The sequence below is a fragment of the Lygodium microphyllum genome, chromosome 10, assembly GCF_053477565.2.
Source record: "Lygodium microphyllum isolate KBCC chromosome 10, Lygodium_microphyllum_v1.1.10, whole genome shotgun sequence".
NCBI classification, from domain to species: Eukaryota; Viridiplantae; Streptophyta; class Polypodiopsida; order Schizaeales; family Lygodiaceae; genus Lygodium; species Lygodium microphyllum.
The window spans coordinates 4420044-4492132 of record NC_141144.1 but is presented as its reverse complement, the minus strand read 5'-3'; the positions used below and the strand labels follow the sequence as shown (position 1 = coordinate 4492132).

The 72089-nt window shown below is 40.2% G+C and overlaps 1 protein-coding gene and 1 pseudogene across 11 annotated transcripts; one reads left to right on the top strand and one right to left on the bottom strand.

The window, feature by feature from the left end:
• Positions 1 to 12387: 12387 nt before the first annotated feature.
• FCA (flowering time control protein FCA) lies at positions 12388 to 69230 on the bottom strand. 11 transcript variants are annotated; one of them, XM_087685915.1, is made up of 20 exons: positions 68746 to 69230; positions 46508 to 46581; positions 45805 to 45883; positions 42794 to 42876; positions 42655 to 42706; positions 41717 to 41784; positions 40988 to 41054; positions 40829 to 40908; positions 40684 to 40748; positions 40524 to 40592; positions 40282 to 40441; positions 40078 to 40188; positions 39245 to 40006; positions 27369 to 27413; positions 27131 to 27289; positions 26818 to 26985; positions 23874 to 23918; positions 23764 to 23787; positions 23605 to 23650; positions 12388 to 12957 (listed from the first exon to the last, which is right to left on the bottom strand). In XM_087685915.1, the coding sequence occupies exons 1-20, from the start codon at positions 69086 to 69088 to the stop codon at positions 12950 to 12952; spliced, it is 2508 nt and encodes an 835-aa protein (XP_087542041.1). In that variant the 5' UTR covers positions 69089 to 69230; the 3' UTR covers positions 12388 to 12949. The 11 variants fall into 11 exon arrangements, 9 of the variants coding, with proteins under 9 accessions (XP_087542041.1, XP_087542039.1, XP_087542040.1 ...); XM_087685913.1 differs by having other exon boundaries at positions 23728 to 23787; positions 68746 to 69229; XM_087685914.1 differs by having other exon boundaries at positions 23874 to 23921; positions 68746 to 69228.
• LOC148029661 (uncharacterized) lies at positions 50657 to 52001 on the top strand (annotated as a pseudogene).
• Positions 69231 to 72089: the final 2859 nt, after the last annotated feature.

The window sequence follows — 72089 nt, the reverse complement described above, 5'->3', positions numbered from 1 at the left end:
CCTTTAACAAGGGTGACCTCATCGAACCTCGAGGGAAAGGCAAGGAAGGTGCTGACATAATAGTCAAGCATGCTAACGAGAGCAAGGACTTGTTGGAAGAGTTGATACAAGCACAGGTCGAACAACGAGAACCAATGTGTGAGGCCATGCTTGAAACAAGAAGGTCAGGAGACAATGCCAAGGACGGCCTTTGGACTTACAAATATCGTAGAAGACCCCAAAAGAAGCCCAAGCCTTATAGACGAAGGCTTGGGCTTCTTTTGGGGTCAGCACAATGCCGTGATGGATATCCAAAGCGTTGCTACGTGCTTAAGGGTATTACACAGGTAACCGATGGATTTGGGTGCCAAAACCCCCTGCTAAACCTCCTCTGTCAATTGAAGGCCAGATCGTATCAAGAGCAAAGAAGCATACGAGGAGATCTAAATGAAAAACCAAGTCGTGAGTCAAAAACGTTGGAGTGACCAAGCCCCTCACGGTCGAAATCAAGAAACCAAACAGGACTAATCAGAGGGTAGATCCTCAGCCTAGCGTGCTTGACAAGCAGATATCAAATGTAATCATTGAGGATACGCAAAAGCTGCTAGTGTCCAAGGAGCCTTTGATTCCCCAAGAGGATAACTGGCATCATAGGCACAACATTGCTCATGGCAAGGCTGATTGCTCAACAAAGCAAATGGCACAATCATCTAACAGCCTCGAGCAAATCGTTCAGTTAGTGCCAAGTCCACCTAAGAGTTCCAGATCTCCTACACCCTCTTTTCCCAAATGGACACAAGAAGCACAACAGCAGTCATCAAGGGCAGCTGCTCAATTCCAATCTCTATCTCCATCTAAGCTTCCAAATGTCCAAGAGGTGGGACATGGCACCACCCATAACTCTCGGCCCAAGGGTATGCATGTGCAATCTATTGTGACTAGAACAGCTGAGGCTCAATCTACACAAGTGAATGCTCAAAGGGCAACAAAAGACACGACCACTTCCGATCGCCCTAGGGACTTGACACCGCAATCCACAAAGAGTAGCCAGCCCACTGGGCTAGCTACTACTACTTCCAATCAGGGATCACAGCAGTCACAACCCTTGGCCGTGACAACGACCCTTGCGGAACGCGTCCTTAGCAGTTCACCTATGGAGGAGGTGCCGCAACTAGTATCCTTAACAACTCTAGTACTTTCAAAGCACCTAAAGCCTAGGCTTGAGGAGAAACCTCTCAAAGATGTGGCCAAGGAGATGGGACATCTAACCAATCAACCTAACAAGGCTGTCCAGCAGGTCGCAGCTACGTCCCATGAGGGCACACCAGAGAAGGGGAAAGCTGAGGCCCAACCAAGCACATCAACGGCTGACCTAGTTCAAGGGCCTGAGTCATTAAGGTATGCACCTTCATTGACCAAGAAAAGAGGAGAAAACAACAAAAACATTGAGACCAAGAGCGCTGGAGAGCTAAGGAATAAAGCATCGAGTCCATCCACCAATGAACCCATTGATGTCTCTCCTAATAGCAGTAAAACCTCATACACATTCGTGTGTTCTGAAAAATCAAAGCAGTCATTACCATCAACGGCTGCTTGCAACACTCAATCCACCGACAATAGAACTCACATTGACCAATCAAGAGTGGATACAACACTGTCACAACAGGGTGACAAATCTATACCAGTCCCATCCGAGGCGAACCATGACAAAATAGCAGCAAAACCTCAGGAAAAATGCACAAACCCTGAGAGCATAAGCAATCCTAGCGTTGACCAATCTTGCTCATCTAGGCCTGAGACCCCAGCTATGCTAAAGCCTAGGGAAACTCCTAGAACCTTGCATAAGATAGAAATTGAGCAAGCCCTCGTTGAACATAGAAGGGCCGCAGAATGCTTAACCGTGTTGGATACTAAACTCAGGGTATTCGCACGTGTCTACGTCCTTGCAGACATGGACGCATTCTCTAAGGAGCAGCTTGAAGAATACTTGCCATTTCCCCTATCCTGGGAAGAGCAAGAACATCTTGACGAGCACTATGACAGGCTCCTGCATGAACGCGTGCAACTCGCCTCTGACGAGGAAGCCGACGAACTATGCTTAACTATAACATTCAATGATATGCTCTACCAACCAAATCTCTTAGAGATAGAGCAACTAAAGCGACAATCAAAGAGTCCAAGTCAATTTGAAAAATGTTGGTTTGAAAACTATGTTGCAATGGCCGAACTAGGAGCTCAAATTATGACAGTCTCAGAGGAACGATTGGCCAAATGGCGGTCTCAAAGAGACCTGACCTATGTGGCACCAACTTCCTTTTGAGTGCTAACTGCCATTTGAGGTATGGAATTAGCTGGAACTAGCCAAGAGAACTCTTTGGCTGATAAGGTTCTCACTGAGGAAGAGTTACATGTTGCCAGTAGACTCGGACAAGGTACCATGCTACTCGATGTTGCAAAATATCTATCATTATTGAGTAAGCTGCCACGAGTAGTACTGGATGCGTGTGCCACACTCCAGTACAATTCGGAGTTCTACAATTGGTTTTTATCCTCGTGAAGTAACATGGATTCGTAAACATGTACATAAATACATAATGAATTTTGTGACCCTGTATAGATAATATCAACAATGATAGTCAAGCGCAGGGAGAAGAGTTGGGTTTGATAGGCTGAGCTCCTCAGGTTCTCCTCTCACCACACATTTAGAAGTCGTGTGACCATTCCCGCCTCCAAGTGGAGGGCATGCAACCCTCATTGCTGCCATAGGAAACCCTGACCAACATCTCTGATGGTGTAGATGGAGCACCGTCCCCTTCTATGCACATTTCCCCTTTTTTAGTCTATCCTCCCGAGGATGAGCCCTGCCCCACTCCATGACAACCAGTCCTCGCAACTTAGCATAAGCCAAGATCTGCTAATGGATGGAGGCAAAACAAACATCATCACGGGGGCCGTCCCTCTACAGCAAACACTGCATGCCTCACCTCTCCCCTCCTCGTCATATGTGCTTGATAACCCACTGTATAATCCTTTCCATGCGAATAGTTTTATCTTGCCCCAGGGCCTAATCCTTGGTTCGCATTTTGCAGGTCCCCCTATGATAGCAATCATGGACCACATAGTGCAGCTGGCATGCAAGTAAGCTATCCCCCGTCAGAGGGAGCATGCAACACAAGCTCCTCCGCCGGAACGCTACTCTCCTACCCTTAAAAGGTATGCAAAGAAACGAGGCCCCAAGTGACACCGCCCTGGACGTAGGACAAAAAATCCCTAGGCCAGGGAAATAGAAGCTCAAGGGAGCACACGGGGCGTGCCAACACCGATCGTGCGGGCCCCCACCAGACACTTGGGCACCAAGTGCTCGAAAGAGGAGAGGGCAGCTCGAGACAAGTAGGAATTTGATGCATTGTTCAAAAGCATTCTGGAAACAATTGTGGCCAGGGACTACACCATTCAGGTCCCAGCCGACATCTTCCCCGCCCAACCTCACAGGAGCCCCTCACCAACAGACCCTCAGTCGCCTGACCACCCGAACTCGCCCCGCCTCGTACAAATAGATTAGCCCCTATGATATATAAGCTACTTAACAAAGGCCATCCTACCATAACTTTTTGTCTTTAAATGGTTAAAGGAGCAAACTCCCCACCTGTATACACTTTTCTTACCTACTGCTAATATATGCCACGTCTTTAACAAGCATCGGAATATGCATTGTAGTCAACATCATAGAATTTTGATAAAGTAATATCTTGACATGATTGCATCTGTTCGTTGTACTTGATGCATGCGACTTGCATATACTCTCATGAAGTGACAAGTGGATGCAGGATGACGCAGGTCTTTGTGCGAAAGTGTTTAATACCCAAGACACCGCAAGACCACCAACCCCACAAAGAGCCGTGACAAAGCCACACTGCTGAAAATGAAAATCACCCTTGCCGATCACCCACATCACATGGCCCAAAGCATGACATAACCACTTTCTCGTTCTGGGTTTCACTCTATGCCGGGCACTCACGGCAGCCCTTACCTCAATTGTACCAACATCGCACGTTCCAAAGAGGGTTGCAAAATCTCAAGTGTATCTCCCCATCTCAAACAACTGCTTCTCTAACAACAAGGCTAGGGCACAATCATCACTGTAATATCCATTTCCTGAGCCTTTGAAGCTCGACATCTCCCAACCCATTGAAAGGTTGATAGTCTCAACATATTGCAATGGTTGTGCTTAGGCTAATCCAAAAAAAAAAGAGAGAAAATAAAATAAAAATAAAAATAAAAATAAAAAATAAAAAATAAAAAATAAAAGAAAAGAACGAAAAGATAAGAAGCACCCACGATCATAACACAGCACCTAGGGGTCCTCAAATTCGGTACATTCAGTGACCTTGGTCAACTGCCTCCGTCCCTAGTCCCCTAGCCCTTTAACATCACCCACAATTGTTCAGGGCACATCAAGAGCATAACATACCTAGGGAGCTTGTCTTGTCTATGGTTAGACTTGTCACCCTGACCCATTCGCACGATTCCCTCTTGCACTCTGTCTTAATACCATTGCAATCAATCGTGGTAAGCACTGCACGAATGGCCATGAAAAGTACACTGTCCTCATCACGCAGGTCCAATAGCTACCAGCTAATCAAAAGTGCAGTGCCCCTGAGTTCAAATATGCTACGTTGTGTAGTCACAACGCAAAGAATGTCTCATACACCTTCACGTGTACTTCTCAACATGGACAACTTTGCTTCACCCACACGTTGTTACGAGAAACCAGCCCGCAGTCTTCTAACTATGTAATATCTAAGTATGCACGAGCACTCACATAATATCTGCACTGAAATATATACACAATTTGGGTCCTCAAGTGCATGACAATTCTCTCAGCTTACTTAGAGCTCGACCTGTCTCCCAAACTAATTGAACTACGTCTTGTGCACGATAAAGACGACTAGCACTACCCCTAGGGAAAGACCACATATGAGAGTTTTCAATTGCAGGTATTGAAAACTCCAACGAAAGTGACATTCACTCTTCATCGACACTCACCTCTAAATTCTTATCCTTAATCATCCTGCAATCCCGCCAAGAATCATCATGTGTAGAATCCCCAACAAACCAATACTTGTGCTGGCCATCAGTGAAATCCCCAATAGAGAACAACCCTACCATCAACTCCAACAACCCTACCACCAGCCACCCAGGCCAACAATGTGCCCCAAACGACCTTTCTCCGCACCACCATCAATACTCCTTCACGACAACCACAAATGTCCCTTCCATCCATGTCTTCGGTGCATGCCAAAGCCTACTACCTACGACAGTGAGTGCCATGGGGCTAGCACTCGTCTAGGAGGGGGGTAATGTTAACCCTCAAACGAACAAAGGTGAAAATTTTGGAAAAGCTGAAGCAAAAGACAAGGCCAAGGCAAAAGTGAAACAGAAGATGAAGGCGCGCCAAGAAAAATATGAAAACACAAGAAGTGCAGAAAAGTCCTAAATAAAGAAAAAAGGCGCACAAGAAAAAGCACAAGTCAATACTTTTGTAAAAAAGCGCAAGGTGCACCATGATCTATTTTAAGAGTGCCTGGCTCTTATCCGTGCAATTTGTAAAGGTAGATGGGCGGTAGCAAAGAAGCTAGGAAGATAGGAGGACAATGGAAAAAAGGGCCTAGGCCACGGCCGGCCATGTAAAAAAGGGGATAAGGGGATGACTGCCCAAAAGGGATTTAGGGTTTTGTATATAAAGTTGAAAAGTGAATGAGAAGCTCATTCTTGTGTGTGGCCAAAAGTGGCTCTCCTCTTCTTCTTCTTCTTCTTCTTTCTTGCTTGCTTGAGGTTGTGCTTAAGAAAGGGAGTGTGAGGGAGTGAGTGTGTGCGGGTGAGGGACCGAGGAGGAGAAGCTCTCCATCTTCTCCTCTCTTCTTCTCTTCTCTTCTCTTGCTCGCGACGATGGAGCTTGAAGCGTGGAGCTTGAGGATGGAGCTTGCTTGAAGCTTGCATATGGATCGTGGAGCTACCGGAGTGCACAGGAGAGGAGATAAATCGATCGGCATGGAGGTAAGCTCACTGCACTCATAGATATGAATGGTGCGTCGGCTATGTGAAAGGTATCCATTAGTGCTCGGCTTGGAACACTTAAAACAATATGGATCGTGAAGCTTGCATATGGATCGTGGAGCTACCGGAGTGCGCGGGAGAGGAGGTAAATCGATCGGCATGGAGGTAAGCTCACTGCACTCATAGATATGAATGGTGCGTCGGCTATGTGAAAGGTAGCCATTAGTGCTCGGCTTTGAACACTTAAAACAATAAGCGGTCCATGGATCTTGGCGATTGAGCAAAAGCTCCCACGTGCATGCATGTGCACTCTTATGTAGACAATTTAGTTTGATGGATATGGACCCCTCATATAGGGTGTATTTTAGTGCTTTTGCAACAATGTGATTATTATTTTCTTTGTAAAAAAATCGATATGTGATGTATGTATGGATATTTTTGTGCCTTGTTTTATGCTTCTTTGGGTATCATCAGTATGTTAAGGTATTAATACTCTCTAAAAACAGTGGTATAAAGGATTATAATTTCATTGCTGCATGCAATAGGGGATGGGATTGTTATTGCAGATGATTGTGAAAAGTTGCACATTGCATCTAACATGGTGTCGAAAACACAATCCATTGAAGCATTGGTTGATATTGTATATAAAAAATTGTTTAATGTGATTGATTTTGAAACATACTTTACGGATTGTTCCATTCTTGCATTGGACAATATAGAGGTTGGCACCAACAATCACCCTACATTGCAATTGATGTCAAAGAGAATTTACCCAATTGTATAGTGTAAATTAAATGCAGAGATAGATAATAACTTATTTGTGAACTCCATGGAGTACTTGTATACCCTAAATTTGGGAGGTGGATTCCCTCAAGTTTTACTATTCAAAAATAATGCACCTATAATTCTTCTTAGAAATCTGAATCCAAGAAAGGGATGGTATAATGGCAAAAGATTGATATGTAAGCATCTTAATAGAAAGTTGATATATGCAAAGATAATTATTAAGACAAACATAGGTGAAAGAGTTTTTACTCTAAGAATTATATTCATTCCTAGCAATTTGTATTTTCCATTTACAATGAAACAAATGTAATTTCCTATTCAACTAGAATTTGCTACAATAATCAAAAAGTCACGAGGCCAAACTTTCTTTATTCTTGGTCTTCGTTTGAAATCACCAATCTTTACTTATCGTTAATTATATGCAACATTTTCAAGGGTAAAATCATCATATGGTATGAAAGACTTGCTAGAAAAAAATGTAGATGCTACAAATGTTACTACAAATATCTTTTACAAGGATGTACTTTAGAAAGCACATTGATATAAAATACTTTTTTCCTAAGGTTTATTTTGTTCATATCCTCTTGCTACCACTTGCTTTAGGTATTTTAGAGATTCTTTGTGAAGTGTTTGCAAATGGTTTCTAAATTTGGATCTCTCTTTCTTAGGTTTTTGCTTAACTTTTACATATGCATATTCCAATTCATGGCTATTACCTACTAGCTTCTAAGCATTAGAAGTCTCTACAATGTACTCTATGAGTTATTACTAACCATGCTGTTAGAAGTGCTCAAGCTAAAATCATAGAGCACATGGAGTTTAATCCAAATATAGACATTATGTCTCCCCTATTTATTGAGATCTCACATGTAGGGTATATTCAATGTTCTCATATTCACTTGGCTACCCTTGTCCAAAACTACAAGTATAAACGATCTCACACAAATAAGATACACATGGGTCCTTTGTCACCACACATCAAGGTCGCATTTTTATTTTGAAAGGTGCATACAATGTAATGATACTATCTCTATCAATTGCACTCTAATGGTATTTATTCTACATTTGGTATTCTTCGATTATGGGTGCAATGAGAGAAGAGATTGGCTCATGATCTACCATACCAATGCAATAGCACATTGTAAGATCACCCACCCATGTTAGGCGTGCATTTCAAAATGTCTTAAATCATTCTTGGAGAAAGAGAAAGCTTCACTTTGATTAGCTAATCTAGAGGTCCTCTTTTTCGTTGACATTTGATATCTTAGCATCCTTGATTTGCTATATTTTTGTGTTTGGTGAGTTATTGTTAGATTTCATGTAAATAATAAGTGTAAGGCAAATCTATGAGAGAGAGAGAGAGAGAGAGAGAGAGAGAGAGAGAGAGAGCATAAACTTGTAAAGAGAGACAAAGCATAGGCGAAAGAGGCAATGATTTGCATGGCTAACAAATAATGTTGTTTCATAATAGATTCACAATAGCGCGAAGCTACTACAAAGAAGCGGCCTAGTGTCCCTTGTGTGTGAAGCACTAGTTAAGCCCAATTCAAAAAGAGCACATACATATGGACCCTTTAGTAATGAAATAACAAGAAGACTAGAAACAAAAACCAAGAGGGATACGAAAACAAAGTTTTGCATGAGACCACCTCAAAACACTTGAATACAAATAAATTGCACCCGCACTTCCGTGACATTACAAATACATAGATATTATAGAACCAATGTTCTATGATTTCTTGAAACACATCCAATGACACATACTTATTTCTCACTTTAACTTGCTAACTTTTACCATTGGACATGGAATAGCTCTATACTATGGTAAGATAGTAAAAACATTTGAAGCAAAACAAAGAACTACACATAAAAGTAAATACCTATGAATAGGTGTAGAAACAATACAAGCAAAAGCATACATATTGTTACTTTACAAATCATTAAATATGTCAATAATAACACTAACATGAATAATAGGAAATATAATATAATGCATATCCACATCAATGATTGTTCATATTTATGAGCAATTTTAACATTGACTTCAATGATTGGTTGCAAAAAATAACACTCACAAACATGTACAAGAAATATCAAGCAAACTAACATTTACTAAAGCCTACAATAATATATCAACCCATAATTGACCATATATAGACAAAGATTATAAGAAATTATAATCGAAACCACATTTTGCTGCTAGAGATATCTCTCATTTGCATACATCTTCATACAACTCTCAAGTTTCTCATAAAAAATATCGCAAACAAAGATTGGAACCTTTATTTTGAAGTGAAAGAAAAAGTGGCAAATTGAGGTACATGTAAGATTATCAATTAAAGTACAAATTCTACTAAATGGAAGCATATTTTGAAGAAGTTATAGCACCCATCTTAACTAAATTAAAATGTCATGACATATCATATGTGTAATCACGTGTTCTTTTTGTTGAATAAATTAGAATTTATCTCTAACCATCCCACCCATGGCACAAGTCAAATGATAACAATGGACCTCAAAAACCATCCAACCCATCCAAAAGATGAATGACTATCTAAGAATTTAATAAATCAATTTCTTGTTTTGTACTTTTATGAGCATTAGATGTGCATTAATGTTAAAACATTTAATAATATTCTAAGGATTTTACCTCTTTCAAAATAAAAAATATAAACATTATTTATTTAAGGTAATTAAATCCAAAAATCAAATATTAAAACAAGTTTGGTTTCTATGAAAAACTCTATCCAAACATCTTGCCCAAAGGTCAACACATTCCTCAAATAACAATACAATTCCAAAATCCATTAAAACTTGTTTAAACATAATAAAAATACACTAATTTGAATAAATGCCAACTAAAAACGTATTGCAATTCTAATATTTGCAATTCTACAACATAGTGACCAAGCCATCCACTTTACATGCCATTCTAAATAATCACAATATCATAAGTGATGCTTGGGCAATTCCTATATATATTAGATGTGAAATGATTTTGTATTAATTGAATATCGAGGCTTACATCGATACTTGTGGTTAAGGGACACCTAAGCCCTTGACCACACGTTTTATGAGTGGTCACAATATAATGTCCATCTTGGTGGCCAAGCAAGCAAAGCCATAATCAACATCTTATAGCATAGGTTGCACTACTACCGAGAATGGAACCAAGGACCTTGGTTTTATTATACCATTTCACTACCACTTGAGCTAGCAATTCTTGGAAACTCATATATATATTCCACTATAGCTATTGATTTCTTACTAGACACAACCTATATGACATGATGAGAAATTTAAAGAATGTGAACAATCTACCGATTTAGATGAGATTTGCTACAATCCAAATGCTTACTAGCAAGTCCAGACATCAAGATACTTTGGACTAACACCAAATGATAAGAAATGTCAAAGATGCCATCATCAATTATCAATATACATAACCTAAACTCAACCTGCATTGTTGAGTCCAATTCTTTCATTCAATTCTCGATAGGCATGAATGAGCAAAATAATTTGCATTGCTTTGCAAGATCAAGAAACACAAAAGACATCTCATTCAAATCAATATGTTCCACAATGAGATTTTGAACAATAGAGTACCATCCAAAATCCTATCAAAAACATCATCGGTCTACAAGTTTGAGCTTGGATTTGTGACAATACTCCTAATAATCCCAATTATCAATTGTTGGTAAACCACTTATAAGAGTAATAACAATTGCAACATCACAATTTCAACATACGTGTTACCATTGAGACCATTTACATGCTAACTTCATAGAATCCTCCTCATCAACCTTTACTTGGGCTTACAATTTTTTGTATGGTGATCTAATACTTAGGATTCCAGTCTAAAGCACTAATTTAGAGATTGAAAATCATTACAAAACAACATATTGTTAACACTTGAAAACACCATCAACAATAATTGAGGAAATTCGTAGCTACACTAAAAGAGATTCTAGGCACCACCTAAGCATCCTTCTTCAACAAATACCTAACTTAAAATTCAATTCACAAAGAAGCTTCCTTTCCATCCAAATTTGAGACCATTCTTAGATGCACCAAAATTGTGCATAAGAGCCAAAACTTTAGAAAGAACACCCAAACCCATCAATGTGAGCTATGAAAGACCTTGCTTGAAAGATGAGCTTCAGATATAGATCATCTTAAGTTTTTAAGTTGTCGGTCTCAGTAAAATACACTTATAATAGGTATATCGCAAAAGGTATATGAAATCATTCACAACATCAACTTAAAGCACATAAAGGGTATTGATGATTTTTTTTTTAAAAAGTCTCCATCTATACAACTCCAATGTACGGTTTGTAAACAAGGTGCTAAAAAAAGCCCCTGTACTAAATAATTAACACTAAAAATATGTAGACGCAGCATCGATCAACTAAGAAGCATCAAGACATATATTCTCCATATGCAGCTTTTACATAGCACAACTTGCACTGGATCCAATGCAGCTTTTACATAGCACAACTTGCACTGGATCCAATGCAGCTTTTACATAGCACATTAGATGGTCCGTTGATGAAGATTAAGTGGTACATGAACTACTCAACTATGATACTCATGATCGTATGAAACCCATGATTCTTGGAGGCAGGATGCACCCCTACTGCTAAAACGCTTAAATTTCAGCTCAATAAGAAACTCAAAACATGATATCCTTGGAGGCAGAATGCACCCCTACTGCTAAAATATTTAAATTTCAGCTCAATAAGAAACTCAAAAGCAACAAATTCAAAGCAGCTGGCCCACTTTCATTGAGCCAATTCGCCTCCACCCTGCTAAGATACTTGGGAGTTCCTAGTGGAAAAAAGCTATAGCACTGCAAAAATCACAGAGATCTGCTCAAAAACCTCTCCTCGTGTTATTCGTTTAAGTCTGGCCATCTTGGGAAACACAGTTTTCATTGGCGCAGATGGTCATCAGGCAGAAAAGGACAACACATTTGGGAAGCCATACTATCAAACAAGCTCAATACCTTCCTCTGAAAGGTCCGCCAATACGATAAACTAAATGTCAGAAGCCTGCTGGCAAAGGTCACTTCTATCTTAGCCACACCCTGTGCAAGATAGAGGAGACTACTGTCCACCCCTGGGAATCCAGTCAAGCCCATTTGGAAGGAAACCAAGTGTTGACTTAGATTAGAGCTGCCAATGTAAAGATGCTTCAAGAATGAAAACTGGACTTTTTGAAGATAAGGAAGGTCTTGGTGACCAGTCCCTGGAACTGGTTGACTTGATTAGAGCATTAACCCTGAAGTTTACCTGGAGGATCAGGAATGAAGTTACTTTCTGCAGAGGCCCTTGCTGATACCCATGGATAGATGCAGAGACCTCTTTGATTCCCTCTCTGTTATGACTTAGAAACTGCGCTCTCAACACTGGATTAAGCTTTTTTGCAAAAAGTAGGCAAAATCCAATCCTTACACTTCTTTACTTTTGATAATATAATATAATATAACTTTTCACTTTTTAAAAAACTCTCAAAACTCAAATTATAATTTCCATTTTCATCACCCTCTCAGATTATCCCTTCAACTTTACTAAATTGTGCTTAACTTTAATTCTTGCTAACTTTCCCAATTTTAAGGAGTCAAATACAAAAATGCAGACAGGTAATAACTTGGGTTCTAGACTGAAATAGACTGTAACCTGTCTTCCTGATAAAAGCATTTTCAAACACCTTTGATGTTTGAAAGTATCAAACCCAGAGGCAGTGCATATTGCTAGGCACGTGCACTTTAGAAAACCACCAGTTGTTCAACCCTTCTCCCCCAATCTGCTCATGTACATAAGACCCCAAGGCTCAACCTGGCTTGAAATCATCTGAACCGCAATGCTCAGGCCTGTTCATCCTATCATCTCTAGTATTTCAAGTCGGCCAAGAACCCATGTACTATCAAGACTTCATTTCATAACTATGTGCTCCAAGGCTCAATAAAGCGTACAGTGAAAATGAAATTGTTCTGAAAACAATGATACATGTGATTATCTATGCTGCCCCTTCATACCTAGCGATAAGAGCACTAAAAAACATCTGCAAAAATTCATCAGGGTATCTTATACCCTTCCTCATAAATAACAGGACTCTGCAAAACTCTTCAGGTTCCTGCCATTGTAAAACAAAAGGTGTTAATAATATATATATCTTGAATCAGCTCGAAGCAAACTCTTCATGCATATCTGCAACCATGACATAGATCCAAAACCCGATCATGCTTTAACGCATACCTCAAAACTTTTCAAGCCAACATCAGACATGACATAAGATACTCCCGAAGGAGGGGTCATTTGTAAGAGAGAGAACCTATTTCTTGTGATAAGGACTGGATCACACCTGTCTTACCCACAGAAGCCAACATACTCTAGCATGGCCACATCAATAGTTCTAAGCGGGGAACTTACCTCCACATCATGTACATAAGACTACACAATTTACTTATTCAGCGTGCAGGATGACTACACAATTTATTTATTCAGTGTGCAGAACTTTGTGATTGTGAAAAATCAAGCTCATCTATCCAACTACTTGTCCAACCTCAATAAGTGAGTCAGGATCTAACTTTGGTTAGGAGTGCCGTTAGGTTAGCATTATGGTTTGCACTCTGTTGTAGTTGTGTGTAGTATGTGGGTTACTCAATGAATAATGAAGAAAACTATTGAGAGCACTCTGCTCTTTGAGATTCTCTCTCTCTCTCTCTCTCTCTCTCTCTCTCTCTCTCTCTCTGCATCTTTCCCTTCGTATCAGAGCTGGAAGGCCTTATGTAGTAGTGAGCAAAAGCTGAAAAGTGCCCTTGACCTGCAGCTTGAAGAAGGAACCCGGTAGAGGTGCATTGACAGCCATAGCTTGCACCTGGAATGGTATGTATCAGTGTCTTTAAGGCCTACACTTGATAGAGCCTATTGAGGCTTGTAAGAAGGGATCATTGGCCTTGACTGCAGCCTGTGAATGAGCTAAAAAGGACCAGCACCTTCATCACCAGATCAGCATCATGTGGTCTAGATTGTGCCTATTTTCTTCAGGGTTAAATGGGCAGCGTCAACGAGTGGTTGTCAGCATCATTTAGGGCCACTTGAAGCTCATTAGTAACAAGACATATAGCACTTGTGAGAGCTCATTAGAAGGTCACTAGCAGCAGCCACATGGTCTCCAGAAATCAGTGTGGAGCTGGGAATTTGCACCTGTTTTATGGCTATCATATAATCATAGGATTTCAGCCAATCATTGCTCCACTTTGGCATATCCAACATTACGCTCATTAGTAACAAGACATATAGCACTTGTGAGAGCCCATTAGAAGGTCATTAGCAGCAGCAACATGGTCTCCAGAAATCAGTGTGGAGCTGGGAATTTGCACCTGTTTTATGGCTATCATATAATCATAGGATTTCAGCCAATCATTGCTCGACTTTGGCATATCCAACATTACGTGGATAGTTGGCAACTAATGTGGCATCATTCATGTGTACTTAGAGGCACAAGTATAAGGACCTAAAGCTCAGGTTTGAAGTGTGTTCGCAAGCTAAAATCTGTCCTCGAAGTTTGACAGATTACACTTGAAATCTTGGAGCATATTGAAGCTTGGTTGGTACCTGCAAATGCTTGGACCTTGTCACATGAATTGTGGATGAGTTGTGGGATGTACTAAGCATTGAATGCTTAGATCTGGACCAGCTTACTACTGGTTACAACAGAGTGGTGGCTGTTTACAGCCTGTGAGAAGCATATCTAACATTGTTACTTGAAGACCGGACGAGCAATGATGCTTCTATGGCTATGTATTGACTCTCATATGCATTGGCACATCTACTATGATCTGAAGATGTTTTGAGCTGAGAATACTTGGATATGTGCAGAGTTTATATTGCTGGTTATTACAGACTGTGTCTGTCACTGGATGTTGAGGCATACCTACATGTCCACTGTGCAGTCAATGCTATCTACATGCAATACTACCCTAGATGTTATTGCATATGGTTGGAGATGTTTGACGTGTGTGAGCTAAAATACCCTGGTTAATGCAGAAATTTTACTGCTGTAAACTCTTGGACTGAAACTGTCCTGTTTGAGCAGTGGCACATTTATACTAGATTGAAAGTTTTTGGGATTCTCATTTGTGAACTGATATCTGCAACATGTTTAGATGAGCTATATTGAACTGGTTGCAAGGTACAAAAGGATGTACATGCTGTACTTAGGTATTATACAAGCATCTTGATCAGTGAAAGATTAACTTGGTTTGCAAGGAATATTACACAAATAGTGGGTCAGAAGCTGGACAATAATAAATATGCAATATGAAAAGACAATAATAATAACTATGTAGTATGAAATTTCCACATGGAAATTTTCCAGATTGGCAAAGGGTATTGGGATCTTGTTACAGATGTTGAAGCTGAACCCAAGCTTCCAAAAAAGAGCCCAAATGTTGAACAGCTTAGAGCACATCATGCTTGGCTGGAAAGAGCTCATAGAGTCCTGCATTGGCTCTCGCTGTGTATTTCAGATGCCATGGTAATGTAGATTATGAGCTGCAAGACACCTGAAGATGCATGGAATATCTTGATGAGATATTATAGCTGAAACACAAGTTCAATACCATGGATAGGAAAGAACACTCCATCTAGGAGTATGTACCAAAGATTAAAACCATTGTTGATCAGTTAGCAACTATCAGAACTGAAGTAGAGGATGAGGATTTGGTTGCAATGACCCTGAATGGTCTTGGACCTAAATACAAGTCGTTCGACATGCCTATATCAGTGAGATCTAAGATGCCCAGCTTTAATGAGCTAGTCTCATTGCTTATACATGAAGAGGTTAAGCTCGGTTTAGCTACTAGCTCAAGTAGCTCGAAAGGCAAAGATGCAGTATTTTATTCAAATCAAAGAGGCCATGCAACCGTGGTAGGGGGTCCTTTCATGGTCGAGGGACTCAACAAAATGCATCTCAAAATATGCAAAATCAACAAGCACATAATGCTAGAGATGGTGGATACTCCTGAGCGAGGGGGAGATCCAACTCTAGAGGTAAAGGATCTTGGGAATCACAAACTACACATGAAAATGCAAACAAAAATAAGGATTGCCACTTCTATGGGAAGTATGGACACATAGATAAAGAATGCTAGAAGAAGCAAGCAAATCAAAGAGGCAGGTAGTAGGGTCACTAGCCTTGTCAAGTCATGTAGAGCATGCGAGTGGTGACATGTTATGTACTATGACTAATGTATGGAACAAGGCTACTCAACAAGAAAAGTGAGATGACATGTGGTATATTGATTCAAGAGCATCAAACCATATGATACCACATGGGGAGTGGTTTGATGAAATGAAAGCTAGAACAAATGGCTATGTATGCATAGATATGACACTCAACATGGCATAGCTCATATAAGGGTTGTTTCATTGGCTATGCCTAATGGTAAGAAAAAGAAATTGGATGATGTTTTGTATGTTCCATTGATCACAAAAAACTTGTTATCTTTTGGCCAAATGGCTGAACAAAACCTGCAAGTACGATTTGACAAAGATGGCTATTTTATAGAGAAATATGGCAAAGGTTACAAGCTGATTGCAAGAGGCAAAAGACATGGAAAAATGTTTACCTTGGATGCAAATATTCCTGAACTAAAAGCTGCAATGTTTGCTCATGATGATACTAGTGTCAAAGATATAGATAGCTAGCATCCATGCATTGGATACATAAATGTAGAAAGGCTTTAAAATATGCAGCAAAAGCATATTGTTTCCAGATTGCCAAAGTTCAAATATGCTGATTTGGGATAGGTATGTTCGATCTCTCAATTTGGAAAACAAGCCCAATTTCCATTTGTTAAACATACACTGAACAGTAGATCTTTACACCATGTTGACTCGGATGTATGGGGACCTGCTCATAATGCCTCTCTTGGAAGATCTAGATATTATGTGACCTTATGGATGATGATTTAAACACATATACTTCGATATACATTCTAAAACACAAAGATAAAGTTCTTGACAGCTTTATGGATTTTCAATGTCCTGCAAAGAAAGAGTTGCCTACGGACTAATTGTGCCGATGAATATGTATCAAAGGAGTTTGACAAGTATTTCACTAAGCATGGGATCGAAAGATAGTTGACATGCAGCTACACTCCTCAACCAAATGGAGTAGTTGAAAGGAAAAATATTGTCATTATGGAAGCAACCAAGGCAATATTGAATAAGAAGTATAGGCCGCTTTCTTACTGGGCTAAAGTACTTATGTCATGAATCAGATACCCACAACTTGCATACATGAGAAGACACCATATGAGCAGCTTTATGATTATAAGCTTGACATTAGACACTTGAAAGTGTTTGGCAAAAAGCTTGATCCAAAAGCAATGAAGCCTATCTTTATTGGTTACTCACAAGAACACAAAGCTTACAAGTACTATGATTCGTCTGACTCGTCTACTAGTGAGACTTTGATTAGTCGTGATGTGGTATTCGATGAGCTAGTATTATGGTATGGTCTGAGTAAGTAACAGCTCATGATGATACTTCAAAAAGTACATATGTTGAAAATGGGACACAAGACATTGCTACTATTAGTGGTGTTTGATCCTACACATGATGTATCTACTAGTGTGAGTCCTTGGACAAGACGATTATACACTCATGATTTTCATTCCACTAACATAGATCTCTTAGTGAGGGAAAGATTGGACATGGATTAGGAAAAAGAGAATTCATTTGATGATGTAACAAGTCCGTTGACATTGGGATATGATTCCACTGATAGCTTGGATAGTGAATTTTAAATACCTGTGTCATTACATCTGGTGTTAAGCAAAGGTATGTTCCGCCTCATGAGAGTCAAATCACATAGTGCACCAGAACTACAAAGATCATAGAGCGCGTGCATGAGAGAGAGAGAGGGAAAAAAAAACATGTTGGCTGATTTACTTATAGGGGATACTCAACTAAACACTTTGCATACATGACAAACGTAATGAGTTACAAAGAACCCATGTCATTTACAGAAGCAATCAAAGATGGGAAGTGGTGTATAACAATGGATAAAGAGTGTGATGCTTTGGCAAAAAATGAACCTTGAGATTTAGTCAAGTTGCCTGAAGGCAAGATGTCTATTGAATGTATCATAAGGACATGTATTTTTGAAACCTAACTTAACATGTGGATTAATTTTTAATCCCATGATTAAGTAAATGTTGCACATCTGAGATGCAACTAGGATTAGAGTAAATTTACGAGCCCAAACCCAAGAAAATCATGAGATGTCAAGGGCAAAAGTTACCATAAATTATGCCACACACGTACTTGGTGGTACCTAGAGCCAATTGTTGAGCCAATTATTGACCTAAATAATTTATTTGGCCATAAGTATCAGTTGGTGCCACTAGAGAAGTGACATCGAATGGTACCTTGCTCTAATCTAGATCATTGGAGGATCTTCTGAATCAGGCAAGGATAGGAGAAGACCAATCAACACGAGGTGACAACATCTACAAGTTGTTGAGATAGGATAAAAATAATAAATGACTGGTTTTCTTCAGTTTTTCGAGAATAAAGTCTGAATGTTCTCTCTCTTCAGCATTCTCTTCCATCTCCCAACCTTTCTACAGCCTTGCTTCGAAGATTACAACATTGAGATCACCAGAGGCTGACAAATTTCAGATTTTCCTACTGTAAACCCTAATTTGCAGCAAAAATTAGCATTTAGTAACATCTTCGAGAACCGTGCCAAAAATTGGAAGCTCCAAGACTTGGATTCATCAGGGCTGAAGTTATTTTCAGTCAAATTCAAGTGGAGGGACCAGCAAATCAATGAATTTGGGGCATTTTTCATATGTATCAAACGGTTAAGGACCAATTGACCTGCCTCAATCAAGAGGCAAATCAAATTGAAGAAATGTTGGTCATTTTGGGCAGCAAGGGAGATTGATATACCGAAAGGGATTGGGAAAATTCCATTGTACATCAACTTCTTCTTCAATTAATTTAAAGAAATACCGAAAGGGGTGCCAGTTTTGGGACCAACAAGGTGGTGTCCATTGTCCAAAATTGTAAGTTATTCTGCATTTCTCAGTTGTGTAATAAATGTTACTGCTGCAACTAGGTTGTAATCAAGAAATTACAACCCATCCACGGAAGGAAGGCTGGTTTCATGGTTCCATGGCCGGGGTACTACTAAATCCCTTGATTTGGTGGCTCAAGGCACCTAATTGCAAGCCAAAGTTTTATGCTGGTGCTGATTTTTGCTCTTAGCAGAGAAATTACAGTAATATGTCTTCATACAATGAGATGGACTCAAGCAGTAATGATGCCTCTCAATATGACATTCACAAGGGAATGAAGGAAATGCAATGCCTAGCCTTCAACAAGGCTCAGACCATGGACAACAAGCTGAAAATGTTGTTGTTGGACAAGATGCACGGCCTTTAAGGTACAATGAGGCTGATAAAGAGTAAAGTGAAGAGAAACTTGATGACCAGTTCAAGAATCGGATGAGGATAGCAACAAATCTCTTTACTGAATTGAAAAAATGATCCTCAATTTACCCAATTTTTGAATGCTTCAAAGAAGGACAACAAAGGCAAAAAGAAGAAGATGTCTTCAACACCTTCGAGAGAGCAAGGTGCACCGAAGATAATACCAAACCCTTCATTTGAAGCTTCCAAAGATGCTAATGAAACAAAACAATTGATACCTACAGGGCAAGGAATGCAAATGCAAGGCCATCACAGAAGTAGCAATCCCATGGATTTTGCACAGTCGAGTATCCATGGCATGCTGGGGCAACTTGAATATTTTGATGGGAGTACAATTTTTCATGCTATGGTTGGACAGAGACTGCATACGGGACTCTATGGCACAAATCCCTATTGTATGCAGCAACCAATGCATGGTATGCAACGCCCAATGTATTCGGGTATAGCTGAAAGTATGCAAAATCCTATGTGTGGTAGCATTAGTTTGATGCCCGGGATACAAAGTAGCATGTTTGGTGTCTATACCCCCAAATGCTTATAGGGCTCAAGGAATGAATGTTAATCATGCAAATGCTCCATTTGGCATTGGTTTTAATGCAAATTCAGCAAATCTTGATCATGAAAATGCTTCGTTTGGAGTTGGTTTTGATGTAAATTCAACAAATGCAACCCTTTTACAGCAACCAATGTATGACAACTTAACACCCATAGGGACAGTAAAAGACATCATATGAGGGTCGAAAAGCAATGAAGTTCGAGTTCTTTAGTGGTGCACAAGATAGGCTAAAAGCTTTGACTTTCATTATGTAGTTTGATGCAACCTATTCAAGGAGAAACTTCACCAAGTCCTTGAAGATTCAAAAGACAACCACTTTCTTGAAAGAAAATGCATTACAATGGTGGTCCACTCTTTTGATACAAGGTAGAGCACCATCAATGTGGATACAATTCAAGAAAATATTATGGTTGACAAGTATCTTTGAGGTGGACATTATGACAACTTAGAATACGTTGGACACTAACGAATGTAAAAATTTGGAGCAATATAATAAGAAGTTTTGGGATGCATTGCTCCCTATTACTTCTTATTACCCCATACCCCTTCATGAGCAAGTAGAAAAATATGTTTGTGGGCTGCCCAAAGGAATCAAGGATTTTTGCTTTAAATCCACCGTGTCCAACAAGTCTTAGCTCATAGAGACTACTATTACAACCGATACTTTGTTGCGTGGAGAGGATTCGAGCTTCCTAGAGAGTGGAAAGAAGCCAAATAAAAAGTTGTTGAAGGCTAAGAAACGGAACAGATCCGAAAATTAACCTGTAAAGAGGCCAAGACAACAAAGAAAAGACTCCAAAACATTGGGAGAATGTAGGAAATTAATGGTTGTAAATAAATGTTGTATTTGTGAACACGAGGGTCACATTGCAAGGGACTATTTCACTAGGCAGCAAACTGGAAAATCAAAAAATTGGGGAGATTCTAAAGGAAAGAAGCCCAGACCATCAGTAGGATTGGTGCCCAATGTTGTTAGTGATCAGCCTAATGATGATGCTCCTGAGTTGTGTAGGGCATGGGACAAAATTAGAGGTCAACATGCATTGATTTTCCTTGATAATGATGCACACACCAACTTTATCTTTGGTTATATGGCCGCCGGACTAAACATCAGAGAAGATGAGATGAAACCCATGGGAAAAGTTGAAATGATATATAAATGCCACGCGAAGTCTGTCATACCACTCATTGGAAAGCTTCAGTGCATATATGTGGATATATAGACAACGAAGAGTTCTTCCTCTACTTAAGGGTTGTGATGTATTCCTTGGTATGCCATGGTATCACCATATGCATGCCATGATTGATTCTCGTGCAAAAAAGATCACTATTCGATGTAAAGAAAAGGTACTTATACTTTATGTAAAGTTCAAAGGTGAACCTGTCTCTCTTGTATTTGTAGCTGTCATTTTTAAAGTAAGGAAAAATCATCTTTCAATGTGTTTGATTTTTACTAAGGATAAATATGATAGCGAGAATATTGAGAACATGTCTAAGTTAAAGAAGGATCGCATGTCATTTTTGAAAATGTATCCTGATTACTTCTCTTGGTCACTTCTAGGGCAACTACCGCCTGAAAGGCCAGAAGATCATGGCATAGATTTTATCCCTAAAAATAGCCCGCCTAATAAGCCTCCATACAGAGTCACTGCAACTCAACAGGAGAAGATTATGAGTCAAGTGAATGAGAAGTTAGAAAAAGAGTTCATGTTGATCAGCCTAGCTCATCTTCTTTTTGTTCTACCATGTCGTTGGTGCAAAAAAAGGATGGTTCATGGCATATGTGCATTGACTATCATACTCTAAAGAAAATCACAATAAAGAATCGCTTTCCGATTCCTCGGATCGATTATGTTATAGATAGATTGCAAGAAACAACCATATTGAATCGTATAGATTTTAAAAGTGGGTATCATCAGATACGCATTAGACCGGAAGATGTGCCTAAGACAGCTTTCAAGTCATCTTTTGATTGTATAAGCTTCTTGTTATGCCTTTTAGGCTTAGAAATGCTCCTGCCACTTTTAATCAGATGATGGATCGCATCTTCAGGCCACATAAAAGACTTGCGGACACTTTCTTTGATGACATGACTGTCTATTCAAAGAACGAGACAAAGCATAGAAGACACATGAACAATGTATTCAATGAAGTGTGTGAGCATAGGCTAGTTATCAATGATAAGAAATGCAAATTCTTCTTGCATGAAATCCACTTTTCGGGGCATATTGTATCAACTAATGGTTTTCACATAGACCTTGCAAAGGTTGAGGCAATACAATCACGGCCACCCTTCAGAAATGTGCATGAGATCCGCAGCTTTTTAGGTTTATGTTCTTACTACAGGAAGTATGTACATGGGTTTGCTACAATTGGATTTCCATTGTATGCTTTGCAGAAGAAGAATGTGCCGTTTAGATAGAGAGTGATGGAAATTTCAGCATTTGAAGAGTTGAAGTAAAAAAAGACTTCAAATCCTATGCTTATGTTGCCCGATCAAAGGAAGCCATTCATAGTTCAATGTGATGCATGTAGTAACAGCATTGGGACTGTTCTTATGCAAGACAGCCAACTTGTGGCTTATAAGAGCCGAATTCTTCACAGTGTAGAAAAAAATTTGCAAGTCTATGAGAAAAAGCTCTTGGCTGTAATTCATGCATTGTCTACGAGAAAACATTATTTATTTGGAGCTGATTTTTAAGAGTAGACAAACCATCAAACTTTGAGATACTTTTTGACGCAAAGAAAAGTTATTAGAGAAGCATATTAGAAGTGCAAATTTTCTCTCTATGTTTCATTTTCAGATTGTACATATTGATGGTAAAAAGAATTTTCTGGTTGATACACTGTCACGTAAGTCACAAATTTCAGCCGTCAACATGGTTTATCACAATGAGTTGGATGCCATGAAAGAGCAATATATTGCTAATTCGGACTTTGCTAATGTTTATGATCAGCTTTGCAATGGCCAAAGGCATAAACACTTTGTGCTAAGAGATGGATTTCTAACAATACATGGACGACTGTGTATTACAAAGCAATTAAGGCCGAGATTTATCATTGAAAGTTATGCTCCTTTGTATGTTGGACACAGAGGTATTGATGCCACGGTCAAGGTAGTGGAGCATTTCTCTTATTGGCTAGCTTTAAGGCATGATGTAGACCAATGTGTTAAGACATGCATCCCATGCCAAAAGATAAAGCATAATAGACAAAAGATGTTGGGTTTGTTGCAGTCCTTGCCTATTCCAAACAGCCCTTTGCAAAGCATTGCAATGGATTTATTTCTTTAGCTTCCTAGGATACCTACAAGGAATGATGAGATATGGGCTATCATTTGCAGATTTAGCAAGCAAGCCCATTTTATTCCGTGAGAAAGAAAATAAAGATTGATCATTTTGCACGATTGTTTTTGCAGCATATCTTTAAGTATCATGGTATGCCCTCTCATTCATTCAAGAAAAACAAGCAAAAAATCATAAAAATAGAACCACCTACTTGCCTGGTATAGATGGAGTAATCTAAAGTGGATTGACTAATTTTTTATGAATATTCACAGGATATTATGGATACTATTAAGAGTATGACAAGCTAGTTAGACATTTGACTAGGTATCATTAACCATTGTAATCAGTTGGCATTGAATGAGATCTTTGTAGATTAAATTGGATTCAGAGCATTACTAAAATTTATTGATTGTCTGTTTTTTGTCATTTACCTAGTGAACGCCCCTTCCAAGCCCAATCTTGTTGTGCACTTGAGACCTAATCCAAAGAGAGTAAATCAGTTAGACTCCAGATCTATTACCACATAATGTGCATGTTCTGCAGGTTTAAAAGACCTGTTGCTTTGCAGAATCTAACCCACTAGCAGCAACCTGGACTTGTGTAAAAGTTTGCACCTGCATATAACAGAGAGTTAAAATCTGAGCTCACTTACTCGCCAGACAGAAAGGATATCAGTAGTCCTTCAAACTCAAACCATCACCTGTCCCGGATACTGGTTAACAGTGGCTGTGCCTCCAGCATACTGCTGCTGCAGAAAAATAAGCCACATCTTAGGAGCATAGTATACTCACAGTCCTACTCAATAAGCAACAAACTAATGATGCCTGTGCCAACACAATAATGGTGTTCCACATCCACGGGCATACATTTTTAAATAGATCACTTTCTAAATCCACAGTAAAGACATTTCAATTCTTCACCCCCTATATATTCTTCAATTCTCAAAACAAGCACTAACGTCCCAAACTTCGACTGAAATTTCCCAAAACGTAAATGCATAATAAGAAGAAAAAGAAATACAAAGTGATGCACTATGAAGGTTTGTCACCCTCTCTCCAAAATGACTTCTAAGAATTTTTAGACTATCCATCCCAAGCTTATGTCGAGCATGTATCAAACATGTCTGTTGTGATTCCCAACCAGGTAAATCAATGAGACCAGGCAAAGTGCATAAAAACAAGAATGGTGTTAAATCATTATCTTCTGATTTCTGCCCCTCATTGACACAAATGGACTTAAGGTAAGGCAAAGACCTCCTCAATCACTAGACAGTCGTAAAGATAGGTTTGCATGCTTAGCTATATCAGTGGGACCCTGTTAACAGGTCATACTTTATGTACTTCTGCTTAGCCTAATTACTGGCGTAATTATGGTTGAGATAAAACAAAGATCACGCAGTCACACGTACGGCACAGTAGCTGGTCATCATTTACATGGAAAATCTCAATAATTTCTTGCAGAGAAATTGTATCAACTTATAGATTCAGTAAATCAGTAGATCCTACTCTTGGCACTGGACTTCTGTGAGCCAACATCCACTGAGATGGATGTGTGATAAGTCACCCTAAATCTAGCCCATAGCTTTGTGGAGGGAGCAAATTCAAAACGAAGTGGCTCTTGCACTAAAAATGTTTGGTCCCTCTCATTTATTATGAACAGCAACCCCTTACAAACCTGATGACTTAAGAAGGGAGCAACAAGACTTTACTACCACAAGAGAAACATGTCAAATCAGCAGTGCAAAACTTCCGGTTCATGCCACTGTAGGACAAGATACCTCGATGATCCCCCCCGCCCCACAAAAAAACAACCTAAGATAGGATGAGAATGGAAGGTCCAATACTTCTATGTGGAAAAAGTCCAAAACCTGTTTTTATCTTTCTACCTTCAAAGCATTAGTATTCTTTATGACAAAACAAACTTAACTTAGGGAAGTTCACCTATTCAATATGCTGCAAACATTTATTTCCTTTCGGCTGAAACCTTTCACAGATGAGACAGCTGAATAATACATTTTGAATGCATGCAAGTGAATTAGACATTTTTAGGGATCAGAATTTATACTACAATATGCGAGTTCCAAGAATGTGACACGCTAATATTCAATGCATACACTGAATAGAAAGATAACTTTAACAGTAAACTTAAACATAAATGTCATGTATTTGCTGAAAGCTAAAAGTCACATCTGTTGCATTATGAATCTGCCAGGTGCACAGTAGTGCCATCCAGATGTGCTGGTTCAAAACTTCAAAGTCCAGTCTCAGGACTCCAGTCAACATTGATCCAAGATTAAAATACAATTTCCAAATCAAAAATTCATACAAATGAAGCAGTTCAAAGTGACAAGTTTTAAATCCTGATCTCTACATCCCTAAAGCACTATTGACTAGGTGCTAGTGCTGCTGTTACTATCATCGCTCTCACTCCAACAGTCGACTAGCTGGGTGTTTCGCCCTGGCAGTGACATGGCCAGGTGATACCATGGCAGTGAAACACCTCTCTACTGAAAGACGAGATGCGTTTAACCGTGATTGTACACAAAAATCATATAAAACTTTGACCTCTGGTCACTCAAGGCCCCTTACCAGGCTTTACATCCAATACCCAACTTCAGCTAGACCAAATCTTTCACAAAAGACACATTAAATCCCAGCAGAGCCTCAGCATGATCAAAGAACAGCCCACTTGAGAGAGACAAACAGCAGGTGATATCAAAACAGGTCCCTATGGATGAGGCAATGGCAATGCAAGTCAAGCAACACCACCTCACCTAAAAGAGCACAAACCATGACAGGCTCAGCTGATGGTTTAATTGTGAAGGAGGGACCACAAGGAAAAAAGGCCAATGTGTCTCACTCACTAAATGTGATGTTGTCAAAGATCAAAGAGGATTGGGAATGTACAATATTCCCTTCCACTTCCTCCCCATTTCACCACCCTCCCCTCCTTTTACTTTCCCTCCTATTCCCCTTCACACATCACCCCTTTGTTGATTGAGCCCCTTGTAACCTCTTGTCTTTCATCTTGTGAACTAGGCATGGCACCTGGAATACATACTTTGACATGTAATCACCCCCAAGCAGGTCAAAACAACTAGTCTTAATCCTTAAACAAACAAAGTTGAACCAACATCACATTGCTGGAAGGAGCTTTACATATCAATACATTCTCTTTTCTGATCGATGCTGGAGGAGCACTCCAATATCAAACTTCTCGTTTTCTTACAACCAAAAGTAAAATGCTTTAAATTCGAGCATTTCAACCTAGACAAGAATCCAGGAAAAAACCCCTTTGTAGATTGAGCCCCTTGTACACTCTTGACTTTCAATCTTGTGAACTAGGTGTGGCACCTGGAGTACATACTTTTGACATATAATTACCCCCAACCAGATCAAAACAACTAGTCCAAATCCTAAAACAAGGGAACTTGAACCAACATCACATTGCTGGAAGAAGCTTTACATATCAATACGTTTTCTTTTCTGATTGCTGCTGGAGAAGCACTCACATATCAAACTTCTTGTTTTCTTACAGCCGCAAGTAAGATGCTTTAAATGTGAGCATTTCAACCTAGACAAGAATCCAGGAAAAAACCCCTCCCAAAAAGAAAAGCTTTGAAAAGCACTGTAAGTTTAACTTACAGGAGTCCCAACTGCTTGTTGTTGCAGCTGGAGTTGCTGCGGCTGCTGCTGCTGTAGCTGCTGCTGCTGAAGCTGTTGCTGTTGTAGCTGCTGCTGCTGCTGCTGCAGCTGCTGCTGCTGCTGTTGTTGCTGCTGCTCAATCAATATAAGCTCCTGAGGTTTCTCCCACTGCATCAGTTCAAAAACTTTTGTGTTAATTCCTTCAAGAAATAACATGCTTTACAATTGAAATTATTGCCCCAACAAGACATGATAACTATAATGCAAATGTTCAGATCCTTCAGACTTGATAAAGCTTTTATCCCATATATACCTTGCTTTCCCCTGTTGTGCTATTGTAATAATACTTGTAGCCTTCGGGAGAAGTGTGCTCTGTCCAAGGACAAGTAGTTGCAGGAGTAGATGTAGCAACAGAAGACACCACTTGAGACTGCTGGGCTTGAGGCTGCTGGGTTGGAGCTGTCCAGCTTGCCTGCATGCAGAGTTGAGAGAGTTAAATGGCTGGATAACATAAATTTAGCCAGACATTATGTACACTGAAAAGAGGGCACCTGTGATAAAGGCTGTTGAACAGCTGATATTTGCTGGTAATAAACCTGTTAAAGCAGTATGCACTGGGATGAGTACAGGTAGTCATAAAATAGCTTCATCCTAGCTCTAACATTCAGTAAATGAGTAGGTGCGGAGCATTAATTTTGGTATGCTAAGGAGCAAGTGCCCTAACAATCAAGGATCCCTGCTTCAGTGCTTTGAATAAGACGACTTAATATAATTGTTTATTTGATATAATTGCTGCCCCCCACCCCCTTTTTTTCTCATCTCCTGGCATGTTGAATTCAACTTGTGGAGGAATGAAACACAATATTGGAATATTGATAGCTACTCAAGAAACATGGTTTTCCTCCTCCCCAAGGAGAGCCAGGAGAATAGCCACATGCAAACCTTGTCCCTCAAGCATGTTGTGTCATTGTCAGGAGAACACAGTTTGTTCCCCATCAGAAGTGGAGATTTGCTAATTGTTCTGCATTACGGATGGCACTCAAGAAGTATCAAGAGTAGCTACATGCAGACCTTGTCCCTGAAGCATGTTGTGTCAATGTCAGAAGAACAAAGGTTGTTCCCATCAGAAGTGGACATTACGGATGGCACTCAAGAAGTATCAAGAGTAGCTACATGCAGACCTTGTCCCTGAAGCATGTTGTGTCAATGTCAGAAGAACAAAGGTTACTCCCATCAGAAGTGGACATTACGTATGACACTCAAGAAGTGTCACCTTTACAATGAGCCAGTACACCTCTAGGAGCAAGAAGAGAGAGGTAGGCAGTTCATTCAAGCACTGCCATTAAATAAGAGGGAATGCAGGTATGAGTTCTTGTATAAGATGAAGGACCTCAAAAAGCGGACTTTTGAAGTATAACAACTCCAAGAGGCTGAAATCATTTGGTTGTGAAACTTTTGAAACATGTATCTGAAACTTGTGTTATATGTGAAGTGCAGTGTAGTCCATCCTCCAATGACCATTCTCGAACGGATGTTCAACTTGTGTCAAGGAGTGCTAGTGTCATCATCTTCTGGTGGTCTCCTTCAAAGAGGAGCATGAAAGAGCATGGGGGCCTTCCACACCTTTCATGGTTTCCTAGCAATCAGCTACACCGCCTTAAAGAGTCGCGTGTTCTTTTGGTCACCGAGATCTTAGTACCATAGTTTCCAAAAACAGTGTTTCGAGCCTGCTGAAACAGGACAGCCGTTTTTGGTCATTTCCATTTTTTGAAAACACTGTTTCCGGCAGGTCAAGGGATGGACAAGGTAAAACCCCCTTTTGTGGCTGCGTTTTGTTTTTGCCTGCTCATTTCACATCCTTTCTGATTGTTTTCACCCAATTGCACCTGCACAAAACTGCTGCAAACCTGCCCCAGCCCGCCCAACTACTGCACACCAGCCCAGGGTCACCTCAACAATGCTGAAAGCTCTCTTCTCGAAAGGTAAGCTTCAGCCTGTTTTCCAGAAGATTTCTTCTGCGATTTTCTGCCAAGTTATATGAATATTTTTGTCTTGCCAGCCATGTGCACACTATTTCAGCCTTGTGTTCCATTTGTTTGTGAGCATTCAACCTGTTTTACTGCAGATTTCAGACCAGAATTTCTGCAATTTTCAGCCAAGATATAAGAAATTTCTGATCTTGCCAGCCATTTACACACTACTTTAGGCTTGTGTATCGTTTGTTTGATGTATGGGCAGCTTGGAGCCAACAAATTACCATGGGCCCCAATCATAATTGGCACCATGTTACTCTTTTAAACTCCTACAAGAGGTCAAGTGGATCTAAAAACTGGAAATGCATTTACTATGGCATGGTGAAGACAAAGAGGATCACTAGGGTCAAAGACCAGCTTGCCCATGTGCCAAGAAGGGTCTCAGCTCCATGTGCAAATGTGCCAAGAGATGTGAAGCTTTCTCTTGATCTATGGACGAGGCTTCCAATGGCTGATGCAGAACAAGACCAAGACTTCGCTGCAACTCAATAGGAGGGTAGCATAAGTGCAGTTGGACCATCAAAGAGAAGTAAGGTTGCATCAAATCTTGCTATAAATGTCTCACTTTCAGCTTTGGTCTCTGACTCACATGCAACGAGGACTCCTTTGCCTCAACATAATGTTTCAAGTGCTTCTAGAGATTCACTACACAGGGCGCATACAAGCTACTATGTAAAAGCAAGGTATAGATACGACAACTTGAGAGTTACCAAGATTGTTCATTAGGTGTGCCATCCCCTTCAAAATCACATTAGATGTGAGTGGGAGGGCCAATCCTCAGAGGCACTACGCACATGCGAGCTCAGAAAGGACGAGGCGTGCATTGAAGTTCAGTTAGAGCCATTGAAAGATGCATGGAAGTATAGGAGCACTCTCTTGTGTGATGGATGGTTGGACAAACATAGAACAAAAGTGTATAATGTCCTGGTCTCAAGCTGTAAGGACACTATGTTTGTGAAGCCATTGATGCCTCTTTGCTAGGCCTTACTATGGCAGGTGCATTTATATGGCAGCACTTGCAAGATGTCATCTTGCAAATTAGGCCCAAATATGTTTTGCAGATTGTGATTGATAAGGGAAGCAATTGTATCTCTATGGGCAACATGTTAAGAGGAGGAGTTTCCAACCATTGTATGGTCACCATGTGCTTCTCACTGTATTTCCCTCTTCATCATGCGGACCACACATTGCCTTTTTCACCCACCTTCTTTTTCGGAGTAGCATTTGCATGTTTTGGCTTAATATCAAAAAATGAAGCTTTCTCTTTACCTTTCTGGCTAGCCCCAAAATCTTGGTCTATAACATACATAATGGACTTTTTAAATCTAGTTTGTTTTTCTTGTAGTAAACATAAACAAACCCATCAAATGACAAAGAACTCAAACTAATTTTCATCATTAAAAAAAGAGTAGATGCAAAATTCTGATAAGAATGATAAATGTGAAATTCAATGGATTGAGGACATTTTCAGCATTGCCACAAGTATAGTCAATTTTGTGAGGAGGAGGCCCAAGGTCCTTACTATCTTCCACTCATTTAGCCACACCTTGAGCTCTTCAAAACATTTACCACCATATTTGCCTACACCATCATTATGCTTGAGAGATTGGTGTGCACTCACAAGGAGTTGGTGTGCACTATGTGGTCTAATGAGTTTATGCAGTGGAATGAATATGATTATCCAAAGACCACGGCATTTCGATGCAATGTCATGAATTATACTTAGTGAAAAGAGATGGAGGCTATGGTGAGAACTCTCAATCCTATCTACATAGTGCTACGCATCACCAATATAAAGGATAGCACCATGGAACTCCTTTATGAATACATAAATAAGATAGGAGAGGCTATCAAAAAGATACGTTTCTACCCTAGGACAAGTAACTCTTTATTTTGCAAATTGATATTATATGTGTGAAATTTAAATAATCATTCTTGAATTGATATTTTCACATGTTTGTTCAATATTAAGATCTTTAGGATTGCTTAAATTATAGCAATATAGGAGAGAAGACAGAATTGATCTCATAGACCAATTCATGTAGTGACCCATGTCTTACATTCTCTTTGGCGAGATGATGAGCAATGTGAGAGTGAGGAGCTAGAGAAGGGATTCATAGAGTATATGACAAAGGTGATTGGTGGTAACGTGTCTATATTTCGAAGGATTGAGGATAATCTCTTAGCATTTTGCAATGAGAGCTTGTATTTAGGTAGAGAGACCACGAAGTTAAGAGAGACTCAACTTTCGCCTATCTCGTGGTAGAAAAGGTATGAAAATTGTGCACCCACACTAGTAATTTTCAACCCCGAGAATCCTATAATATACATAATGTCATCTATATAGATTATTATCATCGCATAGTTTGATTCTTATGGCTCCATTTGTACTTCTATTTGAATGATGATTTATAAAAATGCATTGTTTTATTGAGTGCTCTCACAAGATTGTAACTCATGCCCTTATGAGAGATTGGAATACTTGGACTCTTTCCATGCAAAGAAAAGAAATAAGCTTAATAGTGCTAAATTACAGAGATTAGTATTAACAAGATCCATATAGAGAAGGTAAGTTTATTCCAAATATTACATCAAAGGAGCATGATATACACACTCTTGCATTTCATATTCATAAACATATAAAACACCTCTTTTAAGCTTTCAAAAAAGCCCAACCATAAAAAATATGCTTGAACTTTTGTAATCAGTACATGAGCCACACTTTGCGTATATGAAGTCTCACAGTCCTTTTTTATCTCCAATGAAATATGTTTCTAACTTTTTAAGAAACTCGTATGAAACCCATAAAACCCATTTCAAACCCCTAACAATTATATTCGCAATGTCAAAGAGCCATAAATGGAGCTGGCACTTCAATTGTTCCAAGAGATTTAGGAACTTTTGATACTTCTAGTTCATCAATTGATATCAACAATGATGACAACACCTCCCCTGGTGTAATTCTACAAATGCTTGATTTCACTTCGCTCATGTTTTTTCCATGGCTAGCTAGTGGGCTCTTGTCATTTAGTCTTGACTCTTTAGATTGCCTTTTTTTCATGTATCGTGATCTACTATGATCTGTCGTTGCTCACATCATCATCAATCTCATGAACTTAATCTTTAAGTTTTAAGTCATGACTATTGAACAACAAATATTATGAGGTTATAGTTTTGATTCAAATTTTATGTGATATGTCACATTTTGACTATTTTATTTCAAAATATTGTAAGTTACTTTCAATTGCAGCTTGCAAAACTGATAACGGTATGAAATTGCACAATGTGAATCATGGATCTTGAAACCTTTTATTAAAAGTTAACTCGATGATTTTAGTCTTCTAGTATGTTGAGGGTTTATATTATAGTTTATTGGTATTTTTGAAAATATTTTTTCCACAAAAATTTCAAACGGCTGAAACTCTAAAAAACTTCATTTCTTCCCATTTTTGAAATTTCCAAAACACATGGAAACTATGGATCCTACGCTTCACTTTTAGCCAAAGAGCATTTGTGGAAAGAAAACTCCAAAGGCAAAAGCACATCTTCACGCATTCCTATTACAGTACCTTTTGTTTCATATGAGAAATATTGATACTACTCATTCTTATATTTCTTCCTTCTCTCCTTGAAATTATCTATTAGATTCTCTTCCAATGCTTTCAATAGCTTAGGATTAGAATCCACAAGCATAGTTTAGGTCTCATGCCTTCTATCTTTGTGTCTTCTAGAAGTTCATTTCCATTTCCACACATTGGCTTAGATTATTCAAAGCTAGGCCCTAGGCCTTTGCTATAGGATTTTCTTCTTACCCAAAGGTACATACTACTTTGCACCATAGTATTTCAATGCACATCAACTAATGGTTTAAGACAAATGTAACAATAGTATTTATTTTTTCAATCACAAGCTCTACCCATTCCAACTTGCCAATGTCTTTCAACAAATTATTTTAAGCATGTGCCATGCAATAAGAATTGTAATGTGTGAATATGTATACTAAACAATATCATTTGCGACCCTATTTGTAGGCTCCCCATCCACGTAAAGTCCAATAACCAAATAAAGACAAACCATCTCAATGCTACTAATCCATTCTATTGTAAGTACTTTGGTTGGCTTATCAATTTTAATAGTATTATAAGAGTTAAAATACATCTCACCACACAAATATACAACCACAACACCCTGAATGGATTGCCTTCAAGTATCCGATCACCCATCTATAATCAAAGTTAGCCCATTTGTTTTCCGTTAACTCCTATTTTTTTCCATTAGCTCCTAATGTTTTCAATTGTAATCTCCACCGCACATCTCTCCTTCTCTTAAAGAGTGGTGGAAAAGGACTCGAAGGACAGTGAAACATATAACGGTCTTGCTTCTATAATTTTATTACACATATCCTCAAAGAACTCAAATCTCATTGCATTAAAAGCAATATAATCATGATAAAAAATATTGAAACTGTCATTTTTGCATCCTTCTTGTCCCTAGCATCCACATGTATTAAGAGTAGTCTATCTAATATGCATCACTAAAGGTGTTGCACATATTGCAAAGCCATGCATCTCAAAGGAACCACCACCTATGTTGCTAGTGATGGGAGTTGTCGTGGATAATGGCCTAAAACTGGCTTGCTAGATGCAACAATAGTGTCAATGCCAAATAAATGTGGATCTATTGTCACTCATCATAATTCTCTTCTCTCTTAAAATATTATTTTACTCTGTAGTCTTAATCTAAAGAAATTGCTACTTCTCTTGAGAGAGATTCTCACAAAGAGCACTTAACGGCTTGCCTCTCCCAAAAAATGAACTCTTACTTGGTTTGCCCCACATGTTCTTTCATAGCTACAAAAGGTGTATTTCCAATGCCGTGATCCCCCTCTTAATGGTGGCCTTTTAACCTTGACCTCACACCACCACAACCAATCATCATCTATCCCTACCACCAATATGAGAGATAGGAGCTTGAGAAGATGTTTTCAAAAGGACTCAAGAAGATGATACCATGGCATCGAGCAAACTCAAGTCGGATTGTTATGAGAGAGAGAGAGAGAGAGGCTTGCTATTTGCTAGTATTCCAAGACAATCTACACAACAAGCTTAAACTTGCACAAAGCCAACAAAGCTAGGCAAACAACGATACCAACACTAAGTAGATAGTCTGAAGTCAAGATTGCACTCTCTATTGCAGTCTACGTAGTGCGCACACATGTGAAAGAGTCAAGGCTGGTTCATTGTTGTATACTAGAGTCTAATGGGCACATGCAAGTTGAGCTGGCACAGACAAGTGACAGTTTTAGTGCAGCTTGCAGATGGCGCACGTGATAGTTGACATGGGCAGCAATATCTTCACCAAAGCTCTTATGAAGGATCTCCTTCGAATTCATCTTTAGAGACTTGGCATTGGGTTGAGAATGTATTTCACTTTGTGGGTGGACATTGAGGGGGGTTGTTAGATATGCTCAATGCCCCACCCTCATAAAAGGTGTCACCGATGATCCATGGTGCTCAAAGTTGTAAGGCCTCCATTATGAGGAGAATCCGTGGATAGTTGGAGGCCGAGGAGGATATCATATTTTCTATGGCTGCTGGCACATGGAGGCTTGGCAGTGGAAAGCTAGGCCGCCCAGATGCAGGAGGGAGGTTGTAAGCGCTGCACACAGCAGCCTCTGGAAACCCTAAAGCATTGCCTTTGGGCATGTGAGGCCGCGCAGCTCGTGTGGAGAGAAACATGCCGCATCCTTCGCCATATAGCACCCAGCCTTAGATGTATCTCATGGGGAGCTTTCTACTCTCGCAAGCGGTCAATCAGGGCTATAATCTTTTGTATGAGGCCGAGATGCAAGACACGATATTAATTATTGAGGTAGGTTCGTGCGTAGTGGTCGGTTTAGAGGCTCTACTCATCCGCCAAGTTCTGGAGCCCACAGCAGACCGCTCTAAGGTATGGGAGATCATAGGCAATCTTACTGGTTGGCATATCTAGAAGGCGCGGTGTCAGGAGGCTTTCAGCGGAGAGACTTTGAACATAGGCAACCTTAGTTGGTACATGTGACACAGTGTTCATCAATAGCAGACAAGTACGTTATACACGCGAAAGCAACACAGTACATGAAACTGGTCTATGACTCACATAAAGCAATAGTTCCTTTAATTAACACATGTCTTTACACACACACACATAAGCAGAGACCTCACTCCCTCGCTCAACACCAGATTGGCCCCGAAGACCGGCGCCCCTCTCGGTATTTCTTTATCAATTAAAAGATGGAAAATTAGAAAAATGATAATGTTCCAAAATACATAACCTGTGAACTATTGGTTTTCATCTCTTCTGAGTAAATCCCAGCTGCATAAGAACAGTACAGCATGTCCAAATCAACATCCCTTTTAGGAAAGCATTTTCTGTGACCAAAACTCAATGATTCCTCTGCCGAATTGCAATCTGCAGATCTCTGAATTCATTGTTCTTATTGTCCAACATGTGCAGAGTTCATTGTTCTTACTATCCAGCACACTGTTCTTACTGTTCAGCATGTGACCAAAACTCAATGATTCGTGTGCAAAATTACAGTCTGAAGATCTCTGAATTCACTTTTCTTATTGTCCTACATTTTCTGTGACCAATACTCAATGATTCATGTGCAGAATTTCAGAGAAAACACAGAATTGTACCTTCGATGGAATCAGCCCATCATACGAAGCATTTCCTCTGAGAATAGAGAGAGTTGATCACAAAGATCAAGCTCTACTTCTGTACTTGAGTCAGAGACGTAGAAGTACTCTCCATGGCTGATTTTCTTGCGGCAAACTACCCTCAGCTCCTCAAAACTTCATTCTTCCCTCTGCTTCTTATGCCTATTACGTTTTTTTTAATGCTCTCTCTCTCTCTCTCTCTCTCTCTCTCTCTCTCTCTCTCTCTTTTGGGAATTTGGGTCATATGGCATACATGTAACAATTTTTCTGTTTAAACCTTGTGGTCTAAAATTCTCCACGATCAGTGCAAAATTTGACCCCGGCACAAACCAAAGAACTAATCCTCATGCAAAAACGACGATAATGACGCGAACACATTCTAGGGTCCAAAAATAGTAACTCCCTAAATTTTAGGGATGGTAATCCCTGCATTTCTCAAGTTCTTCTGAGCAACTTTTATCATTGTGACCACATCAAAAAGTATAATGTGGCTCAGTTACGGTGACTTTTATTCCATGAACATTCTCACATGTGCATCTTCTGTTTTGGCCAGGCTCATTGTCCTGCACTATCTCCAGTGGCTAAGCGCACAGTCCCAAACCACTCGCATTCTGTTCTTCAGTGCCCATTCAATATGGAACCGATTCTAAGGCTCAAACAAACCATTAGTCCAATTTGTCCCAATGACTCTCTTTTGGCCATGCAAAGATCCCGGCTTATTCCAAGAGAACTTTGGGGGTAAAAAGCAACAACAACAAAAGAAAAAAAAAATATTTATATAAGTAAATAAGAAAAGCAATTGTAAAAAATATCACCACCTAGTGACAGTACAAACGAAGGTACAAAACACATAATATAAAAAAAGCGGCATTTGACAAGGTATGGGATACTTATGCTCCACGCCATGTGGCATCCCTAACATGTCCTACTCTGTCTTAAAACATGTCTTGCTTTGATGGAATCTCACATGGAAACAACCTTGTCTAGAGTCATGCTTAGATCAGATCCCACGTTTCTAAACAACATTTGGAGCTTGCATCCCTTGTGGCTATGATCTCCGTTTTTGTTACATACATCTTTGCATCATTGTCATCATTGTAAAAGGACACTTCGGCAAGTGAACGATCCTTATCAGAGCACAGTCCAAGAGGCACCTTGTTACATGAGCATCTCCTTCTAGGCATTACTCCTCTACAATAGAATTATGTTATGTATATATAATACGCTCTTAGGCGAGATGAAAGCTTACAAAAAGTAAGCATCGTTCCAAGGTGAAAACCCATGCATTTTATAGCACGATCACATTTTACCTCATCAAGCAAGTTACTTCTTATCACACAGTTCACCCAAGATCCTAAGCAGCTACCATATTGCATTAAACAGCCCCAAACGGGCATTTTTTGCTTTTTTGTACAAAATGTCTTAGTTGTGCAACACCCTAGAAAGTTTATTTGACACATTCTATAAAAAGGACTCAATGTGTGCACTAATCATCCCCTTATCCCTTAATTCGATGTAATGATCACTCCATCACCATCATTACCTCTACATCAGCTATGTTGACATCAATATTGCAAGACAGCCTTAGCATCCTCCATTAGTTAAAAAGCTCCCTAATTTTCAATCTCCACTACTCTCCTTGTTACCAATTCGCTGCCCAAACCATATGCATGTCCATTCAATATGAAATTCGGTACTTTGCTATGTTTCGCGTCCATTTAAAGTGTAACACACTCCCTCAACATCTCTCAATTTGCATCCTTAAGAGAGTCTCTGTTGGAAAGCCCTCCAATCCTTAAGCATTCCTTGTACATCATACCTCTATACACTTGGCTTATTCATTGAGTCTCATCCCTTTCATCTCTTTCCCTTTTTTAATTCATTTGTTAATCATATGGTCGTTCATACACTCTTCTTTCTCTGCAAAGTTCAAACACTCTGTTGAGCAACTATATCATTCAATACCGTTTTGTTTCTCTCCCTCATTTCTATTTTTGGTTTCCATTTATAGACCCAAAAAGGCTTTTTGGGCACCTTCCAAGAGAGTTGAGGCTCCACACGAGAGACTTCAATGAGCGACACTCTAGACAACCTATGCCTATATATATAGCATTGACTCCACCTATTGACCCATTCCACATTCATTCCTTCCAACGTGATGTCATTCTTTTTTTTCTCTCCACTGCTACTCACACCCCACCCAGAGAACATTACAATTCACAGTCTTAATCTCTCTCTGCACCAAGTGCCCTGTCTTCTTCACCTTCTAGGCTGTGTTTTGGGCTATATTTCCTTCCTCCACCTAGCGACCATCTCCACCATTTAATATCAAATTCTACTTGCACTTTCGGCTGCAGATTCTCTTCTTCCACCTGGTGACCATCTTCATTTGGTGTCAACAAGCATCGACACTTTTGCTGCCAAATCACCCCTCTCTACCTAACAATTGTGCTCTTCACCTCGCATCAACATCTCAAGCCATGTTTCACAGTCTAACACCTCCCTAGCGTCAATGACAACTCCGATGGGTACTTGTATCTCAAACACCTAAGTTTTTTGCAATTCCTACTCCATCAAGGGCTAGATTTCCTCATCTAGCATGCCATCTTGTTGATCCTCGTCTTTCGGAGTACATGTTCATAGCTAATGATCTTCTTCCTTGACTCCCGCCGAAACAAAGGACTGTGTTTCACTCCCTCAACAGTTGATCTTCACCTTCTACATACATCTTCGACATCCCACCGTCCATAGGACTGCATTTCACTCCCTTCACTATGTAGGTGTTGCTGCCTAATCAAGCAAGACAGTGCAATCATCTTCAGAGCTTTGGCTCCATTGTATCAACTTTGTTCACTTAGCACCATTCAATGCTTCAACTTCTTCTCCTTCTATGTTTGCTAAGTTTCCCTTTCCTCAGTGTTTACCATACACACACTCTGTTTCCTCCTATAAACCCTATTGTCTCTCTGTCTTGCTTTCACAGTAGTCATTTCTTGACATGGTATCTTATATGCTCTAATACCATTTCTTGACATGTTCTCCTTACCTTCACTCTTTGTTGGAGACTTTTGTGGGCATTAGAAATTCTCTCTTGCAGCAATGTCCATGTTGTTTATTTATCCTAGCATTTTAAATGATGAGCAACTTTTGATTCTAGAATATTTTGCACTTCAGATGTATTGCAACATTATTCGAAAGCAAAACTTTACTATATTCAAGTGCTCTGTCATCCATCCAGTTGTGATTAGTATGCTCATAAATAAACTTAATTGGCAACAAATCGTAACTTGAAAATAATTGAGAACAAAAAGTTCAAGACTATGGTGGGAAAGGCTGGTTCCGCTCATTCCAAAGACACAATTATCTCCCACTTAGGGTCTGATAAGATTCTAAAGAATGGAACACAAGCCAAAACAAGAGAGCATGAAGCACAGATCCTTCACCACTTAGCTTTGTCTCCAACAAAACAAAGCACTCCTTGGAAGACCCTCAAGACCCCAGATCCTACACAAGTATTAAGTATCTCAATAACAACTGGCTCTAATAAGTTAGGAGAGAGTTTGTCAGGAAATATCTACCAAAAAGACTGTTAGAGATCCGTATCACCCTCGCCTGAATAATATTTAAATACGGCTCTAGAAAGAAAAAAAACCTCTAATTACACTTTGAAGGGAGCTTTATCCGGTCAAATACCTGCTGTGGCTGTGTTTGTACTTGTTGTGGGGATTGTTGTTGTTGAGTTTGTAAAGGCTGTGATGGTTGTGCCTGACTTTGTAATTGTAAAGGCTGCACTTGATGCTGTGGTGCCTGCAACGGCTGTACAGCTTGCAGTGGCTGCTGCTGCACTTGAGGCTGCTGAAATTGCTGTCCCTGAAGTTGTTGCAGTGTTTGTCCGAGAACCTGTTGCGGAATAGACTGCAGGACCTGCAACTGTGGATTAACTTGCACAGTTGACAATTGAGATGGCTGATGAGATTGAACATGCGGACTCTGTGGTTGCTGCATGGCCGGCACTACTGGCCTCAGCTGGCCCGTTTGCAGCATGGCCTGTGCCTGCACTGATTGAGGTATAGTTTGCTGCTGCTGCTGCTGCTGCTGCTGTACACCAAGCATTGCAACCTGCTGTGGTGCAGACTGTACCACATGCAACCCAGATGTTGGCAGGTGTCCACTTGAAAGTGCCTGAGCTTGAGGCTGCTGCACTTGGACTTGAGAAGTTGGATGCTGCCCAACACTTGAAGCTTGATGCAGAGATGCAGCTGAAGTATAAGCGCTCTGCTGCTGAAGCACCATGGAAGTTCCTCCCATCATATGCTGTTGTGCATGCTGCTGTTGTGCTGAACCTTGATGAGAATATTGTAAAGACTGCTGTGAATATGCAGGAGGCTGTTGTGTATATGGTTGTGCCTGTTGACCATAAGGCGGCTGCTGCCGCAAAGATCCCGTCCCATGACCCTGGCCACAAGAGAGGTGAGACATAGTGCTGCCGTCAAAATCATGCTCATTCTATAAAATAAAGTGCTTACATGATGGTGGGAGCCTGCAGCAGCCACTCCCCCCTGGCTGGCAATGTTGCTTGCGGACCCAAGTGATAAAGGTTGAGGGAGCCCATTGGCAGCCGATCCAAACAAACCACCCTGAAAACACAAGTTAGGTTTAGTAAGCTAAACTAATCCAAGTCCTTTTGGTTGGCTCCAGTCACCCCAGATAGAGACAGCTTGGATGTTCACCATGGAAGGAGCATTTAATGATCCCCTTGCAGGTCCTTGCATTTCATAAGGTGTGTTTGCAGCTTGACTCATTGGTCTCAAACCTGGCATCCCTCCATGATGCCATCCAGATGGGGGAGGCCGTCCTCCAGAAAGGCTACCTGGTCTAAGATCTACTACTCTGCAACAAGAAGAGACGAATTTAATTCCTTGAACAGGATTAAGCTTCAAAATTTCCAACCTGGAAAAACAGTCTTTCATACCTAGGCCCAGAAGGTGAATAACCTGGTCTTGGACTATAACTTGATGGACCAAACCCTGGACCACCAACTCTGGAATGTAAAGCAGCCACTTAGTCCCTTTCTTAACTATATGAACAACACAATTTTCAGCATTGTGATGTTAACCCTACACAAAATCAACCTTGTGTCAGCAGTCCTGACCCTTTTTGGTTCAGCAAATCGCACTGTTAATGGCTGATCACAACCCTGTCAAAACAAACAATTGTTAGACAAGAATATCCATCATCCCACCTAGCATTAAGACAATTGCAGGGTAAAAGCTTTACCCGCATGATGTAGGAACCATTTAGAGCATTTATTGCAGCCAGGGCCATTTCACGAGCTGGGTATTTAACAAATGCACAACCTGGAAAAGTTTCAGGTAAAGCTTACGCCCACGATCTATTTGCTGGCAATTTCAGGAGACAACTATATGGAAAACTCACCACGGCTATTTTTCGACTCATCCCTCATTATGTAGACATCATCAACTCGCCCGTACCGAGTAAAAATCTACAATAAGGTTAAAATTATAAGGAAAAACACAAACACAACAAAAAGTAACCTTTGCAAGGCGGTAAACTATCAGAAAAATTACAAACAACACAAAGCAACATTTGCACGTGCACCACAATAAATCCAAGATAAAAAGGGTCTCATACTGCAATAGCAAACTAAATAGAAGTAGCATCCAACCACTCAATATTATTCGCACAATGGATTAGTATAAAACACTTACATCCATCCTTTAAGTAACAACATTATGAGAGAAAATGCAGCACTACATTGCTGTAAGCTTCTGCTTAATATTCAACGTCACAGCACAGATAAGCTCTCCACTTTCAAGCTCAACTTTACAAATAGCATATGCACCATACCCCAGATAAATGAAGAAAACCAGTATCTTCTAACAAGCAACCATTTACTTTGCAAACCATTACCCACATAAATACAGAAAACCAGTGTCTACTTAGAAGGAACCATTTATTTTGCAAAAACTAAAGGTAAAGGTTAACAAATGTAGAAAAGTTCCAACTACAAGCAAAACCACATATGCCCCACTGACATGAGATGTCAAGAAAGAAGCATTCAAATAAATTCCACTCTCTCAAAGCATCCAAATCAATCAGTTCAATTGATGAGACACTGCCCTTTCTTGAGCTCAACATACATACTTCTTCTATCTCCTTTTCAGTTGCTTGTCTGTTGACACAACCAACAAAAAGCTTATGTTCCAGCGCTCCTGTGGACATTGGCATGAGCATGTAGCTTAACATTTGACATACTACATCAAATACGAGTCCAAAAAAACAAAAGCAATAACACTGCTTTCATTGTCAAACAAAAGAAAAATGACTGCTACAAATACTGGAAAAGACACCACTTTCTAAGTTTGTCATTGCATTCCAAAACAAATTCAACAAGCCATGCACTCAGCAGTCTGCAGAATAAATTAAATCACTTGGCACAAAATAAATAAATTTCACCTAAACAATAACCCTGTTTATACTATGATAACCCTGCACACAACAAGTCATTAAGCTGCGCTAATTTTGATCTTGAGTGATCCATCTTGTAGGCAAAAAGAATTACCACTAATTTAGATAATAATGCATAATGATCATACTGTAAGCCCAGTGCATGCAATAAAAATCATGAAAGCCATAAAGGGCTTTCAAAAATCAGCATGTAGCAGGATGTCCATCCTTTGAATAAAAATTTGTTTATCCCACAGACTTGAGAGAGACAGTTTACCAGTAATGGATAGATGGCTGATGATAGAATGAGGTTGTTAGGATGGATAACAGAATGCAATGTCAGTGTTAAGAGACATAATGCTCTGGCCTTTCAAACCTCCCAATTTTCCCCACATTCCTCCTCAAGTTTTCAAAAGTATCTCTATGGCCTAAGTCACTCCAAAAACCCCACCTAATCACTTGAAATTCCAGTTCCACAGTCGAATATCCTCATTGCACTATCTAAACTGAAACTGTCCACTGCTACTCCAAGTTCAACAGCCAGCTTTCAAAAGAAAATCTACCCAAACACAAATACTGTCTAGTAGGAGAATAAGGGAAGGGAATGCCTATCAAGTGAAAGACAAATGGTTTACCCAGACGCTCCCGTTCTCCAACAGCAAATCGAACTTGCATGGGAGCAGTACCCTACCAGAAAGGAAAATGGAAATCAAAGTGCTACCATGCCCCTCTATAGTGCTGAAATATAGGGTGTCACAGCATAAAGACACTTACTCCCGGAAGAGTTTGTTGATTATGAATGGCTTTTATAGCCCTCTCAGCTTCTTCCATAGAGCTATACTTGACAAAACAGCAACCTGCACCATAGTAACATGGAATAGAGAATGGCAACAGCAACAATGTCGCCATTTGAAGCAGAAGCGGCTCACATTAGGACACAGAGAAGGCTAAGAAATGTCACTGGAAATGTCATATCTACACTTCATATTACATAAACAAGATAGCTATAGGGAATGGTTAAATGTCAACAGTGATGTTGGAATTTCTGAAAATTATTACATGCAATGGATGTTGTTTGTGCTGACGACCTGCATAAAATGCATGTAGGATCATTGACTTGCAGAAAGTGTAGCTATAAGAGTGATAAGCCCTTCAGCATTTGAAGCAAGTTTTGTAGGAACATCTCTCTGAATAGTGACACTAATGGGTATATACCGAATAGAACTTTATGAGCTTTTGTTGATCAGTGACCAAATTTTAGAAGTAAAGAACTCAAAATCCACAACTGCTTCATGGCACATTCAAAGTGGAATATATTTTGCAAGGAACAAAAAGCATGCGCTATGTACGAAGCATGGTGCAAACATATTTAATTGAAACAAAGAGGCTCCATATAGAATTACATCCCCCAAAAAACCCAAACAAACCCGCCCCCCCAACAGAAAAAAAAAACTCACAAATGATCATTTATCAATCCCCTCCCAGTGCCATACTTGCATCATTCAGGATTCTGCTAGCAAACATTTAACACTGCAAGGGGCTGGCTAGCCACCACATTACATTTTGCAACAGTTTCATATTTCTATCTGTCCCACAGATTACACCAACCCCAAAAAATCTACAAAAATATTTCTTGTGTGAACCACAAGACTATATAGCTCACATAAGGAACACCAATAATCACACTTCACACTTAAACCCGACATCTTGACTTTGATATCTTGAACTTAATATATGGCATGTCATATTTCAAACTTCTAGAGTGTATTAACAGCCATTACTATTGGAATGGAACCATACATCCACTTTCATGAGCACCAATCCACTTGTGATCGAGCACACAGAAAGGTGCTCAACAGGGCACATGAGCAAGTCTTAACTCACAAGTGATTTGTGACCAGGGATGATGAGGCGAGCCACCAGGCACCTTCTCAATAAGCTCATCAGAAGGCCAAAGTGACAATCTGCAGCTCGAACCGTGCTCAAGTGGTGAACCTCACTCCCAGAAGAAGTCCTAAAAGTCTAAGCAGGAAAAACGGCACCATATTCGTCAAGAACTGACTGGAGTAAGCTGAAACAAAACTACTCCATAATTATGAGAGCAATATAAGAAAGGCCTTCTTTCAAACACATTGGAGATATCAGTCACATCCATCCAATGAATTCTGATTCAAATAAAGTCTGACAAAATAGAAGTTGCAAGACACAAAGTAACCCCTTACCCTAGGGGAAAAAGGGAAGGGCAAAATATGAAACATCAATTTCCTGCGAGATTGCTGGAAAAGTGAAACTTCAAACGACTCATGCAGACCTCTTTGTGCATGTCAGAAGATGCATGATATGTTCACAACAAAACATAATATACAACATGACTCGATATCCATGATTTAGCCAGCGGGCAACAGGCAACATGAATATACCTACTCAAAACCAGAAAACGCACTACTACAACGCTGAAGCACCAGCCATCAAACCATCTGAGAAGCACATGGAAGCTTATGTTTTTTAAAATATTGCCATAGTGCAGAAGAGTGTACAGAGCAAACTATAACCATCTGATCATGGTAAACTTCCATAGTTTTCAAAGACAATAAAAAAAGTACACAGCTTGAAACAGATGGATATGCAAATTCATACATATAAAGGATCTTTGCCAGACCTAGACAGAATCAAAATTATTTTTTCGCCTGTATGTAACCATCTGATCTCGATAAACTTCCACAGTTTTCCATCAAGGACAAAAGAAAGAAGTACACAGCTAGAAGGGGATGGAAAAGAAAAGACAAAAGAATTCATAGATTTAAGAACACATGATCTTCACCAGAACTGGACAGAAACAAAATAATTTTTCCACTTGCCGCCAACATATGGTATGGAACAACGACCAGAATGCACATACACCACCAACTCTCATAGCAATTACTAAATAGCATTACAGCAAATGCTTCAATGGCAGCGTTATTAAACGAGGAAATACCAATTGATGAACCATAAACAGGCCACCAGCATACTTTCTCATTCACAAATGTTATTAAACGAGGAAACAGAGCCTGACAATGGAGAATTATATATGGGTTATAATTTCTAACCGAGGATGTGGTATCCAATATAACATGCAGTCCACATGTCTTCTATTACATGTGATACTTCATCTACAAAGTTCCAACTCCTTTTCCACAATGTACTACCCATTATTATTTTTCTTATATTTTGACTAACTAGGCCCAAAAGCCAAGTTCATCTTCCAGCCAAAAGATACGCAGTGCCCATGTAACTGTAAATGGCTTACCAGTCATGCAGATGTGCAATAATCTCATTTAGATCAAAGTTTAATAAGAGTAAAAATGTCTAATCACCAACATGTTCATCCAAATCTGACTCATCCATTCAAGGGGGCAATCCATGGCCCTTACATGCAACTAACAACATCAAACAGTATCACTGATTAAAATTATCACACTCAACTTGAGAATATTGAAACAATACATATGTGTCCAAAGATTAGAATACAATCAGGCTACAAAACAAAGAAAAAGATAAGAGTTGACTGTCAGTGAATTAAGTAAAGTCAAACAGCAAAAGCAGAATGAGAGGGAATTGATGCGATACTTGTACTCAACTTGAAAGGGAAATGAAGCAAGTAACTGAAACTCAACCACCTTTTTTGAAATACATGTACAAATTTTGCTGATAATATTCAATGAACTTTTGCAACACTACACTAAGAGCATTCCAATTAGCACCAAATAAAGGTAAAATCAAAACAAATTTAGCACATCCCTTACCTTGCTGTTGGCCAGTTTTCTTGTCTTTCATTACTGCAACCTCAAGAACATTTCCATGCTTGGAAAACATTGGCCTCACCTGAGACCATGTTCAAATCATAGAAGTAATTTAGCAAAGAGATCAATATTGAACCGTTTGTTACCCTTAGTTACAAATATCAATGACAAATGTTCATGGACAAACACATAGACTCTGAGCTTACCAAGGTAAGCAAAAACACAATGGGTTTTCCTATCCATGTTCTTTCCAACAAGGTTCATAGACAAACACAAAGATTATGAACTTGCCAAAGTAAGACCAAATGCAACATGTTTTCCATCAACAACAATCTAAGAACAACAGTCACAATATACAGCTCACACAGCCTTCTACTAGCTCCACTATATTGGCCAAAGGACACATTTGGCCAGATGACATCTGCACCACATGCTTTCCCAAAAGTGTTATGAACCCCTCTAAAGAATTTGAGGCACCCAGGCAATGTGTGAAAAGCAACCAATACAAGGTCCCACCAGCTGGTAAAAAGCTTTAAAACAAAGAAGTGGTAAAGCAATTTTGATTGAACCATTCATTGTACAAAGCAAATCCTTGCCAAGACATATACAAAGATTTATGGTGTTATAAACAGCTTGAATTTAATGTCCAAGCACACTAAATAAATTTCACAGGTAATGTATCTGCATTACAAAATAGCAAACTCACCTCCTCTTCTGTAATGTTTCTAGGGACTGAGCCAACAAAAAGTTTTGCGAAGTTCCCACCATCAGAAGCATCTGCTGAGACACAGAACATGCTTTATCATCGCAACTTGAAAGGTACCATATTGACTTTTAACAGCTACTTCCTTTTCCGCAACAATAATAGCATCACCATTGGCATAAAAATCTCTTTTTCAGAACAAGAAATGGCACTGCAAATTTCAACAAAAACTTCTCTGTTTTTTCATATGGCATAGGAGTCATAGGCCAGACACTTCATGATTGGCACATTGATACTTTTGTTAAGCTTAAGCAACCCAAGCTTCAAGGTATAAACAAAATATACTGTCATGTTGAAAGTTAACACACCAACAATCCTGTCTAGTTGAAAGTAAAACCTTTGCAATGAAAAGCACCATCGTAAATATAGCTTTTTTCTTTTGGTTTTGGGGGGGCGCAGAGAGAGGGAGAGAGAGAGAACCCAAAATCCGATCTCTCAACAGAATCGATCTAAAGTTGTTATACCATGGTGTGCAAGACAATACCAGAAGATCCAGACACCCACAATCAGCAGCACTCAGCAAATCATAATGTGGCAGATCAAACTTCTATATTCAGACTATGCCAAGACAGACTGCTAATTGGCCTGACCTTACTGCAATTCTTTTCTGTCCAGTCATTGCTCAGACTCCTGTGCTCTCCTCCCCCAAATTTGTACTGCTTATTAAATCCCGATTTTTGCATGTAAAAACCCTGCCTTATACACTTTATTCAAAACCATACCTTGTAGTTATTTCATGTTCAGAAAAAGGCCAGTTGTTAAGTGCATTTCTTTTCCTTGATTCCCATTTGGTTTTCACTTACAGCCCAAAAAAGCTAGGCGCCCATATTCCGGGCGCTACCCTAGACTAATCAGTGCCTATAAATAGGGCACACACTTCACTCATTTTCCCTCTCCATCAGATCACACACTCATTCCACCATTCTCCTTTTCATTCCTCAGCCTCTCCACTACTGTCCATACCCCAACACAGGACATCTCAGCTCATGGAAGATTCGCATGTGCTGTCTGCTTCTGGCGCCCTATTCCTTCGTCACCAGGCTGCATTTTCAGGGCAGATCTGGCCACCCATCAGCCAGCTTCCACACCTCTTCAGCTGACTGGCAATCCTCTTTTTCATGATGGCGACCATCTTTCAGGCTGCCTGCATCTGCATTTTGCAGCTCAGCTGCCTTGCAGCTCCGCTCGTGACTCCTACCTGAAGTCCACACCAAGGGCAGATCTGCATGTTGCTGTTCTAGACCCTGCTGCCGCAGCAGGCCTCACAGTTGACTTCCTCCTCTCGGAGCACACAATGACTGTTGATCATCACCTCCTCTCAAACAGCTCCCAAGGACTGTGTTTCACTCCCTCTACAGCTGTCCATCTTCCAATGATTACATCGATATCCTACTACCTTGAGGACTTCCAGCTTCACTCGTAACTCTTACCTACAGTCCACAAGAAGGGATGTTTAGCTGTTGCAAACCCTGCTATGGGAGTGTTTGCTGCCACAGCAGGCTGCCCAGTTGACTTCCTCCTCTCAGAGCACAAAGTGACTGCTGATCATCACCTTCTTCACTCAAACAACCCCTGAGGACTCTGTTTCGCTCCCCCTACAGCTGTCCTTCATCTTCCAGTGCTTACTTCAATATCCTACTGCCTGGACGTTTCACCCCCTTCATAGTGCAGATTCCCTTCACATGCTGCCATCTGATCAACAAAGACAATGCAGCCATCTTCAAGCTCTGCTCCATTGTATCAGCATGATTCAATGCTCATCATTGTTCATTCATCTTCTTCTTCAGTGTTTCTAAGTTTCTTTGTCTCAATGTTTGCCATATATTGTGTTTCTTCCCACAAAACCCACCATCATTTAAGTATGGTATCATAGCACACGTGCTCAGACAGCTAAAGACACTCTTCATCAGAGAAGGCTAAGAAAGGTTGCAAGATCGACAACACTTTCTGATTCCCTCCTAGTTTTGCAGCATCATCAAGAGAGACTCTTATCTTCTCCCTCCCATCTTCCCTTTATAGGCTTGACACATTGGTGCTATGGCTTCTCCACAAACACAAGGACATACCCCCAGGTGCTCCTCTTGCAACAAGAACGATCATACCACCGAAGATGTCATCAACCTTTGCTCCTTACCCCACCGGAGTATATGCGTCTATCTCTCAAGACCCCTTGTGCCACCTCACCATTCTAGGTGACAAATATTGTTCTACATTAGCTATCAAATTTTTATACTCAAGGCAATAAGATGCACACAATGCCCACTGGGCCCTTGCAAGCAAAAGGAAACTCTAAGACCTCACAAGGCAATAAGCCCTCCTAAAGATCACCACAATGTGTGACCCACAATTCGGCAATTCACTTCACTAAGAGATAGTGGTTGTTAGCGAGCAAAAGGAAACTCTAAGACCTCACAAGGCAATAAGCCATAGTGACAGGAAACAGCCGGAACGGCCCCCCAACACGTGGAATCGCCGTCCCCGGAATGTATCCGTCATGGACCGCGTTTCCAAATGATGGAACGTTCCCTGTCCCGTTCCAGACAGGGCGCGTTCCCTGCTACGTTCCCTGTCTGAAACAGGACAGGGAACGCCACGTGGCAAGCGAAACTTACCTGCGCCCAGTCGCCCGCATTCTGCATCCGCCTGCGCTTCGCGTTCTACTCCCGTCCGGCGCCCAGACTCCCGCCTGCATCCTGCTCTTCACGTTCTACTCCCGCCTGCATCCTGCTCCTGGGACCCGCCTGCATCCTGCCCCCAGCGGCCAGTGGCCCAGCCACCTTCATTCTCTTCCTTCTTCTTCTTTCTTCTCTTCCTTCTCTTCCCTCTCTTCCTTCTTCTTCTTTCTCTTTTTTCTCCTCCCACCTCCAACCTCTTCCTTCTTCTTCTTTCTCTTCTTTCTCTTTCTTCTCTTCCTTCTCTTCTTCCTTCTACCTTCTCTTCACTTCTCCCTTCTCTTCTTCCTTCTTCCTTGAACCTTCTTCCTTCTCTTCCTTCTTCTCCTCTTCTCTTGAGTCATCCTTCTAAGTTCTTTTCCAAGTTCCAAGTTCTCCTCTTTTCTTCTTCTTCTCCCTTCTCTCCCTTTCCCTTCTCTCTCGACTCTTGAGTGAGTCTTGACTCTTGAGCCTTCTCCCTTCTCTCGAGCCTTCAATTTTCAACCTTCAATTTTTCCTTCTCTCGACTCTTGAACCTTCAATTTTCAGCCTGAAATCATAAATGGCTTCATCTTCCCGCCCCGCTCGTCGGGTTGGTGGTCGAGGAAGAAGGTCCGATGATTGGTCATGGTGGGAAGAAGTAAATGCTGACCGCCCTTTGAGTGGTGGAGGATCTCGACCATGGACTTGCAAGCTTTGCCCATACAAGCGAACTAGTGGAGCAAACAAGGTAATCCATTGAGCCGAGCATTTGTATTTCAAATTTTTATTGATTTTAATTTTTCAAAGTTCCTTAAATATTAGAATATGGACTACCAATTGCCACTTGTTCCATTTTAATATTTATGCATAATCAGGTCCGAGCTCATCTCCTACATGAGCCAAATTCAGAGGTGCACTTTTGTCCAAATGTAACCTTGGAGAAGCAAAGGGAGCTTCGTGACCGTGTAGCAGGTCAACAAGCTTATCTTGCATCTAGACCACGACGTGTTGCAGTTGACCCTGCAACTTTTGTGACACTATCCCCATCAGATGTATCTAGAGCAGGGTCAGTATCAAGAAGTGCTACCTCCACACCTACTGCAGGCATTGCATCGGCCATGGCATCAACAACGCCACATGTTGCACGTAGACAAAGCACACTTGATGCTAGTTGGGATCCCAAGAAGAAGGAAGAGGTGGATACATCAGTGGCACGCTTTTTTTATCATGACCACATTCAATTTCGTGCAGCCAGGTCAGAGTATTTTAAATTGATGTGCAAGAAGATTGGTGAGTATGGCCCTTCGTATGTACCTCCATCATCAGAGACCTTACGCACCACTTTGCTCGACAAGGAAAAGCGCCTTGTTGAGCAAGCAACAGTGACTAGAAAGAGCATGTGGGATAAAAATGGAGTTTCCTTGATTGCTAATGGTTAGAGTAATACACGCAAGCGATCCATTCATGGTATGGTTGCTTATTCTCGTGGAGAAATGTATTTCATATCTTCACATGATGCATCGGGGACAGGAAAGTCAGCAGATGTACTTGCAGCAGAGTGGGTTACAGGTGTTGAGCTTATTGGCCCAGAGCATGTTGTGGGATTTGTTGCAGATGGAGAGCCTGCAAATAGGGCAGCAGGTGATATTATTCAGGGATATTATCCGCATATCACAGTTTCATATTGTATGGCTCATTGCTTGAACAACCTACTAAAGGATATTGGTAACCTGTCATGGATTGCACTTGTCATAGAGCAAGGAGCTCAAATGGTTAGCTTTGTTTTGAATCACCAGTTTCTTCGCCATCACTTCTCTTTGCGGTCGAAGAAGACACTTTTAAAATACTCTGATACCAGATTTGCCTTTAACTTCTTGATGCTAGGCAGGTTAAGAGAATGCAGTGGTGCCTTGAGGCAGTTATTTCTTAGTGATGAGTTTACCTCATCAACATTGGCAGATACTCCTACAGGTATCTTATGCTTGGAGAAAGCAAATAACTCCACTTTTTGGGATGATGTAAAACGGATAGATACTATGGTATCACCCATTGTACATTTATTGAGGGTTATGGATGCTATGCAACCTTGCATTGGCAAGGTATATGAGGCTATGGACAAGCTGAATGAAAAGTTGCAAGAGTTGGCACCAAATGATGAGGCATATGAGGAAATACACCATTTAGTTGTGACGAGGTGGAACTCCTATAGCTCACCCATGCATGCAGCTGCATTTGTTGTGGATCCTGAGTTCCAGGGCAAGGGTTAGGAGAATGACACTGAGGTTATGGATGCATGGAGACTTATATTGTCTCGTCTAGTGCCTGATCATGGCACTAGACGAAAGATCAGAGATCAGCTTTCATGTTATAGGACCTTTCGGGGTTCTTTTGGTTGTGGGGATGCACAGGAGGATCGCTGTAAGATTGGGGCAGCTTTGTGGTGGGAGGACTATGGTTCGGATGGTCCTGAGTTGCAGCAACTAGCCATCCGTATTTTGAGTCAGTCAGTTAGCTCCTCTTGTTTGGAGCAATTGTGGAGTACCTACGCTCACATTGCTTCAAAGAAGAGGAACCGTCTTGGTGTGGAGAGGGCAAACGATCTAGTATTCGTTAGTGCTAATTTGAGGATGTTATGTAACAGTATGACAACAAAGCCTGATCCATTCACAAAGTGGGAGATGCAACAAGAAGAGGGGACACATGCTGATGTTGAGGGAGATGCAGCAATTCATTGTACACATGATGATGAGGCTGGCACTTCAGGAGTGGCTAGAGCAGCCTCAGATCATGATCATGATCTTTGATTTAGCTTACTTATCACGAGTCTCATGATACATGAGTCATGACACATTTACATTATATATGATATTATGATCATTGATGACACTGTGACACTTGGGCTGTTGACAATTGTGCCATGCCGATATTATATTTGTACTTGAGTCTTGCAGTCTTGCAGTTGCCCTTTGGGCTATTTTGGCATGCCGCATTTTGCTTCAGTCTAGAGATTAGACTTTATATTTGTAGTCTTTTTTGGGGCAATGAGCATGTTCTTTCAAAGATTAGACTTCAATTTCATATTTGTAATCTTTTAAGTTTTTTGGTAATGGTACCATAGGCATGTTCTTTTAGCTTAGACTTTAAAGTTTAGTTCATTGTTCATTGTTTTATCATTTATGATTTTTGGCATATGTATTATGGATTTTATTATTTATAATTGAATAGCTTACCTCTTGAGCCTTGTAAGTTGCAATTCAATTTCTAATGAGTAGTTTTAGAATAATGCATGATATCTTAAAGTTAAAACTTAAAATGATTTGTCCTTGTGGATTATATACCTTGGTTTTAAGTTTTAACACTCCAGAGTCCACATGGATTATAAGTGAAATATTAAATTTTTTTCATGAATTTTGATTTTTTAAATGCCATTCCCGTTCCCACGTCCGCGTTCCCTAGGTTTGGCATTCCCGTCCCCGTCCCCGTTCCCCGTTCCCGTTTTCATGTTTCTATGCAATAAGCCCTCCTAAAGACCACCAAAATGCACTATTGAGGTGTCCCCCACCCATTTTTAGGTACGGTGGCTTCCATGGCCTACAATTCAACAGTTTGCTCCACTAAGAGATAGTAGTTGTTAGGTATCGTCACCTCAGAACTCCACTCCTCTCAAATACAGAGGCAATTCAACTTCCTCAACTTCTTTGATTTGTACAACTCCTTCAGCTCCGCAATCTACTCCACTGAGAAATAGAGGTTGTTGCCAACTCACGACTCTATATGAGCTACACCTTACCCCTCCCTCTTGTACTAAAGTTCGAAAGACCACCTCTAGGAGTTGTTTGGTCTTTGTTCCCTCTTAGCACCAAATACTTTCTTCGGCACCACCAGCGGCACTTCATCATCAAATACTTCAAAAACCATGATCCATGAGTCTTTAGATTCCCTCTCTCTCAAAGGGGGCTTCGGCGAGGGATCCCATTCCTCCAACTTCAAAGGTCAAAGGGGATCCCTTCTCATCATACGGTCCTTCACACCTTGGCGAAAATCTTTTTCATTCATCATCTTTCCTAATGATATGCAAGATCTATTTGTTCTACATAGTTCGAGACCTTGGATGTTTTGACCATGACTTGGTGGCTAGGCCTTCGCATTCTTACTAGCATGGAGACACGGAGCTTGTGGCTTCTCTCCTAAGTTCAAGTTTTAGGCCTCATCAGCACATCCTCTCTATTGTTCTTCCTTACAGTTTCCTTTCAGATGGAATAGTTGGATTACAAAGTGGACCCCCCAAAATATGGGTGTCATGTGAAAGCTCTTTATGAGGGCAGTACAAAAATAGTGCTGAAATCTTTATACAAGTTTTCTATGTAAGGATATTTCCATTTTAGCCTTTCAGCAGCATATTGTACAAACATTTCATAATCATGTCATCTTGTTGGTTGTAACTGTTTGTTTTGGCAAATCTAGCCCACGCTTCAAGCCATTAACTCTTTCTGTGTACAAACCTAACCTAATATGCTTGAATTGCAATCACGTGCACCCAATTGGGTCATAAGTAGAAGTGTGTACTATCTTTTCTGTGTACTATCTTTTCTTTAACCCACTACATGGGTCCACCATAACTTATGACCACTCATCAGTGGCCAATTCTAATGCACTTTTCTTTATATCTAGTAAGTGCAATGGAAGCAAATTTTGATAAATAATTAAATAATAGAAAGAATATATATTTTGTTAATGTTGTGTTAGGAAAGTTTATTCTTGGGACTTGAATCACATAGTCTACAATTAGCCATAGAGATTAACAATCTCCCTAGTCAATGAAGTCTCAAATATGAGCTATGGTTTCGACCATTTAAGTCTCAATCCGCAACTACTTCCTCAAAGTTGTCTTCATTCTGATTAGATGGAAAAGGAGAGAATTATTAAGAAGAAAAGGTAGAACCCAAAATAGTATACCATAGGCGATTCTACACAAATCAAGCTTTCATCATCAACTCCGAGTTAGATAGTCAAGGGCTTTGAGCTTGTCATCTATGGACCATGTCATGGTATGGAGAAGCCAATTCTAGCACCCTTGGACTTTTGAATGGGATGCTAGTCACATTGGTCAAAATATTCATCAAGTAGCTTACTTTAAATGAACTAGGGACACTTCCATGTTAGGGCCATTTTACAATAAGGATGACCATGTTACAGTACCCTTGGGCATTTGAATGGGGTGTTAGTCGCATTGGTCAAAATATTCATGAAGTGGCTTACTTCAAATGCACTAGGGGCACTTCAAGGTTAGGGCTGTCAAGTTCTATTTATAGGACCCAAGGCCCGATTGTGCATATCATTGGGTGATCACCACTCTTGGACTCTTGGACCATAGCCAACACGTCCATATATTGAAACGATGTGGACTGGTGTTACAAGATGCCAGCTTCTAGGACACGGCCGTGACTTGGTTTGTTGCTAGCTTCTAGATCAGCAATCAGCTTGTTTGTCTCCATGGCTAGGAGGTGATTCTGATGTCCATTCCTCTTATGTTCTTTGTCATGGATACAACTTGTGTCATGTCTCTTGTATAAAGTGGTTCCTAGGTGGACATCTCACCATTGATGGATGATATGAATAGAAGATAAGAAAGGGTATTAGCTTTTAGAAAGGATACCGAGGAAACTTATAATTAATAAGCCAAAAGCACAACTTCAACAATTCAAGCAAAGATACCAATTCAAAGCGATGCAAGAGGAACAGTGAATGAAGCAATTGTAGTGAGCTTTAGGTGCGACAATCAAAACGTGTAAACCTTCCACTAGGTGTAATCGGCCAGAAAATAAACCCAAGTGAGAAAGCATGAGCTGAATGAAAGTCGAAAGGTTAAAGACCATCTGTAAGATGAAAACGACTACATAAAGTGACTACATAAAAAACCAAGACAATTGTTGTTGAGTGTAGATGAAGGAAGGGTTGATCAAAACGAACGCATGGCTATTAAAACGCAAGGTACAACAACACATGGCAGGGTTCAAATAGACCAACCAACAGCTACATGTCACCCAGCTAGGCGAACATGAACAAAAGAAAACACAATTGTTCAATGAGAACAATCATGTAGGGTGGAGAAGACTTGAAACAACAATCAAATGCAAAGAAAGTACCAAAACCAAGAGACTTGGGCTACTAATACCATGTCAGACAAGTATAAAGTGATGACAGCATAACAATGAAGCTCTTGTACACACACACCAAAATGAACAAAAGAATGAGAATAAATGAACTTAGAGTCAAAATGACTTAGAAAATGAAATCCATGTGACAAAGCATGAGTGTGTGCACAAATCTACAAAGGATGTGGGCAAGCAACTCTCTCTCCAACAAAATGCACCATGTAAAGATAAGAAACATGGAGGAGATGGAGCCTACGATAGGCCAAAAAAGATCCATAATATGAGTAGGTCAGCCAGCTACCAGATAGGCCTAAAAGGCAAGTCAGCGAAGCTGAAAATTGTTTACCCATATAGTGAGAACTTTGCCCAAACCTAGCCCCTCTACCCTTCAAATGCCTATCAAACTACTAATATAACCCATGATATGTGCAATGCTAGCAGTTCTATACATGCCATTGAATCTTGTGTCAAAGAAAGTTGGCACTCTAATACCAATGGATCTTCCCCTAGAATCCAACCTATACACAAGGCACAACACAAGCCATACCCTCAACCTACAACCACAAAGGCAATGGATATTAGACCCACCTCCCAACCCAAGAGACCAACAAGCTCACCCCCTAGTCTAGGGCTACCAATGTACTGAGCCACTCGGATCCCAAGAGTTGGCATCCCAGACCAATGCAATCCCAATGTATGGACAAGACAAGGCCTAGAGCTTGAAAGTAGTAATCACATAATTATTGTGCACAAATGGGCTTGGAGTCCTATAATTAGGACTCAACTGCCCTAGCCCTAAAGTATCAATGCATTCGCACTAGCTCACTCATGACTTACTACCCAAGGCTGTAAGGCCATCACCCATCTTGGATGCCCAAGGATATAGCAAACTGGAATATTAGATAATAGGTAAAACTAAGATTTTTAAATATTGAGAGAGAGAGAAAGACCATTACCAATCAACATCAAAAAACTCAAAAATGAATTTTTGGATACCCTTAAGAAAGCACATTTCACTTTCGTTTCTTTTGTTTTCTTTTTGGCTAATGGAGAAAGCGGAAGGTGGTGGTATATATTAGAAAACCATATACAGCTTCGAAAAAATGATAGCAACAACATAAATTACAAAGAAAAACAAAAATGTGCTATGATAATCAAAGAGTACATCTGTCACGAGGATGTGTATTTTTTAAGCTTAGCCTTGGCATTATTAAGTTGTGCATATGTGAGGTACACATGTGAAATGCAAGTCAAGTGAGACCTTAGTAACCCCAATAATCAAGGTGTAACATTGGCAAAAGTTGTACAAAGTTATGCCAAACAAATACTTATACATACCCAATAGCAGTTTTGGTCTAGGTCATTAATTGGGCCATTAAATGTCCAATGGTGACATTAGAGGGACATTAAATCAACGCTAAGCCTAAGGCCAATTAATATTGGCACATTAAATGTCCAATGGTGACATTAGAGGGACATTAAAGCGATGCTAAGCCTAAGGCCAATTAATATTGGCACATTAAATGTCAAATGGGGATGAGTGGGCACTAGCCAATCCTTGCGAAGAGTCAAAATAGTAATTAATTAATTTTCAAAATTTGCTACCAAGTGGAAAAATAGATTAGCAATTGTCAAAACTTCCCATGCAAATTAGAGGGGGACTGTTTGGAAGCTAGCTCAAGGTCATTCCAACCATTCAGAGGGCGAGGGAGGAAGGAAGCGCTATCGAATGAACTCTTAGACGAGCGATAGGTGATCGCACAACACAAGACAAGGGCAGCACAATTTCTTCTCCTCCTTGGTGAGAGACGATGGTAGAAAAGGAGCATTCACCAATTGCATTCGGGTTTTCCGTCCCCCCCCCCCCCACTTTGAAGCTATTGATACCATTAGGATTGTCATCTGAGCTACCAATCAAAAGATACTCCTTTCAATTGTTTTTCTCTCTATACATTTTCCTCTCTCATCCTCTGACAATCCCTCAACCACTATCAACAATTTCAAGTTTGTGGTGAAAAGCAATTGTAGAATTTTGATGCCTTGCTTAGCATTTGATTAAGTGTTAATCAAATGTGCAACGTGAGGAGCATATGTGATGTACAAGTGAATTATTCCACTATGGCAAGCCAAGGACCATAAGAAGTCAATGAGTGCCAAATGCAAAAGTTGTAATAAGTAATACTTGACAAGTACTAGGTGGTACTTGAAGACATTTTTTTACATAGACCATTTAGTTAGCCATTAATATCAATGGTGGCATTATAAACTAGGCATTGATTAATTAATTAATTCAAATTCAAGGACTAATAAGTACTCAAGAATACTTGAATGAGAAATCGGCCTAGCTAACTTAATTATAAGCTAGTATAATTATTTTTCTAAGCAAGAATAAACAATTAAATTGAATTTCAAATTTGTTGATAAATGCAATAAAAATACCACTTTGTAAAAACTTGCCCATGCAAGTGAGAGGAGACTAGGGGATGAGAGAGTCATACTAGAGATCTACCAATTGAGGAGGCATCTATTGGAGTTGGTTGCCATACTAGCGGATGAGAGAGTCATACTAGAGATCAAGAGCATTTGCAGCCATCAGGAGCAACAGTGGAATATAGTGGCAACAACCTAAGAACCTAGAGCAAAAGGCAACGGCTAAGGAAAGGTGGTTGCAGCCAAGCAATAGCCTTTTGGTTATAGACAACAACTCCAACAGCTAATTTGTCATGGTTGCAAAACATTTCAGCCATTTCTCTCAATAGAACTTTGAATTCTCTCTCTTCAGCAATCCCTCTCATTCTCCAACCCTCTCTCAAGTTATCTCAATCAATCTCACCCATGCAACCATTGGAGGGAAAATTAAGAGATTCATTGTTGTAAACCCTAATTTACAACAAAAATTAAGACTTGACATGCACCTTAGGAAGCATGCTCAAAATTCAAGACCTACTAATAGAAATTCAGCAAATGAAAGTTGAGAATTTCAAAGGATTTGTTATCCAAAGGGCAAATTGAAGGCAAATCCCTAAGCAAACCAAGGGGCAAATTGATTTGAAGGCTTGCTTTGTTGGTCGTTTGTGATAGCAAGGAGCATTAGAAAGCAAAGGAGATTGAAGCAATCTCAATGGAAGATAAAGAAGACAAAGAAATACCACAAGGGATGCTAGTTGCGGCACCACCAAGCTATCCATTGTCCAAGATTAAGTGGCAACGTTCGCATTTAAGTTTATATGAATTTTATTACTAGCTGTAATTAGTGTTAAACCAAATCTTTACCACCCTTTCCCCCAAAAGAAAGCTGGTTTCATTATTCCATTGACACGATACCATCAACTCCCTTGAGTGGTGGGCCCAAGGCACTTGTCAACTGCATACGAACGCTTGTGAAGGGGGAATGGCTAGGGGAACATAGGGACATTGGTATGCTACCTTTCCCTTAAGGAGAACGTTGGAAAAGTAAAACAAGCCGTCGAGACCATCAAAAGGCATGCTAATAATATCTAGATTGTCGCGAGTGACATGCACATTGTCGCACTATCGCAAACAAGACACCATGTGCTGCATGCAATCCTTTCAAGTAGCAACAACCTATCCATGTCCCAGGACTAGGTTCAACAATCTCTCTCTCTCTCTCTCTCTCTCTCTCTCTCTCTCTCTCTCTCAAAACAAGCTACAATAGTGAGTTGAGACTCTTCCCTCTCTTTTTTAACTTGTTTTAACTGTTTACATGTTGTGGCCTATAATACAACACTCTCTCTCTTGACTCTTGCATAGTAGCACTCTCTAAAAACGGCTCTCAACCTTTGACTAACTAATTCTCACTCACTCTTGTTTACAGCTATCACCTTTTCTTTTACTTATTACAACTCTCACTCAGTTTTTACAGCATTCTCTCTCTCTCTCTCTCTCTCTCTCTCTCTCTCTCTCTCAAAACAAGCTACAATAGTGAGTTGAGACTCTTCCCTCTCTTTTTTGACTTGTTTTAACTGTTTACATGTTGTGGCCTATAATACAACACTCTCTCTCTAGACTCTTGCATAGTAGCACTCTCTAAAAACAGCTCTCAACCTTTGACTAACTAATTCTCGCTCTCTCTCGTTTACAGCTATCACCTTTTCTTTTACTTATTACAACTCACTCAGTTTTTACAGCATTCTCTCTCTCTCTCTCTCTCTCTCTCTCTCTCTCTCTCTCTCAATAGGCTTGAGGGCCTCAATTTTATTGTTTCCGTGTGTCTTTATGTGTGTATGTGTGTGATGCACGCTCGACTAATGCTTTTGATTCTTGAATTTGTAGAAGTCATGGCTTCCTCAAGATCAAAGTGTTCGGGCAAAAAGCGATCTCAGCTTAGTTGCTAGGATGAGGTTGAAAAAGTGAACCCTTACGCATTAAAGGGAAATGCAAAGAAATGGAAATGCAAAAGGTGTGAGCAATTGAATACAAGGCAATCCAATCATGTGAGCAACACTTAAGCCATATTGATATCAAAGCCCAAATAAATTTTTGCCAAAACACCACACTAAAATGCGAAGGCAGCTCTTAGCGAAGTACCCAAGTAAAGAAGACAAAGCATGTGCAACGAAAAAGCAAGCAATTGATACCTCTTTTTTTAGTGGATAAGTTGATGATGTAGTCATGGGCAATGGAGCCATACATGGGGAAATTGAAACTTTTGCATTCTCACAATCCCATCATGGAAAATGCAACAAGCAACAAACCTCGGGAGCAACTTGGGATCCTCGTAAAAAAGAGAGGGTGGATGCAACTATGGCAAGGTTTTTCTACCATGATCATGTTGCATTCAATGTTATAAGATCTTCCTACTTCCTTGAGATAGTCTAGGAGATTCAAGAGATTGCAAAGTATAGTCCAACCTATAAGCCCCCATCATATGAGACTATGTATCACTTTGTTGCGAAAGGAAAAGGATGCAATTGGCAACTGTGCAAGAAATTTGAGCAAAGAATGATGTCTATTTGATAGCAGATGGACGGAGTGATACTCGAAAACGGTCATCCATGGGATGGTTGCTTATTCCCAAAGGAAAGATGCAATTCAGCAGAATGAAGTCCGCGACCTGAAACCAAGTCAAAACCCCTGTCCCCCAAAATGTCTATCCTGAAATGCGTTTCAGGACTGGCCAAAACATTTCGAGACCAAGACGTTTCTATTTCAAGCAACTATGATCTTGTCTTAGGTCCACCCACTTGTGTCTCAAGTGCCATCCCACTTTCTTCGAAACCTATGATGCAATTATATTTTAGCCAATCATATATACACATAGGGCATTATTAATTTCTTCATACTTTTTGAGATCTTTTTACTACACAAGATCCACATTCATCATTGTGACATTAATGTGACATTAAAGGGATATTTAATGTGACATTAAGGTCACAAACATTGAATGTGACATTAATGTGACATTAAGGTAAATCAAGGGGAACACGCACGAGGATGACCGTCCGGGCTCTTGGGCGCCCGAACGGGTTTAAGGGGAGCCTAGAACTGAAGAGAGTCCAAGAATAGTAGGACTCACCAAGGTTTGACGGCTGGCAATCGGATCACGATGGTCTGGCCACCAATATACTAGGAAAGGCTGGGAGGTGAAAGGAATCACTCATGCTCATTCATTCCGACTACTTTCTCTGGCTTTATGGTCTTCTCAGAGTCATCTGTCATTGGTATCAGAGCCGACGGGACTAGTCGTGTGGTTCTGTGAAGTTCTTCAACGAAAAGGCAAAGTCGACGGGTCTGGCGGTTCGTTTCAGTCGACGGGTCTTACGGGTCCCGCTATTCGTCTCAGTCGACGGGTTTCAATCGACGGGTGACGAGTTTCAGTCGACGGGTGACGAGTTTCAGTCGACGGGTCTTGCCGTGAAGTCGCTGGTCAAAAGTCAATCGACAGGTCTCGCCGTGAAGCCGCTAGTCAAAGGCGTCTGGTGACACGTCACATAAAATGTGACGTGACGATTATCTACGTCACGAAATTTTATGATGGGGAGGATATCTTTTACATGAAACGCCGTATGTTGGAGTGCGCCGTCGAATCCTGGTGTGAGCCTGTCTGAAAACGCACCAACGGACCACAAGTTTTTTTCCCCTTTTCACAGGCTGAAACTGAAGCTATTTCCTGATGTATGTCTGATCGGTCGACTGCACGTTTGGAATTTTTCTTACCAGCCTCGACTGCACTTACATCACAAGTACAAGCTCAGCAGAGAGCAAGTTCAGGAAAGGGGCATTGATGGCCTGCGTGATTATTAAAGAAGGGGGCTGAATACTAGTCGTTTCTATAAAGAAGCTCCATTTCCTACGTGACCGACTTTGTTCGGGTGATAAAATTTGTTCCTTACTCTTCGAGTTTATTTACAAACCAGCAACAACTGACTGTCATTAAAATCAGGGAAGTACTTTACTTTGTATGCAAATTTCTTATCTTTGCTTTCCAATTCCAGTGTATTAATGGCAGAAAAAGAGAAAGAGAGAGTAATGGAAGGTTCTAGTTTTGGGGACCATCCTATGGTAGATCCCCATGAACCAGAGATGCAAGAAGAACAGTGGGAAGAATTTTTTGCTACACGAGAGCAATTTGATGATCTTACTGCTCGTGTGCAAGCTCAGGGGGTTCAAATGGAATTTTTAACCCAAACACTTACTGAAATAAAATCTCAATTAACTTTATTGTTAGAAAGAGATAAAAATAAGATAGAAACCTCGGATGTCCCATCTTCATCGAAAGATTTAGATGTGACTATGCGAGATCCTAAAGAACCCCACCATAAATTGAGGGATAATCCAGTTCTAAAGGATATGAAACCCCCTCACTTTCACAGGGAGGAAAAAGATAGAAATAAAGATACAATCTTTAATTTTCTCCAAAAATGGGAAGATTTACATAAACTTAAAAATACCCCACCACATCTCCAAGCACTAGAGGCTAGTTTAACTTTGGGGCCCAAAGCATATAAGTGGTGGCGAACTTTAAAGGAGGCAAATAAAATACCTGAAACTTGGGCTTAATTTGAATCCGTCTTTTTGAAAGAATTCCTTCCTGAAAATGAAATGGAAAGAAATTGGGAAGATTGGGATTATGTCAGACAAAATGGAAGACCCTTGCTGACATATCTGGAGGAATATCGTGAGATAATCCTCAAATTGGAAGGAATAGATGAATTTCAAAAAACAAGAGGATTCATTAGGGGACTAGATAAAGCCTGTAAAAAGGAAGTAAAAAAGAGTTCACCTAAGACGCTGGAAGAGGCAATTAAATTTGCATTAATCAATGAAGATAATGTGCGTTCATGTACACTCACTAGTCTCACTGATACGGAGCCCAAGTCTAAGGAATTGGAAACCTCAAAATTTGTGGGCAAATTTAAAAGGAAAATGCCATTCTTTAAGGGTAAAAAACAACCTTTTGAAAAGAAACCATATGTAAGGCCAAAGTTAAGTCCTGGTGACTTTGATAAGGCCAAAAAAGAAAAGTTGTGTTTCAATTGCCTATCCCCTAACCATGCTGCTTGGAATTGCCCTCAAAAGAAAAAGGTGGAAGACAAAGGAAAGGATAAGGACAAGGGCAAGGGAAAAGAAAAACAAATCCATGTAGTGCAGACCTTAGAATTAAAGGGGCATGAAAAGTACAAATCTTTAGAGGTCTTGCATATGGATGTACAACATAAGTGTTGTATGTCAACTTCTATGTGGCAGCCTACTTTTGGGCCACATGATTTACTTAGAGTACATGGATTGATAGCCGAAAAGAGGGTTAGAGTCATGATTGATGACTCTGCTACACATAATTTTATAAATTATGCACTTGTCAAAAAATTGAAACTTCCCCAACAAAAGAGTGGGCATCAATATGTTGTTCGTATGATGCAAGGCCAAGACAATAAAATATGGGATACAATGGTATCCAATTTGAAAATTGAGATTCAAGGATATAAAGATAAACTTGATTTCCAAATTATGAACATGGAAAGAGCTGATATTGCTCTAAGGAGGGAGTGGCTATGGGGATTGGAACCATCCTTAAAACGTAGTTATCACCATAATACACTGGAATTTGAAAGCGATGGTAAGACTTTTGTTATTCAAGGTGAACATGAAGTATCTGATAATCCTTTGCTGTGTTCTACTGAAGTTCAGAAGCTGATAAAGAAGGAAGTTTGTGAGGTATATATGTTATGGTCTCTTCCTGTACAGAACACTTTTACTTTCTGTAATATAAAGCAACAATTTTCTTATTTTTTGTGAGTTGAATATTAATAATGAATTAAGTAGTTTGTTAGATGATTTTAAAGATGTGTTTCCTTCTGATTTACCAGGTGGCCTTCCACCAGATAGGGGTGATATAAATCACCCAATTGACATAAATAAGGATACACACCCTATTTCTAAACCGCCGTATAGGTTAAGTGAAACACAGCATCAAGAAGTTGAAAGACAAATTAAGGATTACCTTGATAAAGGATTTATACAACCCAGTAATTCACCTTGGGCTTCACCAATTTTATTGTTAAAGAAAAAAGATGGTTCTATGCGACTTTGTGTTGACTATAGAGCACTTAATAAAATAACGATGAAGAATAAATTTCCTATGCCCAGAATGGAAGATCTTTTTGATCAATTGCAAGGGGCAAAATTCTTCACAAAGATAGATTTAAGATCAGGTTATCACCAAGTAAGAATTAAGGCACAAGATGTTCCCAAGACAGCATTTCGTACTAGATATGGGCATTATGACTAATGCACCAACTACCTTTATGAAGCTGATGAATAGTGTTTTACGGCCCTATCTAGGACATTTTGTAGTAGTCTTCTTGGATGATATCTTGATCTTTAGTAAATCAAGAGAAGAACATTTGGAACACTTACAATTAGTATTCCAACTGTTAAGAACACATTCTCTTTATGCGAAGAAAACTAAATGTGAATTCTTTGCACAAGAGGTCAAATATTTGGGGCATATTATCTTGAAAGAGGGAATCAACATGGATCCAGAAAAAGTAAGGGCAATTATTGAATGGCCATCTCCAAGGAACCTGGAAGAGCTGCAGATCTTCTTAGGTTTATCTGGATTTTATCGTAGATTCATTCGAGATTATGCCAAAATAGTTGTTCCAATGACAGACCAACTTAAAGGGAAAGGAAAAAGTTTTTATTGGGGAACAGACCAAAATGAAAGTTTTCAAAAACTTAAGATAGCTATTGCTACAGCTCCAGTATTATTAATAGTGGATCCCAATAAACCATTTGTGGTTGAAGCTGATGCCAGTGATAAGGCGATGGGCGTGGTCTTATTACAAGAAGGTCGACCAATTGCTTTTGAAAGCAAGAAATTAGACCGTGCAAAACAGAATTATTCTGTTTATGAGAGGGAGCTATGTGCAATAGTACATGCAATGAAGAAATTGAGGCACTATCTGTACGGTGCCAAACTTTTGATTTTATCGGATCATGAAAGCATTAAGTGGCTTAATGATCAACCGGATTTACATGGGCATAAAGCCAGATGGGCCGAACTCCTTCAAGAGTTCGACTATGAGATAAGATATAGAAAAGAAAAGTATAATATAGTAGCTGATGCACTCAGCAGAATGCCCATCATTAATGAATTGAGTTTTACTCAATTCACTTCCAACTTGCTTGAATCTTTAAAAGGGAAACGCCAGGTTGATCCGGCATATTCCAACATATGGAAAGCAATAAAAAATGGGGATCCAAATGAAAGTGCTTCTACTGAGGAAGGAATATCTGAGGATGTTCAACAAGGAAATGGAGCATCAGGGGTTGCTCAAACTGGATTCAAGTGGAAGAATTTTACCATTGATAATGGTTATTTACTCTACAAGGGTAGGGTATGTGTCCCAAAAGATACAGAAATAAGGCGCCAGATACTCTTTGAGTGCCATGATACCCCTAGCGCGGGACATCCAGGAGTTAATAAGACTTATAGTCTTATTAAAAGGCAGTTCTATTGGCATGGAATGAATAAGGACGTCCTTGACTATGTGGTCAAATGTAATAAATGCCAGGTTAATAAAGCTGAAAGATTGAAAATGGGAGGACTTCTCCATCCACTAGAGATTCCTTCGGGAAAATGGGAGAGTATCTCCATGGACTTTATTGTTGCTTTACCTAGAACACAGAGGGGGCACGACTCTGTGTGGGTGATTGTGGATAGGTTAACCAAAATGGCTAGGTTCATTCCAACTTCAACTGATGTTAAAACACCAGAATTGGCTAGATTGTTCGTAGAGAACATATACCGATTGTATGGCCTTCCAGCAAATATAGTTTCTGATCGGGATAGAAAATTTGATAGCCAATTTTGGTGTGCGGTATTTAGGAAATTGGATACTAAACTTAGCATGAGTACGGCGGATCATCCGTAAACAGATGGGCAAACTGAAAGTGTTAACCAAATTCTTGAAGATATGCTTAGGGCATATGTAAGTAAAAGGCAAACTAATTGGGAAAAGCATTTACCAATAGCAGAGTTTGCATATAACAGAGCCAAGCACTCTTCCACTGGATATAGTCCATTTATGTTAATATAGCCCAAAGCTCCTTTTGCAGTAGGATTGCATAAGGAAAAGGTTCAGGCAGCTAAAGACTTTTTGGAGGATATGAATAGTATGTTAAAATTTGCTCAAGAAAATATTAAAAAAGCTCAAAATCGAGCTAGAACATATGCAGATCCTCACTGAAGAGACATCTCCTTTGAAGAAGGAGAATTGGTCTATCTTAAGGTGCCTGAACAAACTAAAACTATGAAAAAGGGACAATGTCCAAAGCTTTCACCAAGGTATTGTGGTCCTTTCATAATACTTAAAAATGTGGGAGAATTGGCTTACAAGCTCCAACTACCTGCTGGTAGTAAAATACATCCAGTTTTTCATGTAAGTAAATTAAGGAAGAAGCTGGGTGATTTGGATAATCTAATCTTAGATGATGACATTGAGGAGCTGTTCAATGACCAATCTAATCCACATAAACCAGAAAAAATATTAAATGTTCATAATAGACGAACAAGGAATACTATTTATCAAGAATGTTTGGTTAAGTGGAAAGATTGTTCAGAAGAAAGCTCAACATGGGAGCGAGTAAGTACTTTAAAGAAAAGGTTTCCCGATTTACAGTTAGACCTTCCAAGTATCGTTTTCGAGGACGAAACCGATTCTTAAGGGGAAGGAAATGTGACATTAATGTGACATTAAAGTGATATTTAATGTGACATTAAGGTCACAAACATTGAATGTGACATTAAAGTGACATTTAATGTGACATTAAGGTAAATCAAGGGAAACACGCACGAGGATGACCGTCCGGGCTCTTGGGCGCCCGAACGGGGTTAAGGGGAGCCTAGAACTAAAGAGAGTCCAAGACTAGTAGGACTCACCAAGGTTTGACGGCTGGCAATCGGATCACGATGGTCTGGCCAGCAATATACTAGGCAAGACTGGGAGGTGAAAGGAATCACTCGTACTCATTCATTCCGACTACTTTCTCTGGCTTTATGGTCTTCTCAGAGTCATCTGTCAATCATGGTACCAAGCAAGCAAAGCTCCTTGAAGGAGATCACCGGTATCCATTGTTATTGCTGCCATGAAAGCCATAGGACGATGACGACAAATACTAAGCAACATGTCAAATGAGACACAAATGCAAGCAACAAGCTTCCCATGTATACTATCATCGAATGCCAAACTTTCCAATATGAAGTACAAATTTCATGCCTAAGTATAGAGAACAACAAAAAGGAGACTCCCAAGGTACAAATATTACCGATAGTTACATTCAATTATATGAGGATATCTTCTCAAAAGTAAGCATTTTCGTTAAGCCATACTTTGTATGATTCAATTAGTAGTAATAAGACTCCAAAGAGGGTCCAAAGACTAAGTCCTTGAACAGAAGATGAAGTGATGGTGTGCACTAGAAGACATTTGTAAGACTCTTGATGATGAGTAGCACATACGTGCATGCTAAATATTTTTGAGTGAGGAATCCATTTGTGTACGTAATACAAACATCAAATCTCTTGCAAAACACCACACATCTGAGGTTCCAACAAAATGTCCCTACTCTCAATGGGGGCTATTGATCCCACATGGATCTATCAAACTGTTGGAGAATCAATAAAATTCAAACTCAAGCCAAGATTGAAAGGATTCCTGTCTTTGCTCTTCCTCTTTTGCAAGATAAAAATTTATCTTAATCCACGAAGCCAACACCAAACAACTTGAACACAAATGTTCATTTGTGGCCAATCAAAACAAGGCCATTGTCTCCCTTGATAAAAGTGGCATAACATGGTCGCTTAACAAGATGCCATTGTCTCCAACATCTCATGCCTGTACGCTCCATGTTTACAAGCCAAAGTGAGCTTTGGATAGCATATGTGCCACAGAAAAAAAAAGCTGAGCAAGACGCATGCAATGGCATATGCCTATCCAAAAACGGCACTCTATAAAATGATAAAAATAAAGAAGCTGCAGCTAATTGTAAAAAACATGCTGCAGGTTGATCCAACTTCTTTTCTGGACTCGTAACTTATGAACATATCCACAGTATACAGCAGTACTAACTAAGCAACTGCTATTAACTGACTTTTAAGCCACACTTTGCCCAGCTGCAATGGAGGTAGTTCACGCCCCCTCTCAGGACCTTCAAACCTGCTTGACCTAACTGTGAACTTCATCCGCTCACAGTGCATGATAACCACCATAATTCCCAACTTGCTTCCAGAACTAAGATACTCTCTCTCTCTCTCTCTCTCTCTCTCTCTCTCTCTCTCTCTCTCTGTGTGTGTGTGTGTGTGTGTGTGTGTGTGTGTGTGTGTGTGTGCGCGCATTCTCTCTGTATGTGTGTGAGAGTCGAAAATACCCACATCAAATCTGTGCACCTCATGTGGCTTTGCAGCCAGAAAAGGTCTCTCTACCTTCACCATTGATAACGAAGATATTTGACATTGCCACAAAACGTCTCTACCTTCACCATTGATAACGGAGATATTTGACATTTGCCAGGCACCTACCTAATTTAGGGGCAATGCTCTTACCTCTGCTTCCACTATGAGTCAAGGGCCCCAACAGAATTCTAACTGTACATATGCACTGATTGAAACAATGAAAACTATTGCGCATTTGCACATCGTTGCACCCAGCCATAACTTCTACAAGGAGCAAACCCTAAATTGACACAACTAAGATTGGCATGACATAGGTACAATTAACAGTCCATCTAGGGGTGCCTTTAGGGTTTCTGACTGATAAACGTCTGAGCGAGCTACCCCTGCGGATCTTCTTCTTACAGAAAGCACTCTGCTTCACAAAAAAAAGACACTTGGCTCGATGCAGAAAAAAAGAAATTAACGCAAGGGGCATACCTTGCTGCCTAGCGGAAACGCCATGTGAAAGTCCAAGGGGCGCGCCCATGGCGTCTCGCTTGTGGCCAGCCAGGACAGGAGGGCCGCTGAATGGGGGCGAGCTACCGCCTTGGTTATGGCTGCTGCCGTGAGGCAGGAAGGGCCGGCCGATTCCCGAAGGCTGCAGGGGGTGGTGCGGGCCGTGCATTGGGTAGGGATGATGCTGGTAATGGTTGTGTTGGGGGTGCGGGTGGTGATGAGGGGGAAGATGGTGAGGACCCGCCTGCTGCTGTTGCTGGTGATGCTGCTGCTGCTGCTGCGAGGAGGTCGAGTGCGGGTACTTGAGCAAGGGTGGGGCTTCCATGGGATGGAAATCGACACAGAGAACAGCACAGAAGCGAAAGGGAGAAGGCAGGGAAAGAGAGAGAGAGAGAGAGAGAAAGAGAGAGAGCGAAAGAAAAAGGGGAAGATGTGGCGGGGTGGGAAATTGGGAAACGCTAGAGTCTCTCTAAATGACCCCCTTCTGCGAGTTCAGAACGGGGACCTTTGGAAACCAAAGGCAACCAAAAAAGAAAGAAAGGACGTCAAAGAAGCATCGGCTGTGTACAAACTTTTCCAACGCACCATTTTTTGGTGCCAATCTGAAGGCATCATATGAACCTCCTTGTCCGACGAAGTTTTATCGCAAGCTCGGACCCTGCCCTAAACCAGAGCTACCATGTGTAGTCACCTTTTGGGAGCTGTTCACATAGGGGTTTTTGAGGGGAGGTTTTCCAATGGTTTTCAAATAAAATCTAAAATCGCTCAAGGCCACATGGGAGGGTTTTTGGTTTTCTCCCAAAACCAGGGGTTCCCTCAAGGCCACATGGGGGTTTTTTGGTTTTCTACCAAAACTGGGGGTTCCCTCAAAAAAACGCCCTGCCTAGTGACCCTCCGAAAAACCCTTGCTACTTTTAGGAAATACCATGTGGAAAGGAAACCTAAGAGGTCAATTATAGGTGATGGCTAAGGAAAAAAGTGGGCCAATTTCCTTTTTCTTTAATTTCTAAAATGGCAAGGGGAGTTTTCAAAAACCCTCATGTGACCTGAGAATTGATTTGAAAACCATTGGTTGATCTAAAAACTATTTCCAAATGGAAACCCTTGTGTGAACAACTCATCGCACATGAATATTGATACATCTTGCATGTGAGGTACCATTCTCCCAGAAAGGTGACCATAGTATGTAGTTTTCTTATGTGGCACCCCAACTATAGTTCTACCACGTCCTCCCCTATAACCATGGAAAAGTTCCGTGCTCATGATTGAATGTGATAAGGATGTCGGTGACACACATGTCACCCTCTCGTTCAGTAGATTGCATCACTAGGTTTCAAAAATACATAGTTGTTACTAGGAATTGGCTACTTTGACTATTATTGCCTACCAACATGCATGCCTAAAAGCAATTGGTTAATTAAAAGTGAGTTGTTAAATATAAAATATTTGGGCAAACATAGTACCTCATGTGTGAGGCATGTGAGCATCAACCTTTTAATAACAATAAGCTAATCATTTCCAACAAGTGCCAATTTGATCTAACAAACTTTGGTAACAATTCTCAAACACAAAAACTTTCAATACGAGGCTACTTATGTATAGGCAAACTATATGCCTTAGCCCTACCAAAACTCCCTTTCTAAAGTGCAATACTTTCTTTGAAAATAGCCCAATGTTGGCTTTGAATATACTTTATATCCTTAGATAGTCACAATGCATTATTTAATAATAATAATTCTCAAACGTATGAATTTCCCACTGTTTGCTAAATAGTCACAATTAGCAATAGGATATGGTATATTCTCGTGCATGATAACTTTTTTATGTGGCCTTAAACTAGAGCTACCATGGTGGATGGAAAAGACTTACTGTGGTGGTTGTTGCCCTTCATTCATTGCACATGAATGTTGAGCATCAACCATTTAATATAAATGGACTAATCATGTTTCAATGAGTGCTCGATTGATCTAACGAACTATGGTAGTAATTCTCAAACACATGAAATTCCCATAGTTTACGAAACAATCATAGCTAACAACAAGAGATTGTACATTCTCATGGCATATCACATATGCTCACCAAGGGGAATGGCTCGCACCCTCATGGCCTATGCACATGACTAGCCTTAGTCATGTGGAGATCGACTAGTGTCGAGAGTTAGCTACACATGATACGAGGGACTTGAACAAAATTATGTTCGTTTCGAGAGCTTCAATCTTCTCGAACAACTCAACTATCTCTTGCACAATCAACTCACAATCCAATGTCGTAGTCATCTACTCTCTCCTCACTATCCCCAGCAAGCAAAAAAACAGATGGCAAATAGCTCGTAGTAGACTCACCTTCTCGTCCTCATGTATTATAGTACAAATGTGTTCGAAGGCTTGATGATGACCTCATGATTTAACCATGGCTCCCTCAACCTACTCCGACTCTTTATTGCAATTGATCCATCTAGCAAAGAGAGGAAACGTAAAGAACAAGAAGAGATATTCTAACTTCACCTTGACTCCACCTCTCACTCTCCAAACCATAGAAAAAGAAAGGAAAAAGAGAAGAACATGATATAATAGACAAGCTTCACTCTCCCAATCCCTCACTCGCTCTCTTTGTCTCACACTCTCACTCTCCCTCAGTCTCAACATGATGCACAAGAAAATATGATAGAAGCAAAGAGCAAAGCTCTCAAGCATACACAAGAATGAGCTTATCCATTTGCTTTTCAAGATTCATACATGGGTTGGATTGGGCACTCTACCCTTCTTTTTGGCTCTTGGCGAGTCCTTCTAACTCTATGCATACAACTCTATATTAATTTGGATCAATCTTTCAAAAATGAATAAAAAGCTAGTGCTTGCAAGTCTTTCTCTCCAACAATGGGAATTATTACAACTTGCATGGAATTTGATCTTGACTTTCTAAATAATATTACAAATAGTTACATAACTATGTAAATTAATAAAAATTTATTGCATGCACACTATGAGTGGCTTGAAAGAATTGATCCTTTAAAACATTTTTGGCACATTATAGACTTGCTGGATTTTCCCTTTGTCCTTTACCTTTTGCCACATATGCCTTTTACCCTTTACAATTAACATTAACCCCCTCCTAGCCAAGTGCTAGACCCATGGCAGTCTTCTTCGAAAGTAACATGCTTTAGCTTGCACCCTAGACGAGGGATGTCAAGGATGGTTGTCTAGACATTATGATGAGTAGCAGTGGTTGTTGTTGAAGCTTAATGTGGTAGTTGGAGTTTCCTTGGATGTTGAATGTCAAGTGGAAGTGGTGATCGGGGCTAGATATGGATCTTTTGTTGCTAGGTT

Coding starts and splice junctions, on each gene's coding strand:
- FCA (XM_087685911.1), bottom strand. CDS start 69,088: ATGGAAGCCCCACCCTTGCTCAAGTACCCGCACTCGACCTCCTCGCAG. Junction 40,442..40,523: donor TATTCACCTTCTGGGCCTAG/GTATGAAAGACT, acceptor TTCTTGTTGCAG/AGTAGTAGATCTTAGACCAG. Junction 27,414..39,244: donor TACAAACACAGCCACAGCAG/GTATTTGACCGG, acceptor CTGCTTTAACAG/GTTTATTACCAGCAAATATC.